This window comes from Asterias amurensis, chromosome 1, assembly GCF_032118995.1.
Source record: "Asterias amurensis chromosome 1, ASM3211899v1".
Taxonomy (NCBI): Eukaryota; Metazoa; Echinodermata; class Asteroidea; order Forcipulatida; family Asteriidae; genus Asterias; species Asterias amurensis.
The window spans coordinates 2768947-2829894 of NC_092648.1; the positions used below are offsets into that span (position 1 = coordinate 2768947).

A 60948-nucleotide genomic window follows, 5' to 3' on the forward strand; every position below is an offset into this window, starting at 1 on the left:
TTTGAATAATTCGCCCAGGCCTACTCAAGTCTCTAATTTTGTTGACTTGACTTGCCTTGGACAAAAATGACTGTTGACTTGACTTGACTTGCGCAAAATTACTTGAGAGTTTAGAATTGACTTGAATATAAAGTTTGCAAATTATCTCCAAATGTTTTCATGAAAAACCAAGTTGCTTCTGCACACGATGTTGTTTGTTATCACGAGTTTGATTCCACCGACTGTGGCCACACTTTGGTCCATGTCTGGTTTTTACATCCATATGCAGGTGTATCTCCAGTATGTACTGGACGGTCTGCAATCGGACTACTGTCACCTGACTACTGTCTTTGTGATAGCAACCGGGGACCACAATCATTTCCTTTGTGATAGCAACCGTGGACCTATTGTCCCTTTTGTTATAGGTCCCTGGTTTGAATGTCCATACCTACCCACACACACACAGGTTGTTGTGTGCTGACTTGTTGCCGATGTTTTTAGTTTTTCACAACTTTACTGATGGCAATTTAAAAACAAAGATGCAAAAATTGCAAAAGCTTTAGTCTTATAATCAGTGAAGATCGATACATCACTACATAAAACAAAAACTACTTGTGTCTCTGCATGGTCATTATAAGTCGAGTATATTTTAAAGTTATTTTTCCCCCTTGTTCTATTAAACTCATGCATTTATTTTTCATTGTTGAATAAAACATCGGAAGTGGTGTCCATGGTGCGAAACAAATGTAGTTGATGAAAAGATTTGATTTTACTTGAGTTTGTCACAACTTAATGAGAGTGGACTTAATCTTGGGACATTATTTGGCGTGTGACTTATCTTGACTTGCAAAACTTTGACTTGTGACTTGACTTAACTTGACTTGGAGAAAAATTACTTGCCACTTGAATTGAATTCAGGAAAAAGTGTTGGTTTCAACACTATTTTAAACCATTGTTGCTAACAATTAATTTGAGGTGGTTTTTACATGGTTTTTTTCACTCACTTCACTTTGTTACACGTTTTGTTTTTTCAAATCCAGAGTTGAAAGCAATTTGTCTGCACTTGATTGTTTTGATGATGGGTAGTCTTAAACATCAACTGTTACAAACTGCGTCTTTTGTTTGTTTGTGTTGCAGTCAGGCTTAACATCTGCAAAGACTTCTCTCTGACTTCAAGTAGATCTCCAACCAAGACCAGCCGATGATGAAGGAGCTACACTCTCCAGTCAAAGGCGAGTTCATAACAAGATTACTTCTAATATTAACCCCAGTTACAAATGGAGCTCTGTAATAATTATGCAGAATGCATGTTATATGTTTAAAGGCATTTTACATGTCTGGGCCTAGCGTCCTGCGTCGGTGGACTCAATTTTTGTAATTTACGAAATATGGGTTCCAATCCTAAATCCTGGTTAGTCACAACAATTGTGTCCTTGAACGAGGCACTTTGCCTTAATTGCTTCTCTCCAACCAGGAGTACAAATAGGTATTCCCTGTGTTTGCAAATTTCGAATAACTGTCATTTCTGGGCAACAGGCATTTAGTGGTTTGCCAGTAATTATTCGATGCCGGTTCACTGTCGTTTCTTGAGCAACTGACTTTTGGGGGCATGTCACTGGTTGCCAATATCGGTTCACTTTCGTTTTGTGAGCGACAGGCTTCTGGTGCTAAGTGCCAATGTCGGTTCACTGTTGTTTGTTAAGCGACAGGCCTCTGGTGGTATGCCATTGGTTTCCGATGTTGTTCAGTTTAGTTTCTTGGGTGCCATTCCTCTGGTGCTCTAGTCACTGGTTGCCGGTTTCAGTTCATGGTCATTTCTTGAGCGATAAACCTTTGGTGATATGATGTCGGTTCACTTTTGGTCCTTGAGCGACAATTATCCGATGCTAAGTCACTGATTGCCAATGTCGCTTCACTGTCATTTCTTGAGCGATATGCCTTTGGTGCCATGCATTGGTTTTCTGAGCAACAGGCCTTTGGTGCTTTGCCATTGGTTTCCGATGTCTGTTTACTTTCGTTCCTTGAGCGGCAATGCTCTGGTGCAAGTCATTGGTTGCCAATGTTGGTTCACTGTCGTTTTCTGAGCAACAGGCCTTTGGTGCTATGCCATGGGTTTCCGATATCAGTTTTTCGTTCCTTGAGCGACAATTCTCTGGTGCTTGTCATCTGTTGCCATAGTCCGTTCATTACCGTTTGTTCAGCAAAGAGCGACAGACCTCTTGTGCTAGTCACCGGTTGCCGATGTCTGTTCAGTGTGTTTCTTGAGCGACAAACCTTTGGTTCTTTGCCATTGGTTTCTAGTCGGTTCACTTTCGTTCCTTGAGTGATATTTCTCTGGTGCTAGTCACTGGTTGCCGATGTCGGTTGATTGTTGTTTCTTTAGCGACAGGCCTTTTGTGCTATGCCATTGGTTACTGACGTCGGTTTACTTTCGTTCCTTGAGCGACATTTCTCTGGTGCTAGTCACTGGTTGCCGATGTCGGTTCATTGTCGATTCTTAAGCAACAGGCCTTTGGTCTATGCCATTGGTTTCCGATGTCGGTTAACTTTCGTTCCTTGAGCGCCATTTCTCTGGTGCTAGTCACTGGTTGTCGATGTCGGTTCACTGTCGTTTCTTGGCAGGACCTAGGTGCTATGCCATTGGTTTCTGATGTCGGTTTACTTTCGTTCCTCAAGCACCATTTCTCAGGTGCTAGTCACTGGTTGCTGATGTCGGTTCACTGTCGTTTCTAAGGGACAAGCATTTGGTGCCATGCCACTGGTTGTCTATGTCAGTTCACTGTCATTCCTTGAGTGGCATACCTCTTGTCCTATTCCATTGGTTGCTAATGTCGGTTCTTAATTGGTTGAATGCCACTGGCTGCCAATGTTGCTTTACTTTACTTTCATGAGCAACAGACCTTTGGTTGTATGCCACTGGTTGCCAATGTTGCTTTACTTAACTTTCATGAGCAACAGACCTTTGGTTAAATGCCACTGGCTGCCAATGTTGCTTTACTTTACTTTCTTGAGGGACAGACCTTTGGTTGTATGCCACTGGTTGCCAATGTTGCTTTACTTTACTTTCTTGAGTGACAGACCTTTGGTTAAATGCCGCTGGCTGCCAATGTTGCTTTACTTTACTTTCTTGAGCGACAGACCTTTGGTTAAATGCCACTGGTTGCCAATGTTGCTTTACTTTACTTTCATGAGCAACAGACCTTTGGTTAAATGCCACTGCCTGCCAATGTTGCTTTACTTTACTTTCATGAGCAACAGACCTTTGGTGGTATGTCACTGGTTGCCAATGTTGCTTTACTTTATTTTCTTTAGCAACAGACCTTTGGTTAAATGCCACTGGTTGCCAATGGTGCTTTACTTTACTGTTATGAGCAACAGACCTTTGGTTAAATGCCACTTGTTGCCAATGTTGCTTTACTTTACTTTCTTAAGCAACAGACCTTTGGTGGTATGTCACTGGTTGCCAATGTTGCTTTACTTTATTTTTTTTAGCAACAGACCTTTGGTTAAATGCCACTGGTTGCCAATGTTGCTTTACTTTACTTTCTTTAGTAACAGACCTTTGGTTAAATGCCACTGGTTGTCAATGTTGCTTTACTTTACTTTCTTTAGCAACAGACCTTTGGTTAAATGCCACTGGTTGCCAATGTTGCTTTACTTTATTTTCTTTAGTAACAGACCTTTGGTTGTATGCCACTGGTTGCCAATGTTGCTTTACTTTACTTTCTTTAGTAACAGACCTTTGGTTGTATGCCACTGGTTGCCAATGTTGCTTTACTTTACTTTCTTGAGCAACAGACCTTTGGTTAAATGCCACTGGTTGCCAATGTTGCTTTACTTTATTTTCTTGAGCAACAGACCTTTGGTTAAATGCCACTGGTTGCCAATGTTGCTTTACTTTACTTTCTTGAGCAACAGACCTTTGGTTGTATGCAACTGGTTGCCAATGTTGCACAACTTTTCTTTCTTGAGTGACAGACCTTTGGTTAAATGCCACTGGTTGCCAATGTTGCTTTACTTTAATTTCTTTAGCAACAGACCTTTGGTTGAATGCCACTGGTTGCCAATGTTGCTTTACTTTACTTTCTTGAGCAACAGACCTTTGGTTAAATGGCACTGGTTACCAATGTTGCTTTACGTTACTTTCTTGAGCGACGGAACGTGGGTGGTATGTAAGCTTAGTGGTATGCCACTGGTTGCCAATGTTGCTTTACATTAATTTCTTGAGCAACAGACCTTTGGTTGTATGCCACTGGTTGCCATAGTTGCTTAACATTACTTTCTTGAGCGACGGACCTTGGATGGTATGCCACTGGTTGCCAATGTTGCCTTACTTTACTTTCTTAAGCGACAGACCTTTGGTTGAATGCCACTGATTGCCAATGTTGCTTAACTTTACTTTCTTGAGCGACGGACCTTTGGTTAAATGCCACTGGTTGCCAATGTTGCTTTACTTTACTTTCTTGAGTGACAGACCTTTGGTTGTATGCCACTGGTTGCCAATGTTGCTTTACTTTACTTTCTTAAGCAACAGACTTTTGGTTGAATGCCACTGGTTGCCAATGTTGCTTTACTTTACTTTCTTGAGTGACAGACCTTTGGTTGTATGCCACTGGTTGCCAATGTTGCCTTACTTTACTTTCTTTAGCAACAGACCTTTGGTTGTATGCCACTGGTTGCCAATGTTGCTTAACTTTACTTTCTTAAGCAACAGACCTTTGGTTGAATGCCACTGGTTGCCAATGTTGCTTTACTTTACTTTCTTGAGTGACAGACCTTTGGTTGTATGCCACTGGTTGCCAATGTTGCCTTACTTTACTTTCTTAAGCGACAGACCTTTGGTTGTATGCCACTGGTTGCCAATGTTGCTTAACTTTACTTTCTTGAGCAACAGACCTTTGGTTGTATGCCACTGGTTGCCAATGTTGCTTTACTTTACTTTCTTGAGCGACGGACCTTGGGTGGTATGCCACTGGTTGCCAATGGTGCTTTACTTTATTTTCTTGAGCGACGGACCTTTGGTTAAATGCCACTGGTTGCCAATGTTGCTTAACCTTACTTTCTTTAGCAACAGACCTTTGGTTAAATGCCACTGGTTGCCAATGTTGCTTAACTTTACTTTCTTGAGCAACAGACCTTTGGTTGTATGCCACTGGTTGCCAAAGTGCTTTACTTTACTTTCTTGAGCGACGGACCTTGGGTGGTATGCCACTGGTTGCCAATGGTGCTTTACTTTATTTTCTTGAGCGACGGACCTTTGGTTAAATGCCACTGGTTGCCAATGTTGCTTAACCTTACTTTCTTTAGCAACAGACCTTTGGTTAAATGCCACTGGTTGCCAATGTTGCTTAACTTTACTTTCTTTAGCAATAGACCTTTGGTTAAATGCCACTGGTTGACAATGTTGCTTAACTTTATTTTCTTGAGCAACAGACCTTTCGTTAAATGCCACTGGTTGCCAATGTTGCTTTACTTTACTTTCTTGAGCAACAGACCTTTGGTTAAATGCCACTTGTTGCCAATGTTGCTTTACTTTACTTTCTTTAGCAACAGACCTTTGGTTAAATGCCACTGGTTGACAATGTTGCGTAACTTTACTTTCTTTAGCAACAGACCTTTGGTTGTATGCCACTGGTTGCCATAGTTGCTTTACTGTACTGTTGTGAGCAATAGACCTTTGGTTGTATGCCACTGGTTGCCAATGTTGCTTTACTTTATTTTCTTGAGCAACAGACCTTTGGTTAAATGCCACTGGTTGCCAATGTTGCTTAACCTTACTTTCTTTAGCAACAGACCTTTGGTTGTATGCCACTGGTTGCCATAGTTGCTTTACTGTACTGTTGTGAGCAACAGACCTTTGGTTGTATGCCACTGGTTGCCAATGTTGCTTTACTTTATTTTCTTGAGCAACAGACCTTTGGTTAAATGCCACTGGTTGCCAATGTTGCTTAACTTTACTTTCTTTAGTAACAGACCTTTGGTTAAATGCCACTGGTTGCCAATGTTGCTTTACTTTATTTTCTTCAGCGACAGACCTTTGGTTGAATGCCACTGGTTGCCAATGTTGCTTTACTTTATTTTCTTAAGCGACGGACCTTTGGTTAAATGTCACTGGTTGACAATGTTGCTTAACTTTACTTTCTTAAGCGACAGACCTTTGGTTGAATGCCACTGGTTGCCAATGTTGCTTTACTTTATTTTCTTAAGCGACGGACCTTTGGTGGTATGCCACTGGTTTCCATAGTTGCTTTACTTTACTTACTTGAGTGACAGACCTTTGGTTGTATGCCACTGGTTGCCAATGTTGCTTTACTTTACTTACTTGAGTGACAGACCTTTGGTGGTATGTCACTGGTTGCCAATTTTGCTTTACTTTACTTTCTTGACCGTCAGCTCCTATGTCATTTGTTGCTGAAGTTGGTTCACTATAGCTTCTTGTTTGGCAGGCTTGTACTGGTTAGTCACGGATTGACAATGTTGTTTTTGAGCGATAAACTTTTGGTCGGCTAATTCGGCACAGGTGGTAATGAGATATCCTTCGTTCCATCACTACCCTCTACATTTTGGAAAACACCTAGGCAAACTAGATTTCAAACCTTTATGTCAAGACAAATCTGTAGCTGTTGGTACGTGTAGTTTTAAAGTGTGCATTAAAATTTGCTGGCTGATTTTAATTTCTGGTCTTCTAACTTGACCTTTCAGAGACGGAGATAAAGGGAATAGTTTCCTGAAATGAAGTGCAGAATGGATTCACCACTACTGATATCAACAAGGATACTGGGTATAAAGGAGAGCAAGTCATATTAAAACATCGCTATCCTCAAGACATCTAAGCTGCAAGCAATTATCGATGTAACAATTAGTTCGTTGTCTCGAACAGTAAGATATTGTAAATGTGTTTTTATTAACTGAATAAGTTGCAATGTGTTCAGAACACTGCTGTCCGCTTTTGGTACAGTCTCCAAGATATTAGCACATCATCCTTATTCTTCGCTGTCTCCGTCCACTGGCTGCCAATCAAGGACTGCATTGTGTTCAAGCCATGGTTGCTCACTTACAAGTCTCAACATGATCTCGCTCCTGCATGTATCTCTGAACTTAAAAACTCGTATAAACCCCCTCGTCTTCGCTCATCGTCAAAGTGTCTACTGCAAGCTCCCCACAGAGTCTCTAAACTTATAACCTCGTATACACCTCCTCGTTGTCTTCGTTCATCATCACAGTGTCTACTGCAAGCTCCCCAGATCAAGTCTCTACTTCGCAATATGGGGGTCAATGCTTCTCCAAACTTATGGAACAGTTTTCCTCTTATTGTTCACCAAGCTACTTCGGTCACTTCCTTCAACAGTCGTCTGAAAACCCAGCTGTTTTCGAAATAATGATGCACTTGTTTTAAGCTGATGAATTCTACATTGTATTTATGGCCAGATGCTGAGGATCTTGGCTAAGGGTGTAAGTGCTGGTAACCTCTCCCCTTTTAAATATGTTTTCTTAATGGTATGCTTACTTTGGTGTAGAGGTGTGAAGGCACTGGACACTATTGTTAATTACTCAAAATAATTTTCAGCATACAAATTTACTGTTTAACTTACCATTGAGAGCTATTGATAGTATAAAACAATGCTCCTGAAGTAATGTAGTTTTTGTGAATGAAGTAAATTCTCAGTCAGATAATAAAAGACTTCAGCTGAAGCCTTTTATTATGCATCTGAAAGCACACAAAGTAATGCAACAAGGGCCTTTTTTTTTTATTATGCTCTTGCAAATTCAATGACCAATTGTGCCAAAATTTGTTATTTTATGCATATGTTGGGATACACCAAGTGAGTGTATTTGGTCTTTGACAATTACCAAAGGTATCCAGTGCCATTAAGAAGTATCTTCATGTGTTATTATCATTTTAATTGACATCTTGTAAATGAGTACACCATTGCAAGCAAGCACAAATGCGATTTTGTTTGCGCTATGAAATTGCGATAAATTGTGAAATTGCATAATGCGCTTGTAAGCAAATTTAGCAATCTTTGTGGTGCGGCGGTTAGATTAAAGGGACCTGGACGCATGCACGTGGCATGTGGGGTCCTACTTCCGGCTCGGGCCACTGGGTGGTTGATCTTAAAGGTGCATTTGGGCTCCTCATCTGTCAGGATGGTGCCGGTGTTATCACAAATGGTTGACCAACGGAAGTAGTCCCTAGTCCTTTCAACTAGGGACCGCGTTAGTAAGAGTAAGGAGGCTGTCCTGGCGCCGAAGTTGGGACAGTGGACCGGACCCGTCCCCTTAAGGGGCGGTGCAATTGGCTCTTACGATCTCAGAAAGCGCGTGGGGCTGGTATCCTGGAACCTGCACGTTGGTAGCCCTGCTAATTGAACTAAGCTTACCCGGATGACAATCAGCAAAATCTGATGACAAAAAATACTTGTGATGGTGTACTTATGTATAATGTTGTACTTAAATAGTTTTATAATTATAAGCTTTTATGTGAAAGAAGTTTAGTTCTGGAATATATCTGCATTATCTGTTGTGCATCACAAACAAGGATTTGAAACAAAAAATGTGGGAGACTATACAGCGTTTTGAAGGCATGTCACCCCAGTATGATGTCTTGTAGTGTATCCCATTATAGTCTGTCTCTTATCATGGGAGTGTCAGCTCCTATAATGGTGACATTGTGAGATTGCACTTATCATGCGAAGGTGCGTGCCACTTCTGCATTGATGCGGAGGTGTGTGCCGCTTCTGCCTTGTGCGGAGGTGCGTGCTGCTTCTTAACAGTCAAACTCCCTTAGGTTTAGGCAAAGATAACCCATCAATATTTACTATTATGAATTAATCCCCCCCCAAAAAAAAAGTAAAACTTGAATAGAACAACCCTTACCCTAATCTTAGCAACAAAAATTACATAACCTGTGGGAGACGACAGCGTGCTGAAGGCTTGCCACCCCAGTATGATGTCTTGCAGTGTATCCCATTATAGTCTGTCTCTTATCATGGGAGTATCAGCTCCTATAATGGTGACATTGTGAGATTGCACTTATCATGCAAAGGTGCTTGCTGCTTCTGCATTTATGCGGAGGTGTGTGCCGCTTCTGCCTTGTGCGGAGGTGCGTGCTGCTTCTTCACGGTCAAACTCCCTTGGGCTCAGGCAAAGATAATCCATCAATTAAAACTATGTTGAAGGAATCCCTCAAAATAGAATTGTTAAATATATAATAGAATAGAACAACCCTTACCCTAGACTTAGCAACCAAAAATACAGCAACTAAGGGAGAATCCATCGTGTTGAAGGCGTGTCACCCAAGTATGATGTCTTGCAGTGTATCCCATTATAGTCTGTCTCTTATCATGGGAGTATCAGCTCCTATAATGGTGACATTGTGAGGTTGCACTTATCGTGCGAAGGTACATGCCACTTCTGCATTTGATGCGGAGGTGTGTGCCACTTCTGCCTTGTGCGGAGGTGCGTGCTGCTTCTTCACGGTCAAACTCCCTTAGGCTCAGGTAAAAATAACCCATGAATTGATTATGGTGAAGAACCCCTCCCCCCCCCCAAAAAAAAAAAAAAGTAAGGCCAAACTGAAACAAAATGCTTGTTGTGGTGTACTTTATGTAACTATGCATTACCAGTACTATTTTTTTAATTGTGATGTTAAACTTTATCATGGGTGTTTACAGTACCTTTAGCTGGTTGTTTTAAGACCCCAAATAAGTATTCACTGGTAAAATTTGTTTGTATAGAAACGAGGTTGCTGCTGATAGGTTTGAGCGTGAGTCGTGCGAATATAACGTCGGCGTTGAAAATATTGCTGAAATATTGGATATGTTTCGTCATATAGGTCTTGTTTATATAAATGACTTACACGGCTATCGTATATTATTCATAATTCACAGACAAATTATAATGAAAAATTTAACAAATAAAAGTATAAATCATGAAACTAACTACTAATGATTTGGGCTTCGTAAATAACAAAGTCTGTTTAAGTATTAAAACAACTTACTTTGATTGTTTTTTTTTAACACTGAATTAAATCTGTATACCACTAACATCTCATCATAAATTAAATGGTTTTCATAGTTTAAATATAATTCCTAATATGTATTGAAGGCTTGTTGTCTTCGACTCCTATTCTATTCCACAACTAAATTAGAATTAACCTTTACCAACATCATTTGAATTTAAAAATTACATTAACGAAAATAACATTAAATTATAACAGGTATGAACTTTATATATAATCAGTTGGGGGATGCCAGGCCTACATGTGAATTAGTTTTATGGTTAAGTTTAAATGAAACTGTTTAATTTTGAAATTACATATATAAAATTATCTGCGTTAACTTTAAGCTTCACAAATAGGAATATACATGTATGTCATTACTATATCAATATGTTATGAAGGCTAGTTATCTTATACTAACATTCCACAACTAAATTAGAACTAACCTTTATCAATGTCATTTGAATTTAAAAATTACATTAACCAAAATAACATTAAATTATAACAGGTATGAACTTTATATATAATCAGTGGGGGGATGCCGGGCCTACTTGTGAATTAGTTTTATGGTTTAGTTTAAATGAAACTGTTTAATTTGGAAATTTAATATATAAAATTATCTGTGTTAACTTTTAGCATCACAAATAGGAATATACATGTATGTCATTACAACAACAATATGTTATGAAGGCTAGTTGTCTTATACTAACATTCCACAACTAAATTAGAACTAACCTTTATCAATGTCATTTAAATTTAAAAATTGCATTAACCAAAATAACATTAAATTTTAACAGGTATGAACTTTATATATAATCAGTGGGGGATGCCAGGCCTAAATGTGAATTAGTTTTATGATTTAGTTATATTGAAACAGTTAATATATATAAAATTATCTGCATTATTTTTTTAGCATCACAAATAGGAAAATACATGTATGTCGTTACTAAAAACAATCTAACCAAGCTGAATGTAGACATTTCTCTTGCTAATTTATGCACAATATTCAATCAAATTCAAACATTAATGCTTTAATATGAAATCATTATTAAGAACTTAATAATTTCAATAAATATAAACGGACACTGAATGAGTTACACTAAAGTGTAAGGTTGGCTATGACGAGTTTGCAACGTTTGTTTTTAGGAGTGCGCGCTGATATCGGACGTTAATGTGCATTTTATACGCAGTCGGTGCATTTATTATGTTGGGCAAAAAAAAGCAGCCTCGCTTCTGTAAGGGTATCATGTAATAAGGGTATCATGTAAATCATGTAATACATGTGGTAAGGAAAAGCAATCAATTATGTAATTAAATGCTTGAATGATAAATTGGTGTGTTTATAAAGTTAAAGTAAGCTTCATAAATGTAAAACCACTTTTATATTGTTGTTTAGGCTGCATGAAATATTACCTTTAAGAAATGTTCTATTAATAAGAATGTGTAGGAGGGTGCTGTTGGCAAATAAGTATTTACGGGTTAAATTTGTTGGTATAAGAAAGAGGTTGCTGCTGATAGGTTTGAGCGTGAGTCGTGCGGACGTATCGTTGTCGCGGGTTGAATATTGCAGAAATATCACATTTGTAGGTCTTGTTTGTATAAATGACTTTAATGCACTGGAATGTGTTATCGTTTTTTCTTCATAATTCACAGACAAATGTATATATTACAAAATTTAACAAATACAAGCATTTAAACTTATTTTTCACAAAACAACTTATTTTGATTGTTTTTAACATTTAATTAGATCTTACCTCTAACACATGAAAATCAATTAAATATTGTGTTTAGTTTAATTATAATTACTTTAACAATATGTAATGAAGGCTAGTTTCTTCTACTAACATTCCACAACTAAATTAGAACCAACATTTATCAATGTCATTTGTTTTAACATTAAATAATAATAGGATGAACTTTATATAATAGTCAGTGGGGATGCCAGGCCTACATGTAAATGAATATTATGATATTGTTTTAATGAAACAGTTTAGTCTGGAAATTAAATATTAAAATTATCTAATTAAATATTAAAATTAAATATCTTATGTAGTTTAATAATAATTACTATAACAATACATGTATGTAATAAGGAGAGTTTCTTTTACTTACTTTCCACAACTAAATTAGAACTAATATTTATCAACGTCATTTGAATAAAATAAATATAAATATATATCCTATGATAACAATTTTATGACAACTTAAAAATTACATTAACAAAATGGGGAAGGACACAATTATTTCACTAAAAACAATAAATACAAGTTAATTTAAATTATCACACGTATGAACTTTATAATCAGTGGGGGATGCCAGGCCTACATGTACATTAATATTTTAATTCAGTTTTTATGAAACAGTTTAATTTGAAAATTAAATATATAGAATTATCTGCAACAATTTTGTGCATCACAAACAGGAAAATACATGTATGATATCTAGTTACTAAAAACAATCTAACTGAGCTGTCTGTGTACATTATGCTTTCCAATTTATGCACCACATTTAATTGTATTTTAAAATTAATGCTATAATTATATGAAATACTTAAGAAGAGCTAATTTACTTCACTAAATAGACAGTGAAACTGATAGAGTTGCACCTTAGTGTAAGATAGGCTTTGAGGAGCTTAAAAATCTTGTGTCGCGTCGGTAAAAAAAAAAAAATTGTGTTTTTTGTTAAAGTGCGCTGCGGATAGCGGATATCGGACATTAATGTGCATTTTAAACGCAGTCGGTGCATCTATTAACCTGGGCAAAAAAAAGCAACCTCTCTTTCTGTAAGGGTATCGTGTAACACATAAACTGTGATAAGGAAAAGAAGAAATGTTGTAATTAAATGCTTTGAACATTAAATCTATGTGTTTATTAAGTTTAAGTAAGCTTCCATTTTATAAAACCACTTTTAAGAAATATTTTGTTAATGAGGCATGTGTAGGAGGGTCCTGTAGTAAGAACGAATAAAATGGCAGCAAGATAGCGGAGCTCCCTCTATGCAGTAACCAATTTAAATCTAAAACTATACCATATTGAAGTATGTATAAAATGCTTGCAGTGCGAGCTCTGTGTAGTTCTTATTATAAATTTGATTAACTAGTAGATTTTTAAACTCTGATGGAGTAAATTGAGGGGAGGGGGGGCAACTTGATGGGGAATGTAGTTTTAAACTGTTATTAGGGGAAATTAAATTTACTTAAAATTATTAAGGAAGGCTATGCCATGAACTTTGAAGTATGTATAAAACGCTTGCAGTGCAAGCTCTGTGTAGTTCTTATTATGACTTATGTTAACTAGTATATTTTTTTTTATCTGATGGAGTAAATTGGGGGGGGGGGCAACTTGATAAGAGAATACAGTTTTTGAACTGTTAATAGGGGAAATTAATTTTACTGTAAAATTATTAAGGAAGACTATGCCATGAACTTTTGAAGTATGTATAAAACGCTTGCAGTGCAAGCTTTGTGTAGTTCTTATTATGAATTAAATTAACTAGTATTATTTTCAACTCTGATGTAGTAAATTGAGGGGGGGGGCAACTTGAGAAAGAGAACACAGTTTTTGAACTGTCAACAGGATAAATTACATTTTACTCTTAGATTTTTCAGGAAGACAAGTAATTTGTATTATGCAAATTTAGTTTATATAATGTAAATAATGCACTGATAGATTTTAGAGGTAAAATGGTGGCAATACGCACTGTGTAGTGATTGGACCTGTAGTTGATTGCGCTTTACGCAAATGAAGTCAGGTGCATGAGGTTCGTTACTCTGTAAAGTATTTTCTAGTATTTATTTGTTAGCTGAAATTGTAAAACTACTTGTTTTTAGTCTGTGTTTACTTGAGAAACAATTTTGTTGTAATTGTTAGTAATTTTTGTATCTTTTTAAATGTTAAACTACTTAATATGTAATGTATTCTTAATGGTCTTTATTTGTATCGTTTATTTTTGTTCTACAAATAAACCTTTATTTAATGTACACCAACTGACATGTCTTTATTCTATTTTTCTTCTTTTGACTCTTGCTAAGGTCAAAGGTCATAGGGTTCATCTCATTTATTTTTTTATTTGACCTTTCCATTCTAAGGTTTAAATATTAGTTCCGAGCAAATTTTTTCAAGAGCCGCCGTAGCGCAGCGGGCTAGCTCACAGCCCCAGGAATCCTGGAGCTGTGAGCAGGGTGGGTTCAAATCCCTCCGGGGACCCTTTTACCATTAAAAAAAGACTTTTTTTATAATTCTGATAAAAATGTGCAGGGCTTGAACCGGGGACCTTCCACTCTGTAAGCACTTTCTCTCACTGCTGTGCTACTGAGCTGTTATAAAAATCTAACGGTTTTTGGAGTGATGAAGTTAAAAATGGCTGACTTAGAAAATATTTCAGAATTTATTTTTCCCTGGCTCAACCCTTGGATTTCTAGCTGATCTGAGAGTTGACCAGGGCCTACCAAGGGCCTTGGAGCTTGGCTGGAGGAGTAAAATTTCTAAGTGCTGAGGGGCCAAGCAGGTTGCTCAGTGGGCTAGGGTAAGGGTTGCCTCTGCTCTGAGACTCCTGGGCAAGGGGCTGGGAGTTTGCTGGTTAGCCAGTGGGCTCGGTTGGTTGGGATGAGGTCTTGGGTGATGGTAGGAATGATGATGGGCTTGACTGGGATGAGGACTTGGGGTGATGGTAGGAGTGATGGACTTTGACTGTTTAGGATGAGGACTTGGGGTGATGGTAGGAGAGTGGGATGGGCTTGAACGTTTGGGATGAGGACTTGGGGTGATGGTAGGAGTATTGGGCTTGACTGTTTGGGATGAGGGCTTGGGTGATGGTGTAGGAGTAATTGGCTGGACTGTTTGGGATGAGGACTTGGGGTGATGGTAGGAGTAATTGGCTGGACTGTTTGGGATGAGGGCTTGGGTGATGGTGTAGGAGTAATTGGCTGGACTGTTTAGGGTGAGGACTTGGGGTGATGGTAGGAGTGATGATGGACTTGAACGTTTGGGATGAGGACTTGGGTGATGGTGTAGGAGTAATTGGCTGGACTGTTTGGGATGAGGATTTGGGGTGATGGTAGGAGAGTGGGATGGGCTGGTTGGGATGGGGGTTTGGGTGATGGTAGGAGTAATGGGGTGGGCTGTTTGAGATGAGAACTTGGGTTGAGGGTGAGTGTTGTGTTGGGCTGAGACGGGCATAATAAAGCTTGCAAGGACTAGGGGGTACGTTAGGATGAGATGGTTGGTATCCGGGGGAGGTGGGTGGTATCCATTGAAGTGGTGTATTAAAGGTGTTTTTCGATACTTTTTAGTTAATGTATTTAATGGGGTGGAACTATTTCTGTTAAAGTGGTTATTCGTCCATGTAATTTGACGGTAGGGGTTTTTCGTATTAAAGGTGTGGTATGATACTTTTCAGTTAATGTATTTAATGGGGTGGAACTATTTCTATTAAAGTGGTTATTCTTAGATGTAATTTGAAGGTGGGGGTTTTTCGTATTAAAGATGTGGTATGATAATTTTTAGTTAATGTATTTAATGGGGTGGAACTATTTATATTAAAGTGGTTATTCTTACGTGAATTTAACAGTAAGGGGTTAAAGATGTGGTATGGTACCTTTTATCTAAAGTATGTAAAGGGGTGGAACTTGTATTATTAAAGTGGTTATTCTTAGATGTAATTTAATGAAAAGGGTTTTTGTATTAAAGGTGTGGTATGGCACTTTTTAGTCATTGGGGTGTACTTTTTCTATTAAAGTGGTTATTCTTAGATGTAATTTGGCAGTAGGGGTTTTTCATATTAAAGGTGTGGTATGATACTTTTTAGTCAAAGTGTTTAATGGGGTGGAGCTATTTCTATTAAAGTGGTAAATCTTAGGTGTAATTTAACGGTAGGGTTTTTTTGATTTTTGCATTAAAGGTGTGGTGTAGTACGTTTTACTCAAAGTATTTAATGGGGTGGAACTATTTCTATTAAAGTGGTTGTTCTCAGATGTAATTTGACGGTAGGGGTTTTTCATATTAAAGGTGTGGTATGATACTTTTAGTTTAATACTTTTAAGTTACTTTTAATACTTATAATCCACAACACATTTTATGTAAAACAATAGCACATTAAGTAAGGGAAATAGAGAGATTTCTTTTTTCATTTATAGAATCATTTTATTTGACAACTCAAACTTCAAAGAGTATATTATAATGTAAACAAAGTAATCTTTATCAGCGTAAGACAATACTAATAGTTTTGATTTAGTTTTATTTTGCACAAACTTTGAACCTTTTGCAGAGTGATGTTTTATGCACTCTCGTGACCCTTCTTGTAGCTAAGCACAACAAAGTAATCTTCACAGAGCTGCTTTAGCTGAAAATATTGCTTAGCAGTTTTCAGCTCAGCAGAAATGAGCAGGATACCATACCAGTCACAAATTGTTCACATAGCATGGTAGCTAGGCTGGTAACCATATTTTGGTAAGCATACTTATGTTTGTGCTTAGCCACTTTGGGGGCTTTAAGCACCTCCATGAAATTGTGCAAGTTTTAAAATCCAAATACCAGAAATCATAGATAAATCGTTTGCAACAGATTGTATGCTAGTAACACTTTTTACTATGAGGAATGTTTTCTTGCCCAATTGATTATAGTGCAACAGTTCTGTCATCGTATCAGGTATTCCTGTCAAGAAACTACAATGTCTGGTATTGTATGTAACTTATGTTTTACACTTGGTCAACTAATTAATTTATCAAGAAAGTATCAAAAATACTTAATGACTCGTCAGCCTATCACATATTATTAGGCAAAACTTGTGAAGGACATTTTTAATTAAATGTCTATTTTTTCATTAATACCAAATAATAATTTGCTTTTAAGATCTTTGTCCACTATGCAAATAATACCTCTTGAAGGCACTGTACACCTTGCGTAAGATTTGAGTGAGATATTACCTCTTCTAAAAAACTATGTCACTTCAGAGGGAGCCGTGTCTCAAAACGTTGTATACTATCAACAGCACTCCCATGCTCGTAACCAAGTAAGTTTTTATGCTAACAATTAAGTAATTACCATGAGTGTCCAGTGTCTTTAAGTCAACAACATAAAATGCAAAGATTATGGCTACTTATACTTATTGAGTTATGAGCTACCTTCAAATTGCTTTAAGTTGTGGAGTAAAATAAGTGTACCTTGCAAGAAGTCTGGTTTGAAGGATAAGGTTTTTTTCCTCCTGGTAACAAAAGTCTATACCAGACCCACTATCTTTCTGAAATCTTGAGGCCACTCTTTTGAGAAGTATTCCACCCCGAGAAACAGTAAATTTTTCTCCAACTTTGTGAGTTCAAAATACACACATTGTGTGCTTGCTTGCAAATGGTACACTTACTTTTTACAAGAACATTTACTTGAATGTTAGATTACATCTACCTCTGACATTAAATAATTCTTACAAATGAAATCAACAAGCTTCTTGCTCATTTAGGATTCCTTCATTAATGCCTTGAAGACTGTGAGGTTTCAATAATAAAAATTACTTTTTCTCTCAAACTCTGAAGCTTTGAAGATTGTAATGAGAGTTGTTGGCTACACTCTCTAAGTTTTAGGATATCAGCTTTTTTATGCTGTGAGATGAAAACATTGAGGTGTTCTAAGATGTAACAGGACACAAAACAAGGAAGTCAAAAACTTCTATTTATGCTTAACAATGTAACTCATTGCAATCTTACTTCTGCATCTCTCCTGCGCCAGGAGTGTATTTAAGACAGATATGTCACATTATTATATTTGTTATTATAACTTATTATTACTAAATGAACTAGCCATAACTAGGGGCAGTTAATTTGCCCTTGTCATAAAAATATGGTGATCCATTAATGATGACTCCATTTATACATCATTTAAATTTTCAGATCAATTTTGCCAAAGTGTACCTTAAATAAATTGGATCCGATTTGCCTGAACTAAATTTGTGTAAATTTGTTTTAGATCAGGCATGGTGTACAGCACATTCCAGATCTTTTACTTATCATCATACGATGCGAAATAATTTCATTCCTAGTTTATGGTTTAACTTAAGAAATATCAATGGTTTGTACTAAAAACCTTTTTAATTATTTAAAATTGTAATTTTGTACAGTTAAAGGGGTTTTGTTAATCAAAAACATGTTTCCTATCTTTTAAATCTGTAATCAATCTGTAGGGACAGACCTCTCATTTCGGGTTAGGCTGGTGCCGGCATTTCATCCCCAAAAATGTTGTGGTATGTGACGAGATATTCTGTTGGTATGAGTGCTGCAAAAACAGACCACCCTTTGATGTTAGTGTAAAACAACCACAGGTATTTTACCTTCCTCTTGCGTAACCCTCACACACATTAACAGGTGATATGTAGACAGTGGGCTGACAACACGCAGTTGCAGGTCTCGGAAATGTGTGACAGGTAGACACCATCTACATATTAAGACAGACAAATGTTTATTATTAAGGTATATTTACACTGTGACATTAAACAATGTAATTTTAGTTTTTCATGTACTAAACAAAAAAAAGATAAAGATGATCAAGATCGAACGATGAGATGTAAACATTTGAAACAACAGTAAAATTGAGCAATGTTCAAGACTAGAATAGATTTGTTTGGCTTGAATGATACAGTGGAATTTCACCCAACTCTTTACACCGTACTTTATAAGTCTAGCTACTCTACTGCCAATAGACTGATCCATTAAGCTTCACCCCATAGCGTATTGACCAATCACAACCCAAAGCGCAACCAAAAGTCCGACAATACAAAGTCCGACATGCGTGCGTGTATGCTTGGCGCGCACAGCAGGGTTGTGCAGAATGATATTGGAGAGGCATTGGAGAGGCTCTTGTGTTCTTGCTCACATGAACACTGAGGGCGCAGCCTAATGGATCGGTCTATTGCATGAACTATCAAGACAAAGTAGTGAAAAAAACTAATGAAAACAAAACTGGGATAGATTCATGATTGATCCATCAGCTTTCGTAATGTGCAAAAAAAATTCTGCAACCTTTTATAAAGGAAGGGGAGAGCAGTTTATTTACCTGAGTCAATGTAATTGGTTAGGAAGCTCATCCACTGCAGGTCTCTGACATCTACTTGGTTGATAAGTAGATCTCTGTTGAGATGACTGCCCTCGCTGTCTGATGACTGCCCTCGCTGTCTGATGACTGCCCTCGCTGTCTGATGACTGCTCCAGCTATCAATCCAAAACAAAATACAATAACACTTATTAAGCTTTGAAGTAAGAGCAAGTAATAAAGTAAAAGGGTAGTTTGAACATTTACCATTGAAGATCAACTTCAACATTTTTAAACGAAAGAATAATAATAACAGTGGCTTCTTATAAAGCGCTCAGGTTTGTCACGTAGTGATGCTCATGGCGCTTCAACATTATTACCCCTGGTCACTGGGCCTTAAATCAATAAGGTAATCAATCACAAGAACCAACTCTGCCCTCACATGTACCCATTTACCCCTGGGTGGAGAGAAGCTTATGGTTAAGTGTCTTGCTCAAGGACACAAGTGTCATGTGTAATAATTACATACAATTGAGTAAACTCAATCAAATTGGTTTCAAATTGTCCAAAATCTCAAGATAATGTTGGTTCATGTTATTTAATTTAACTGTTGACGATGAAAGTCTGATTCTTTAGCATGTTTGTTTATAAAACCTTTTTGTTCATGGTTTTTGTTCAGCAAAAATTATAAAAAGTCTAAAAAAGCAACACTTTGAGGTATTAGTTATTGAACCCACATGTTGGAACTGGTTCTTACCTATTGACGGGGAAGACCTTGCTGTACTTTGACACTGGGTAGCATGTGCATCATGTATCTACTACTGAAGAGGTAGACTTCATCAATGGCATCCGTCTGTAGCTAAACAAAAATAAACAATATCTTGTAAAAGAGGCGTGTTGGTGTGTGTCTACATCTGCAGCAACAATTTAATAAGGCTTTTACCATTTGAGGGCGGCATTCAAGTCATCTCAAAAGACTTGATTTCAACAATTTAAAGCCATTGGACACTTTCGGTAAACAGTATTGTCCAAGGCCCACACTTTGTGTACCACAACTTCTATATCAAATAACAAACCTGTGAAAATTTAGGCTCAATCGGTCATCGGAGTAGGGAGAAAACAACGGAAAACCCCACCCTTGTTTCCGCGCGTTTCGCCGTGTCATGACATGTGTTAAAAATATATCCGTAATTCTCGTTAACGAGAATTTATACTGTTTTGCTGTTTTCTCAAAAAGTAAAGCATTTCATGGAATAATATTTCAAGAGAAGTCTTTCACCATTACCTTCTGTAAACCCTGTAAGTTATTTGTAAATCTGTGAACTTTTATTTTTTTTCCTGAACCGAAAGGGTGCAATGGCTTTAAGCAAAATGAAAAAGATGTTCTAGAATTATGGCACAGGTTTTAAAGTGTTAGAATACTTTAGAGACCACCGTGGCCTGAATCAGCTGTGACCTTAAGCCAGACTCTTAACCAATGCTTCGGCCTTCGGATGGGACGTAAAGCCATTGGTCCCATGTGTTGTGTAACGCATATAAAAGAACCCAGTGCACTTATCAAAGAGAGAAGGGGTTCGCCCCGGTGTTCCTGGCCGTAGCATCTTGTGAGCCAAGATTATAAAAAGTTTAAACGAGCAACACCTTGGGCTATTAGTTATTGAATTGTTGAAACTTGTTCTTATAATAAGGTGCTACATAATTGGGTCTCAAAATTGGTACCTTTGAATAACCTCTCTTTCTGTATACATGTATAGACTAAGCGGGAAATTAGATATGCTCTCCTAATAACAGTGTCACTTCCCCCACCCCCCCCTTCAATTTTACAGTTTGGTGGCCAGTAGGAGGTACAATAGAAGACAGATGGCAAGTTTATCAATGAATAAAGGAAACTATGGTAGATTTATGAACTAAACAGCTGTTCTAATGTTCACGGCTTAGGAGTTTCCCTTACCTTTTATCAAGGAGAGAGCAGTTCATTTATCAGACTCTTTGTACATAGGAAGCTCATCAACTCCAGGTCTCAGACATCTTCATGGTTGATGAGTAGATCTCTGTGGAGCTGACAACCCATGCTGTATCATGCAGAAAAATAAAACAATAAAGCCTTATCTAGCAAGTAACAATAACAAGTAATAAGCACAAGGGTAGTTTAAGAATTTATCAATAAAGATCACCTCAAACAATATTTAAATGTTTCTTCTTTTGTTTTAAAGCCATTGAACCCTTTCGGTTCAGAAAAAAACCCAAAAAGTTCACAGATTTACAAATAACTTACAGGGTTTACAGAAGGTAGTGGTGAAAGACTTCTCTTGAAAGATTATTCCATGAAATGCTTTACTTTTTGAGAAAACAGCAAAACGATATCAATTCTCGTTAACGAGAATTACGGATTTACTTTAAACACATGTCATAACACGGCGAAACGCGCGGAATCCAAGGGTGGGTTTTCCCGTTATTTTCTCCCGACTCCGATGAGCGATTGAGCCTAAATTTTCACAGGTTTGTTATTTGATATAACAAACGAAGTGTGGGCCTTGGACAATACTGTTTACCGAAAGCGTCCAATGGCTTTAAAACAAAATTGAGTGTCTAATGATTTCCAACTATATATTTTTTCCTTTCTATATATCTAAAAGTGGGTTCACAATTAAACAAATTATTTGGATCTGTGCCAAGCTCAGCAAAAATGCAGAGTTTTCGTGAAAACAGCGTTGTGAGGTCTGGAGACACGCATTGGAAGTTTCACATTAGCAGAGATAAACACTCTTTGAGTTCACGATTTCACAAATTTTACATCACAACACACACTGATTTTACACTGGTTTTCTGAGGAAGTGGTAATTCAGTGTTAATTCCACTTTTTGATTATGGGTCTTTCGTGCTGGGACCCTTGAAAAGTGCCACCAATGGCAGGAAAAACACTAGTAAAAAAATTAAGGGGGTGGGTAGGTTTTGATTTAATCAAATTTCAAGAAAAGCTACAGAGAATTAATACAACAATTACAGAGAGGAGAACTTTACACTGCTTTTGTTGATGCATCTCAAATTATGTGGTTGTTGATAATTATTGTTCAATTTAACTGTTGATGAAGACATCCTTGATTCTTTAACATGTATGTTTATAAAACCAGTTTTTTCAGTGGCCTATGTTGGGCCAGGATTTTGAATAGTCCAAATAAGCAACACTATTGAACCTCCATGTTGAAACTGGTTCTTACCTTTTGTTTGGGAAGACATCATTGTACTTTGACACTGGGCAGCATGGACATCATGCATCTACTTTTGGAGGGGTAGACTTCATCCGATATTGGCATCTGTCTGTAGCTAACATGAATAAACAACATTATGTAAAAGAGGTGTGTTGTGGTTTGTCTTCATCTGCAGCAACCGTTTAATAATGCTTTGACCATAGTGGCCCATTCAAATCATCTCAACATCTTTCAACATTTTAAAGCATAATAAAAAAGACGGCCCATGTTTCTGTTGTTTGTGTTTCCCTCTTGCATGTCCACTGGGGGTTATTTTTTTGAAGAGGAATCGAGTAGGTGACAGTTCCACTCTTTTTCGGATGAATCTCCGTGTACAAGAATAATGGCACAGGTTTAAGTGTCTGAATACTTTAGAGACCATAGCAACCGAATACAGCTTGTACCAAAAATAACGCTCAAAGCGGCTGCAAACACCTGCAACAAGTTGACCAGCTGCCACACAACCAAAAAGTGAAAATAATAGGAAATTTTGTTTCATTTTTTTTATGACAAACTTTGCAAAGCAAGACAACCCCCACACTACCATTTGTGTTTACTAGTTATCACTCTTGGTGTTAAAGTTTGATCCAAGGAAAGTTTGATATTTGATTTCCCCGAAACAGTGTTCATTCCCCCCCCCCCACCACACCAACAAAAGTTCATTCAACTTTACAGTTCGGTTGCCAGTAGAAAGTACAATAGAAGAAAGGTGGCAAGTTTGCCAAGGTATGAAGGACACTATGATAGATTTATGAACTAAACTGCTGTTCTAATGTTCATGACTCGCAAGTTTCCCTTACCTTTTATCAAGGAGAGAGCAGTTCATTTATCAGACTCTTTGTACATTGTTAGGAAGCTCATCAACTGCAGGTCTCAGACATCTACTTGGTTCCTGTAACATGCAAAATAATATCAATATAAACCACAAGGGAAACTGACTGGGTAAATTTTAAAATGATTTTGGGGTTGAACAAAGAATTGACTAGAGTGGGATTCGAACCAACGACCTCCGGATTAACGTGCCAACGCTCTACCAACTGAGCTATCTAGCCCTATATTGGCTATGTCCCTATTTTGTCAATATCTTTATTCGGGGTGCCAGTCAGAAACCATGCAACCGTTATTTGCCGTGTAGCCAGGGATCATCGAGCCATGTAACATGCGCTTTTGTTGCGCGTCACATAGTTGGTTCTCGACCAATCAAACTTCACAATTTGCACAGAGGACTATAACACAATGATGGTTAATATTTTATTATTTTTTCATTTATTTTTGGGAGGGTGGTAATTTTTTGTGATTCTGACATCTTTTGTTTGTCGTTACGTGTCTGTTTTTGGCTTTAAAGATTCATTTGATATCTCTAGAAAAAAAAAGCAAAAATACTTTGAAAGTATGGGTCGGAATTTGAAACAGCATGGCTGCAGTGTAACGTGTGTAACGTAAGCTATATGGCGCGGGTAAAATCGCCATTTTAAAAAGTGAATCCGCGCTTATACCTATAAAATAAACTCATAATTTGTTGAAGTATTACAACCTATGCAAAGATCAATTGAATTTTTCAAATGAGAAATACCTGAAGATATGTTCGACTCATTTAGAATAAGGAAGAGTGATGGTTAATGAAGAAATAATTGACATTTACCTCGGCCTCAAATTGCTCACTTCGCATCGAGACTCGCCTCGTCGTTGGAAATAGTCTGGCGCGCGAAGAACAGACCCAATGATACCGATTTCCGAATAATAGAAGTATCCGAAACACAAGCCGGTTACCAGAGTCGATATTTTCAAGAACACTAAATTTTGAAAACATAACGCTAATCGATAGGCAAAAGTAGCATAAAGATAACAAAACATGAAATCGATTCTAGGCAAAAATCGACCCTTTTTTGTTTTGGCAAGGAATATGAATGAGAAAGCCCATGTCTTCTACTAGGCAGCAGTGAGCAGGGTACCAGTCACAACAAATTGTACATCTCACGTAATAGTTTGACTGGTAACCTTATTCTGGTAAGCATTTGGTTGTGGTTTTAGGTACAAAAGTGCACATACTTTGGTATTGCGCCCTCATGGGATCAACACTGTTTAAAAAAAGAAGTTTGTTTGAATGTATTTTCTGATAGAACAACTTCGAGGAGTATTGGAACTCTCGAGTATTCATTATTCCGGCATTCAATAATAATGTTTTTACATAAATAAATAAAAGTAATAAATAAATAATCAATTATAATCGTCGCTAATCTTGCTAATCACAGACAAGGTTACTGTTTTGACTGGTGCCCCACTAAATTTTTGCTTAGCAAATAAATTTGTTTCATTTGTATTTAATTTTACTTAGTATCAGAAATCAGTCCCATGTTTCGATCGTATGTCAAACACGTGTAAAACAAAAACATTGGTTGATCACTTCACTGACTCCTCAGATGCTAATACAACTTACCAAAAGGCTGTACAGAAAGTGTACAGACTCCTTGGTAGGGACAGAGAAGCGTTGGGTCACCAACGTGGGGAAGGGTATTCTATAATAATAATGGGGATCCATGGCAGTGAAAAGTCGGGTTCAACGGGTGAAAAGAAACTGACGAAATTACCCGACAACAAATTGGGAATTTGGCAGATTTGGATATTTTCTTCTAGGGTCATTGTTCACTTAATTATCAGTCAATAATAATCTCACCATGTAAACACTGGTTTAATAATTTCACGAGTTTACCCCATGCAAGAAGACGTACCCGATCACCCCTTTTAAAATAAATAGTTTCAACTCTTGCAGGGCCCGCCCATTTAGAACCTAATATGGTCACAAAAGTTGGCCAAGAAAATTGTAGAAGGTCCGGCTTTGTTATGCAAATTTCAAAGCTGGTTGCTGATTGGCTGGGGGCTGGACGGAGGACGCCGGCCGGGGTCGTAGGTGAAAATCTGCATGATTTGCACATTTCAAAGAAAAAATGGAGGACTTTGAAAAGTTTCCGTGTCTTTTATCTCCAAGAAATTCAGCTTTTCACCGGATTTCCGGGTTCAAACTACTACAAAAGTGTAATGGTGAGTTGAGATTTTTTTTTTCTTGAAAATAAAAGTGCTGCAAAGAATTTTCATTCGCAGAATTTGAAGAAATGTTGGATTTTACAACACAACCCGCAGGCCGAAAAGTAAAATAAAAAAACACATGTGTTGACTCAATTATTCGGTGCGCAGACGACATTGTTGAAATGTGCAGGTTAGAATTACCGAATATGTCGTCCGAAACTTCTCCAAATTGAAACGTATTATGCACGACTAAAATTCTTTTAAAAGCATGCCCAAGTGCTACGGGCCCTTATAGAAAAGAAGGACTGTGTTCCGCTTGTGTGAATTTGCTATAGGCCTATAGTCTTTGTTTTTAAAACTTTTGGAGGCTGAGTTTTGAAAACTTACTTTTTGCACAATCGTCCTTGACAACCCGTCCAAAGCGAGTTTGTTCTGAAACTGAGCCTAAAATTCATAAAGCCGGTTAGCAGAAATTTTTTGCTAAACAAATAGTTGGTGTAGCACCAGTCGCAACAAAATAAACTTTTTGGAAAAGTAGCTGGTATTCCTGTTCCTGCTAAGCAATTGCGCAACATCGGAAAACAGTATTGTCCAAAGTCGAGAGTCGAGAGAAAATAATGGGAAAACCAACCCTTGTTTCCACACGTTTCACTGTGTCGTGACATGTTTTTAAAATGAATCTGCTATATTCTCGATATATCAAGAATTTGATAATCGGGCAATTGTTTTAATATTTTCTCAAAAAGTAATGCATTTCATGGAACAATATTTCAAGAGGAGTCGTTCACTATTGCCTTCTGTAAACCCTGTAAGTTGTTTGTAAATCTGTGAACTTTTAATTCTTGTTCTGATCAGAAAGTGTCAAACGGCTGTAACCAGGTAGGCCTACAGCACCAAGAACCATAAATGAGTTGCATTGTTCGTTTTAATTTACCCTTAAAACAATAACATCAATCTGTTCACCAAAGGGTCAAATAAACATACTGTGATAAAATTTAAACATTATTTGCATGTTTAAGGATCTCCAATTTCAAACTTGAACAAAATTTATTAAAATAAAGCTTCTAACCAAAGATTATTTACCAAACATATACCTTCCCTTTTAATCACCTCAGCTGTAGTCAAAATTAAAAGGCAGTATATACTTTTTTTTTAATTTGTCAAGGAAAGTATCCTCAATTACTGTATCCCAACATATTGCTCAAAATAGAATGCTCCAGGGATCACCTTGATCACCATTCCTCGATTGCTTGCTAAGCGCCAAGTTTCTGCACTAGCTGTGTAAGCAAAGATTCCTAGTAACGTGGAGTACCTACGTGCACAAGCCAAAAGTCCCTGCTAAGCAAGCTGTTAGATTCACTTGATGAATTTCCTGCTTCCATAAGATATTCTTTGCTTGCGGTAAGCAGAGCCATGAAACTGGGCCCTGATGTTTTATGAATTGTACAAAATTACTTTTGTGGTGCTACAATAAGTATGAGAAGTATTACTTTTTAACAATAATATGTGTTTGTTTCCTTTGCCTTGATACAGCTCCAGTCTCCAAAACATCTATAGATGTCAACAAGGCTGAGACCCAATCATCGAACAGTCTGACCCTACCTTCTCTGTAAACAGGTATTGAAACCTTCACTGTCTCAATTCCTTCTTCAGTATCCAAAGTGAATGATTCAGAAGGACTTGGGCCAGTAGGCGCAAATGAAAGTTGCTCATACAAGGTCTCTTTCAAAAGCACATACTACTTTTTAATAAGGTGTACATCTACATGTCAACAAGGCTGAGACCCGATCATCGAACAGTCTGACCATAGGATCTACCTTCTCTGTAAACAGGTAAATTGAAACCCTTACAGTCTCAATTCCTTCTTCAGTATCCAAAGTGAATGATTCAGAAGGACTTGGGCCTGTAGGCTCAAATGACAGTGGCTCAATTAGGCCTACAAGGTCTCTTTCAAAAGCACATACTACTTTTTATTAATAATGTGTGTTTGTTTACTTTGTCTATAGCTACAGTCTCCAAAACATCTACATGTCAACAAGGCTGAGACTCAATCATCGAACAGTCTGACCATATATAGGACCAACTTTCTCTGTAAACAGGTAAATTGAAACCCTTACTATCTCAATTCCTTCTTGAGTATCCAAAGTGAAGGATTCAGAAGGACTTGGGCCAGTTGCTCATTTAGGCCTACAAGGTCTCTTTCAAAAGCACATACTACTTTTTTATTAATAATGTGTGTTTCCTTTCCTATTGCTCCAGTCTCCGAAACAGCTACATGTCAACAGGCTGAGACCCAATCATCAAACAGTCTGACCATAGGAACTACCTTCTCTGTAAACAGGTAAATTGAAACCCGTACAGTCTCAATTCCTTCTTCAGTATCCAAAGTAAATGATTCGGAAGGACTTGGGCCTGTAGGCTCAAATGACAGTTGCTCATTTAGGCCTACAAGGTCTCTTTCAACATACTACTTTTTATTAATAAGGTGCGTTTGTTTCATTTGCCTATAGCTCCAGTCTCCGAAACATCTACATGTCAACAAGGCTGAGACCCAATCATCGAACAGTCTGACCATAAAAACTACTGTCTCTGTAAACAGGTAAATTGAAACCCTAACAGTCTCAATTCCTTCTTCAGTATCCAAAGTGAATAATTCAGAAGGACTTGGGTCAGTTGCTCATTTAGGCCTACAAGGTCTCTTTCAAAAGCACATACTACTTTTTATTAATAAGGTGTGTTTGTTTCCTTTGCCTATAGCTACAGTCTCCAAAACATCAACATGTCAACAAGTAATGTTTGATGAGACCAAGTTATCATCATACAGCTTGACAAAAAGAACTACCTTCTCTGTAAACAGGTAAGTTGAAAGCCTTAAGCCCGGCTCATACTTCTTGCGAAGCCGCTTTGCCATACGAATGTTGACATCACAAATTGGCACAAATACTTCAGAATTTGAAGCAGTTGAGTTGTTCTCAACTCTCTTTCTAATATTGCAGCAAAAACAGAGTTGTGATGTCAAATTCACATTAACATTGACATTCGCAGAGGGTTTCAAAACCTTCAGTATCCAAAGTGAAGGAATCAGAAGGACTTGGGCCAGTAGGCTAAAAATGAAAAGTACCCTATATCACTATATCAATGTCATCATGCAGAGTTTGGTGAAAAATGTACAATTTTGGCAAATTTCATACAAATAAGTCTAGAACTTTGGAAAATCAAAGGGGGCCACTATGTATCCCCTTCCCCCTCTGTCATGTAAGTCAGAAAGGGCTCAGTCAAGGTTCTGTGTAACTTGATGGAGGGAAAAATTAATTCAAATGTTCACACAAAAACCTCCAGCAAACTGTTGTAGTAAGGCGCCTTGTCAAAACCTCCCGGGCGTTCCTCCGCTGACAGTCTGCGGACTGGACAGCAAATATGGCCGTTGCTAAGGACGTCGGACAGTCCGCGGAAGAACAGTCATGTGCGTTGAAGCCCGGCGAAGTGAGCTTAATGAGCTGTCCTTGCTGGGCGCTTTTGTTAGTATAACAATAAGTCTCATGAATGAACAAGTTGTATTTTCAGGTCATGAATATCAGCGGCTATGATGCGGACCAGAACAATACATTTTCTACTCACAAATACCATCCTCCTGGAAGCGGACAGGCCGCACCGACAAGACAATTACACCATCCAGCGCATGTAATAATCAGGGTACGATTTCGCATGTATCACATCACAATTTGTGATGCAATTTTGATGATTTGCTATGCAATTGTAAAAAGTGCATTGCCAATTTGCGAAGCTTAATTTGCAACATTTATGCTTGACACAAAAATATAGATTTTTAACTTGAAACCATTCACATTTAATCAATTTTTCTGCAAGAAAAACGATGTTAAATTAATAAGGAATCACCACCGCCGGGACTTCTAAACGTTTTCTTCCATGATGTTGAATACAATATGCAGTAGGGCAAAATCGACCAATGAAAACATTCGTTACGCGCTATATGGAAATTCAACAGCCAATAGAAACATCGGTCTCTGAAACTGTGGCTTCCTCCCCCTCAGACATTGGACAAACCAGACTATCTGATTGTTTTGACATGGAGACACACTCGCACAGGTGTGTAGATTTGTTTGTTGGTGACGATGACTTGGGATTTTATAAATAAGAAACTAATGTTTTCCGCTTGGAGAGTAAGAACGAACAGTTAAAATTGTCCCCTGAATACTGTGACCCACTTAGAACGGAGTTTGCACGCAGCCTGGCACTTTTGTCATTCGAAGCCGGGAATAAAGACAACCATTTTTAAAATTCATGTTTTGGTTATGTAGGCCCAACCAAGTTTTACAAATCGCACATCGGAGGAAATGGTTTTTAGTTACACATCCACCCTTCCTTTGCTTTTTAATCTGCAAAGGTAAAACCATTGTTAACCACCTACGTTCCTCCGCGGTTCCGCCGGTCAGCTCATTAGCTGGACCTTTCAATGGCCGGCCGACCGGTCGCTCCGTGGAGCCCCTAGAATATTCATGTTTATTGACATGTAAATGAGCTGTCGTGGCCGTGGACATGCCCGGTTGCTACGGGTTCTTATGTTTCAAAAATCAGCGGACTCCTGCAGAATGCACGCAGAATGGAACAGCTTGGAGGTTTTGACAAGGCGCCTAACTTGAATCAATTTAACCAAAATCAAGCCTTCAAAATTCAACACTGAATTTAAAATGTTGGTTTGTTCTAATAACTGAAAATAAAGTTCACACCTACACAAAAACCTCAAGCAAACTGTTTTAGGATTTTTACTTCCCATCCAATCACTGTTGCTAGTCAAAATGACTTTGGTTGGGCTGTTGTTTTAACAAAAAGGTGTATTTATTTTGTTCACCTACCTGCAGCTCCAGTCTCCAAAACATCTACATGTCAACAAGTAACTCTCTGAGATCCACTTATCATAATACATCTTGGCATGAAGAACTACTACCTTCTCTGTAAACAGGTAAATTGGATACTTACAATCCCAATTCCTTCTTCAGTATCCGAAGTAAAGGATTCAGAAGGACTTGGGCCAAAAGGCTCAAATGGATGTTTAATATCACGGGGTCTCATTCCGATCTTATAAACTACAACCAAGTTGGAGTCGAGTGATTTAGCATAAGAGGTTATGAAAATGTTGAGGCGACATGCTGGCAAGAATTCTTATAAACAATTGCTCATTTTGCATCATTGGAATAGTTTTTCAACTGTTCATGGTGTTCTGAAAGTATTTTTGATAACAACTCTAAAGTGAAAGCAATTCAGTTGAAAATAATTACTTGAAGTCCACTGTTTGTTTTTGTTACAGGGAGGCTTTCCATCTTCAAAGATGTATACACTTCAACAAGTAGATGTCTAATAAACAGGCATGTGATTAAGTTAAAGGTAAGTTTGCTAAAAAAGCAATTTAGCAATATTCAAACCCAAATTGAGATCCTAGTTAGGCCTCATTGTTTTTGTTTTCGTTTTTTTAAAAGCTTTGGGTTGAACAAAACAAAATTGACAGAGCTGAAATTTGTAGCCTGATGCTGGGGGTCTTCCTATTTTGTCAATATCTTTGTTTGGGGTGAAAGTAAAAAGCCATACAACCGTTAAAGGAACACGTTGCCTTGGATCGGACGAGTTGGTCAAAACAAAAGCGTTTGTAACCGTTTTTTATAAAATGCATATGGTTGGAAAGATGTTTTAAAAGTAGAATACAATGATCCACACAAGTTTGCCTCGAAATTGCGTGGTTTTCCTTCTACTGTGCGAACTAACATGGTCGGCCATTTATGGGAGTCAAAATTTTGACCCCCATAAATGGCCGACGTGTTAGTCGACGAGGTAAAAGGAAAACCACGCAGTTTCGAGGCATGTTTGTGTGGATCATTGTATTCTACTTTTACAACATCTTTCTACCCATATGCATTTGATAAAAAACGGTTACAAACGCTTTTCAAAGACCAACTCGACCGATCCAAGGCAACGTGTTCCTTTAACTGCCATGAAGCCAGTGATCACACCCAAGCTTCTGATACAACCTGGGAAGTGGCAGCCAGGGAATCACCTTGACATGATTTGAATTTTCATTTCAAATATCAAGTTGTAACAACAAGGCAAGCTGACTGAGTACATGTGCAATCTCCTCAGATTTCATGACGGCTCTAGATTTTCAGAAAAAGTAGAAAGTGCACTCTAAAAAAGAAGTGTAAAAACTTGCTGAGTAAATGTGCTGGGTACGAAAGTTGAGTACCTTCTTACGCAATGTTGGGCAACGAGGCGATTTGGCTTGTGCCCTCGAGAAGGTAACTTGTACCTTTTTAAGTTGCATAAAAAAATTAGCCAGTGAAATCAACTTATGTGTACAAAAACACATTTTCCTCGCCACAGGGTCAAGTTTACCTTGCGACGTACTAAAAAATGCTCTTTTTGTGGTAAAATGTTGCACGTTATTGGGTAAACTGCTCCTCGTGGAAACCATTTTACCCATAATGCAAAGTGCACATTACACACACGGACGTATCGTACAAGTCGCATGGCACAAGTCATAATCAAAGATGGATGGGGTGGATGTAATTCTGATGTTGCAGGTCGTTGATGTCTGATGTTCATTTAACCACGGTTGTAAAGAGATAATTTTGGCTTTATGGTAGATAGTTTGTTTGAGGAACAACAGTCTGTTGAAGGGAGAAATGCATCACCAGGAAAGACGCGGATAGTAGTTTCAACAATTTCATCAATAACAGGTCTGGCAAAACCAACCGGCTCTTCTCAGAGCCAAAACCGCTTCTAAAAAGAGATTGTTACATGTAGTCTGCTCGCAAGACTTTTGTGTTCGTGTTTCACCCCCTGAATGTACACAAACTCTCCGGTCGTTTTATGCAAGGTTATTATTAGGTTGTGATCACCATAGATTAATCGGAAATTATACTGTCCAGTCCAATTCAATGTATATGGCTTTTTTTTAATGTTTTTTTTAGTGTCCGTGTTTGCTGCAAAAATGCATTACTTCGTTTTTTACTTAACACTAGGGGTTATGGTGCTCAACTACTGAGTAAATGGGTAGTCGATTGTTGGGTACATTTTGACACAACAAAGTTGGGTAAGAAATTTGACGCATAGTTGGGTAGCCGTTTTACACAGAAATTGAGTAAATTACGACGCAACCCCTGTTGCGTAGCGTTTTACCCTCCAAACGACCATGTTCCCTCTTGAACACCACAAAGAGTAAAATTTTACGCAACATTGGGTATTTTTTTCTTAGAGTGTGAGAAAAGTTTTACTTTTTTTGTTTATAGTTATAAGTCCTGTTTTCATGTTTATACAGAATAACTTTGATTGGGCTTGAAATATATATTTTTTAACAGAAGGTGTGTTTGTTTTGTTTACCTGTCTGCAGCTCTAGTCTCCAAAACATCAAGTAAATGTCTGATGAGACCAAGTTATCATCATACAGCCTGACAAAGAGAGCTACCTTCTCTGTAAACAGGTAAGTTGAAAGCCTCAAGCCCGGTTCATACTTCCTGTAAATGCAAATACGATACGAATGTTGACGTCACAAGTTTGCAAGGAATACTTCGAAGCAGTGGAGTTTTGCTCAACTCTCTTGCAAATATTGCAGCAAAAACAGAGTTGTGACTTCAAATTGTCATCAACTTTGCATCGCTTTCGCATTCGCAGGAAGTTTGAGCAGGGCTTAACAGTCCCAATTCCTTCTTCAGTATCCAATGTGAAGGATTTAGAAGGACTTGGGCCAGTAGGCTCAAATGAAAAGTACCCTTTTAGTGATTAAAGTTTGAAACTAAATCCATGTCATCATGCAGAGCTTGGTAAAATGTGCAATTGTGGCAAATTTCATAGAAATAACTCTTGAGTTTTGGAAAAATCCAAAGGGGGTCACTATGTTTCCCTTTTCCTGTAAGTCTGAAAGGGCCCAGTGCAGTACTGATGGGGTTCCTTGAAACTTTCTTGAGGGAAAGAACCATTGACCCAATTCGAGCCAACAACGTGGCAAGCTGACTGTGTAAAATTTCAATCTCCTCAGATTGGAATGCAGCTCTAGTGTTTTAGGAAAAGTGAGAAAAATATTACTCTATATTTTCTTGTTTACACAGAATGGCATTGTTTTGAACAGAAGGTGTGTCTGTTTTGTTTGCCTGTCTACAGCTCTAGTCTCCAAAACATCTACATGTACCCGTCAACAAGTAAATATCTGATGTGACCAAGTTCATTATACAGCTTTGCAAAAAGCACCACCTTCTCTGTAAACAGGTAAGTTGAAACCTTCCAGCCTAGTTCATCTTTTATGCGAATGCGATATAAATATTGACATCACAAATTTGCAAAGAATAATTCGCAAATCGCAGCAAAAACGAGTTGTGACGTCTAATTCATGTCAACTTCGCATTCGCAGGAAGTTTGAACCAGGCTTAACAGTCCCAAGTGAAGGATTCAGAAAGTAACTATATCCATGTCATCATGCACAGCTTAATAAAAATGTACAAATGTTGCAAACTTCATAAAAGTAACTCTAAAACTTTTAAAAACCAAAGGGGGCCACTATGAGGGCCCAGTCTAGGTTCTGTGTAACTTGATTGAGGGAAGAATTAATTCAAAAGTTCACACAAAAACCTCCAGCAAACTGTTGTAGGAATTTGATTCAATCACTGTTGCTATTCAAAATGACTTTCGTTATAGGCTAGAAATATTTGTTTTAGCAAAAAGGTGTGTTTGTTTTTTGCCTGCGTCCAAAACTTCAACATGTCAACAAGTAAATGTCTGAGACCCACTTATCATCATACAGCCTGGCATAAAGAACCACCTTTTCTGTAAACAGACGAGTTGAAACCCTTACAGTCCCAATTCCTTCATCAGTATCCAAAGTGAAGGATTTAGAAGGACTTGGGCCAGTATAGGGTAAATTAACAGTTGCATATCACAGGGCCTCTTTCGAATCTTACAAAGTACAACCAATTTGGATTAGAGTGATATAAGAAGAGGTTATGGAAAGACTGAGGCCACATGCTGGCAGGAACTTCTAATATTTGCTCTTTGTATGACAACTCTAAATTAAATTAAAACACTATCGAAATGGGGGGAGGGGCATGGTGCCCTCTACCATACTATTTAATGCATCTTACTACTATCACATATTATGACTTTAAAAGCAATAATTATTTAGGGTCATCTTGTAAACAAAACATCGAGTCGACTGGTATCATGGCAACCATTAGTTTGACCTAGGGTGAAATTATTTACAAAACAATTGTAGTTACTTTTGGGGTCTTTAACTACAATTAACAAACTGTCCACATGCTTTTTAGTTTTCTCAAGAAAATGGAAGTGATTTGTCACATGACAGTGTTATCATGCATTGTGGGAATTAAAAATGACCACTATATGCAGTGACCATCTTTATTTGTTTAAATTTCAGCATGTACTTTGGGTTTCTAACTCAAAAGAAATACTAATCAAAATATCATCAGTTTGGTTGCAAATTGTGTAATTTGTTTGTATTGCAGTAAGTCTTCGATCCTAAAGAGATACCTACCCATCAACAATATAGATGTCCAAGACTGTACTATGGTTAAGGAGCTGCTCTTCAGTGAAAGGTTTGTTCCTAATGAGTGAAATTGGCACCAAGTCCCATGTGTATGTTGTGAAGCAGTCTTTTCAGTACAAAAAGGCTAGGTGGGGAACTTTTCAGTGTGGCTTATAAGAGAAGGTATATGTTTGGTAATCAATCTTGAAATATAGTTGCAATAAACCCTTGGTACTGTATAGAAGCCAACGGCAACATTTGATAGATATCGGTTCAAAAAAAAACAAAGGTACACATGTACTATGCCTTTAAAGCATTTGGGAAAGTCCCTTGGTATACTTTATGTTCGTCAGCACAACTTTAGATAAGCTTTTGATCATTTTAAATTTGCATGCAAATTCATTTGATAAGTTTCATCTGAGAGCTCATAGAAAACAACGGCATCCCAGCACCAATTATCAAGAGAACTTCTCATTGGTTTTGACAAATAACCCTGTTGTGCATAAGTTTCTCAGAAACCTTTGTCTGTTTTCACTTTTGGTTATTCAAAGTTTGTATGTTACTTGCCAAAAAATTCATTCTGAGAGTTCACTGACAATAAAGATCATACCACACTGCACCATGAAGAGACTGTTTTAAGGCATCTCTGACATCTCCAATAATAATAAGGGTTGTATTTTGATTCCACTTCAAATTAATCCTAAGCACAACCTCCTCCCAGACCTTTTTTTAGTTGTTGTTTGCTTAATTTAGTTACATTTGAAAGTACAAAACAAATCTATGGGTAAAAGCGATTTATCTGAATCTAATGTGTTTTATTTAATGATGATTTTAAACATTGGTGTTGCAATTGCATTTTGTTTTTATTGCAGTAAGGCTTACCATCTCAAAAGAGATCTACCCTCAACAAGTCGATGCCAATGTCTGGTCTATAAAGGAACGGAAAACTTTTCCAAGAGGTAAATTTCTAGGAAGTGAACATTTAAAAGTTATACCCAAATTAAAATAGCTTTCTAGTTAAAGGGAGTGGACACTATTGGTAATTACTCAAAATAATTATCATCATAATACCTTACTTGATTACGAGTAATGGGGAGAGGTTGATGGTATAAAACATTGTGAGAAACAGCTCCCTCTGAAGTGACATAATTTTTGAGAAAGAAGTAATTTTTCATGAATTTGATTTCGAGACCTCAAGTTTAGAATTTGAGGTCGCGAAATCAAGCATCAGAAAGCACACAACTTCGTGTGACAAGGGTGTTTTTTTCTTTCATTATTATCTCGCAAATTCGACGACCGATTGAGCTCAAATTTTCACAGGTTTGTATAAATGCAGAAAATAGTTAATGGCCTGACGTTTCGACCCTAGCAGAGTCTTAGGGTCTTAGGACTCTGCTAAGGTCGAAACGTCGAAATGTCAGGCCTTTAACTATTTTTGGCATAATAGCAGGGGATCACAACCCCACTGTTCAATACAACTTGGAATTAAACGGTTTATTTGTTTCAAATATCAAGTAAATGACCACAAGGGATCAACCGACTGACGACTTCTCAGGTTACAGTTTTTAGGCATTAATTTACATCTGTTACTCTTGCTTGCTATTTAACTGCAATCAAAATAATCCTTTTGTCTTTAGTTTTTGTTTACTTGAAAAATGAATCATGAATTTCTTTTTTATTGAACCAGCAGAAAAAAAAACCTAAGGTAAAAGCAAATTATCTGACACACTTCATGTTAATGATGGATAATGCTCTTTAACACCAAGTTCTTTTTATTTTTGATTGCAGTTAAGCTTACCATCTCCAGGTATACATATCAACAAGCCTGGCCCACAATAAACGAGCATCAGTACTCTTCAGTGAGGTAATTTCCTAACAAGTAAACCTTTAACATTACTTGTAGAAATACTGTAAGCAATTGCTGGGCACGGACAATGCTTTCTAAGCTGAAACAAGTTATCAGCCAAAATGTCAGAAAGATTACATTGTTGCCACTGGCTCCCACCTTCATTTTAATGTGTAAAAACTATTTTTCTAAGTAGGACTTTCTGCTTAACAGCTTTGTGAAATTGGACCCTGCTGAGAAATGACGTGGGCCCAATTTCATGAAGCTGTTAGGCAAAAAACACTACTCAGTTGATTTCTTTGCTAAGCAAAACAATTGTGTGGGGAACCAGTTGCAACAATGTAAACCTTTTGCAATTGTGGCTGGTAAACCAGTTTCTGCAAAGGATTATTTGGAAGTGCTTAGCAAGTTTTGGTACTTATACAGGCTTTATGAAGCAGGGCCATTGGTTGTTTTGGTGCTTATACAGGCTTTATGAAGCAGGGCCCTTGGTTGTAACAAATTGTACTTCTGACCAGGCAAAAACACTGTAGCCTTGACCGGGGGTTGCGATGCACACAGCTTTATAATGACACAAGAATACAAATAACTAGCTTCTCTGTCCCTTGTTCTGGAGCTTTAATTTGGTTACACTCAACAAGTACTGACTTTTACACGAGGGAGAAGGCCTAAAGCCAGAGGACGCCCTCTGTGGCGAGTTGGTTCCCCAATCAGCCTGCAAGGGCTGCGAGCAGTGCTCTGGCAGGGTGTCGTGCTGGCACCGATTAATTAGCCCAGTCGATACAATGCCATAATTTACATTGTGAAAGATACAGGAGAAGAACAAAATTATTCCTTCAATAGAGAATTTATTCCAAAGAAAAAGTAATATTTTATATCCTTTGTTGCTGGAATACAACAGCTGGTGTACAATTGTTACAAAAGAGAAACAAGCAGAGATTTGCTTAGATATATTATAAATCATAACTTTTGCAACCTCATCAGAATTGATGACAGCTGTTTTGCTTCAGGAAAAATAGAAAGTGATGGAAAATGCATCTTTAGTCTTTAAATATACATACCTGTTGTCTTGACTATATAAAGAATTACTTTCGTGGGCCTATGATAAATTAAGTAAGTAAGGTGTAGAAATATTTGTTTTTAACTAAAAATGTTTTTTGTTTGTTTGCCAGCAGCTCCAGTCTCCTAAAGATCAACATGTCTGAGACCCACTTATCATCATACCTAACCTGGCATAAAGAACAACCTTCTCTGTAAACAGGTAAATTGAGACCCTTACAATCTCAACCCCTTCTTCAGTATCCAAAGTGAAGGATTCAGAAGGACTTGGGACAGTTCAGGCTCAAATGACAGTTGCATTGCACAACAGGTCACATTCCAATCTAATAAAGTACAACCAATTTGTGGAGTGACAAAGAAGAAGAGGTAATGGAAAGATTGTGGCCACATGCTGGCCAAGATTCTTAATAATAAACTCTCTTTTCTCATCATTTCCACCTTGAAGCGCCATCCTCTAAATTACATTAAAACCCTATTGGGGGGGGGGGGGGGGGGACATGATCCCAGACCACCACATCTTATGACTTTTACCATTAGTTACTTATAGTCAGAAAATAGTAAGGTCAGCTGGTACCATGGCAACCATTAATTGTTTGCCTGTGTGAAATGATAACAACAACTGTAGTTATTTTGGGCTTGTTTACCACAATTTACAAACTTTCCATGCATTGCAAGAATTCAAAATGGCAAACATATGCAGCGTCCATCTTAGATTTTTTTTTATTTCAGCATGTACTGAGGGGTTCAAACTGTCAAAAAAATACTAGCAAAATTATCAATTAGGCATTACAGTCCACCCATGTTGGCTCTCAAAGTTAACGGGAATGTCAATATTTTAAGATGGGATAAAAAGTGATTGTTTTTTTCAAAAAAAAAAAGTAATAGACGCTTAATAATTACAGTGCCAACAACAGTGGTCATTTAATGGTCTCCTTAAATGATCCATTTTTTAAACTATAACTGTTTGAGGGAAGAATCAATTTGACTAACAAAATTCTGATTAAAAAATTTGGTATGTTTAAACACCAACACAAAAACCTCAAGCAAACTGTTTTAGGATTTGACTTCACCTCCAATCACTGTTGCTTACAATAATCCTGATGTGCACAAGTTCGTCAGAATAATCTTTCCTTGTCTCAATATTGGTGTTCTGAAGGTATTTTTTAAAACAATTCTTAAGTGAAACCATTTCATTTGAAATTAATTCTTGTCTACTATTTGTTTTGTTACAGGAAGGCTTCCGACATTCCACATGGAAAAATACACTGCACTGTTATTTGAGCAGTGCTAGTGTCACCTTTTTTCTTGAGCTTTAGAAAATTAGTTTTGTTAATTTTTTAATCTCTGCTTCATTTTGCTGTTATTTAAAGTTTTGCTTGCAGTTTGTTTGTGTTTGTTGATGTTTTCCTGTCTGTATGCATGCTCACATTTATTGCCTCGCCCTAAGCGCACTTCCAACCGACTAAAAGTCGATTGCGGTGGTTGGTAGACCTGAGCGGCAGATACGCGGCCGATTCGGGCATTATGTTAAAGTCCACACAATCTTTAGGTTTTCAATCTCTACTCATGTTGTCAACATGGACCTGTTTTGGGACAACAACTGTCTGTCACTTCTGGAATTGGTGAGTTTCTACTTTCAATTTTGATTTAGTAATTGCACTCTCTAGTAATAGGTACATTCCTAAAAGGCAATTAGTCATATTTACACCTAAATAGCCGCTTTAGTTTGGCTTTACACAAAACCAAGAAATGGAAAGCAAATTAACATGATGCAAATAATCAGAATGGTTTGTTTTTTTAACTGTTAGTCTTTTAACTTAATCTTTCAGAGCCAGAGATGCAGCTGTTCCCCAAATCAAGTGCAGAGGGAATCAGCTCTACTGGCATCGCTGAAGACTACACATAAGGGAAAGCAACTTTATGAAAACATCAGCGTCTAGTCATCAGGACACACTATAGCTGTTCATTGTCAAGTTATGAATGAACCACCCTGTAATTTGTCTTAAGTTATTTAATTTATTCTAGATGTGTTATTAGGCCTGACATGTTTTAATGGTGTTTTTCAATTAAGTTTTTAAACTACCTAAAACATTTCTGTAAATAAGTACACCATTGCAAGCAAGCACATATTATGCGTTTTTATGCGCTACTTGGCGATCTTAGGTCCTTGGTGGTGCGGCACTAACCCTAACCCTATTAACCCTAACCCTATTAACCCTATTAACCCTATTAACCCTATTAACCCTATCAACCCTATTAACCCTATTGACCCTATTAACCCTATTAACCCTTACTAATTGTTTGGAATACGGAAGTACAAAGCATGGGACATTCCAGACTTATTGCGAAAAGGGACTTGGACACATGCACGTGGCATGTGGGGTCTCAGCCCGGCCGGTTGTTTCACATCTGGTGGTTGATCTTAAAGGTGCACTCCGGTGTTATCACAAACTATGGTTGACCAAACGGGTTAGTTCCTAGTCTAGGCCATGTGTCTAGGGACCACGTTCGGGAGTAGGGGGTGCCCCCCTCAGACGGGGGCATGGACCTGGGCGCTCTTTAACTAGAGTATGAGGGACCTGATGATCTCCTGGGCGTGTTTTAGGGATGTCTTGGTACTAACCCTAACCCTAACCCTAACCCTAACCCTAACCCTAACCCTAACATTGTTTGGAATACGGAAGTACAAAGCATGGGACATTCCATACTTATTGCGAAAAGGGACTTGGACACATGCACGTGGCATGTGGGGTCTCAGCCCGGCCGGTTGTTTCACATCTGGTGGTTGATCTTAAAGGTGCACTCCGGTGTTATCACAAACTATGGTTGACCAAACGGGTTAGTTCCTAGTCTAGGCCATGTGTCTAGGGACCGCGTTCGGGAGTAGGGGGTGCCCCCCTCAGACGGGGGCATGGACCTGGGCGCTGATTTAATATAGTATGAGGGCCCTTATGATCTTCCGGGCGTGTCGGGGCTGGTATCCTGGGACCTGCACGTGGTGGCCCTGCTTTTAACTAGCCTTACCAGGATGATATAGGCAAAATTATGAACCAAATAAATTAAATGCTTGCGATGGTGCATTTATACAATACCTTACCCTTTACTCTCATGAGTGTAATATCCAATGTAATAATGGCAATTTTTAGGTCATCAATTTTCTAATGTGGTTTTTCAGCTGTACTGTTTGAAAATAGGTTAAAGTACATTGCTGTGCCAGACATTCACTCTTTTGCTCATTAAATTTTGGTTGCATGCCTGTTACAACTAGTCAACAGAAAAAACATGTTTGATGAGTTTACTCTTTGGCTCTCACAATCAACAAAACTAGAGAGAGGAAAAGGGTGTTTGAGAGAACTTGAGAAAAATAATTAAATAAGTGCATTGTCATGAATACATCTGAAGTCTTGTTTTGTGTACAAAATTGCTCAATAAGTTTATATATTCATGTTGAGTCTGCTTGTACTTTTGGCTGGTTTGGTACCATTTTATTTTTCGGTCAATTTTTGTAAATGGGCCGTTTTGAGCCAGGATCTTTGGTTTAAAAAAACTGCAAGGGGTTAAACTTGTTCTTTTGAATGATTTGGGACCATTTTATTTTTTGGCAAATTTTTGAAAATGGGCCTTTTTGAGCCAGGTTTTTTTATTTAAAAAACTGCAAGGGGGTTAAACTTATTTCTTCAAATGATTTGGGACCATTTTATTTGTTGGCCAATTTAAAAAAATGGGCCTTTTTGAGCCAGGAGTTTTTGTTTAAAAAACTGCAAGGGGTTAAACTTGTTCCTTTGAATGATTTTGAATACGGCCTTGGCCGATGGTGCCATGAATTTCAAGCCGGGGAGGGCGCTCTTCAAGGTATTATGGATGCTAAGTACTTCCGCACCCGAGAGGGCGCTACAGCAAAAACTTGTAGGAACTTTTTGATGCCGAGTACTCACGGCCACTAGAGGGCGCTATAACAAAAAACTTTTAGGCAACCAAAATGATGGGAAAATATGCATTTTTGTTAGTTCTGGCGCCCTCTTTTGACTAACCTTTAAATTTTTTGATGTAAAAACTGCCCTAATGAACCTCCTCCGATAACCATCCACTCAAAAAGGCTCATTAAATTGGCTGATAATAATAGTCCAGAATCAGTCAAAAGAACAAGTTTAACCCCTTGCAGTTTTTTTAACAAAAAATCCTGGCTGAAACGGCCCATTTTTAAAAATTGGCAAAAAAATAAAATGGCCCCAAATCAACCAAAAGAACAAGTTTAACCCCTTGCATTTTTTTTACCAAAAATCCTGGCTCGAAAAGGCCCATTTTTAAAAATTGGCCGAAAAATTAAATGGTCCCAAATCATTCAAAAGAACAAGTTTAACCCCTTGCAGTTATTCAAACCAAAAATCCTGGCTCAAAAAGGCCCATTTTTAAAAATTGGCCAAAAAATAAAAATGGTCCCAAATCATTCAAAAGAACAAGTTTAACCCCTTGCAGTTTTTTAAATTAAAAATCCTTGCTCAAAAAGGCCCATCTTTAAAAATTGGCCGGAAAATAAAATGGTCCAATATCATTCAAAAGAACAAGTTTAACCCCTTGCAATTTTTTAAACCAAAAATCCTGGCTCAAAAAGGCCCATTTTTTAAAATTGGCCGAAAAATTTAATGGTCCCAAATCAATTAAAAGAACAAGTTTAACCCCTTGCAGTTTTTTAAACCAAAAATCCTGGCTCAAAAAGGCCCATTTTTAAAAATTGGCCAAAAAATAAAAATGGTCCCAAATCATTAAAAAGAACAAGTTTAACCCCTTGCAGTTTTTTTAAACCAAAAATCCTGGCACATAAAGGCCCATTTCTAAAAACTGACCAAAAAATAAAATGGTCCCAAATCATTCAAAAGAACAAGTTCAACCCCTTGCAGTTTTTTAAACCAGAAATCCTGGCTCAAAAAGGCCCGTTTTTTAAAATTGACCCAAAAATTTAATGGTCCCAAATCATTCAAAAGAACAAGTTTAACCCCTTGCAGTTTTTGAAATTAAAAATCCTTGCTAAAAAAGGCCCATTTTTAAAAATGGCCAGAAAATAAAATGGTCCAAAATTATTCAAAAGAACAAGTTTAACCCCTTGCAATTTTTTAAACCAAAAATCCTGGCTCAAAAAGGCAAATTTTTTTAAATTGGCCAAAAAATAAAATGGTCCCAAATCATTCAAAAGAACAAGTTTAACCCCTTGCAGTTTTTTAAACCAAACATCCTGGCACATAAAGGCCCATTTCTAAAAACTGACCAAAAAATAAAATGGTCCCAAATCATTCAAAAGAACACGTTTAACCCCTTGCAGTTTTTTAAACCAAAAATCCTTGCTCAAAAAGGCCCATTTTTTAAAATTGGGCAAAACATTTAATGGTCCCAAATCATTCAAAAGAACAAGTTTAACCCCTTGCAGTTTTTTAAACCAAAAATCCTGGCTCAAAAAGGCCCATTTTTTAAAATTCGCCAAAAAATAAAATGGTCCCAAATCATTAAAAAGAACAAGTTTAACCCCTTGCAGTTTTTTCAAACCAAAAATCCTGGCTCAAAAAGGCCCATTTTTAAAAATTGGCCACAAAATAAAATGGTCCCAAATCATTCAAAAGAACAAGTTTAACCCCTTGCAGTTTTTTAAACCAAAAATCCTGGCTCAAAAAGGCCCTTTTTAAAAAATTGGCCAAAAAATAAAATGGTCCCAAATCATTCAAAAGAACAAGTTTAACCCCTTGCAGTTTTTTTTTAACCAAAAATCCTGGCTCAAAAAGGCCCATTTTTTAAAATTGACCCAAAAATAAAATGGTCCCAACTCATTCAAAAGAACAAGTTTAACCCCTTGCAGTTTTTTAAACCAAAAATCCTGGCTCAAAAAGGCCCATTTTAAAAAAATTGCCAAAAAATAAAATGGTCCCAAATCATTCAAAAGAACAAGTTTAACCCCTTGCAGTTTTTTAAACCAAAAATCCTGGCTCAAAAAGGCCCATTTTTAAAAATTGGCCAAAAAATAAAACCATTTCTAAAAACTGACCAAAAAATAAAATGGTCCCAAATCATTCAAAAGAACAAGTTTAACCCCTTGCATTTTTTTAAACCAAAAATCCTGGCTCAAAAAGGCCCATTTTTTTAAATTGGCCAAAAAATAAAATGGTCCCAAATCATTCAAAAGAACAAGTTTAACCCCTTGCAGGATTTTAAACCAACAATCCTGGCACATAAAGGCCCATTTCTAAAAACTGAGCAAAAAACAAAATGGTCCGAAATCATTCAAAAGAACAATCAAAAGGGCCCAAAAGGGCCCATTCTTTTAAATTGGCCGAAAGATAAAATGGCCCGAATTCAGTCAAAAGAACAAGTTATAAGACAGTGGACACTAATGGTATATTTTTAAAGACCAGTCTTCAGTCACTTAGTATATCTCAACCTATTCTGCAAAAAATAACAGACCTGTGAAAATTTGAACTTGATTTGGCGTCGAAGTTGCAAGATAATAATAAAAGAAAAAAAAACACCCTGTGACCCTGGTCCCACAAAGTTGTGTGCTTTCAGATGGTTGATTTTGTGACCTCAAATTCTAAATCTGAGGCATTGAAATCAAATTTGTGGAAAACTACTTCTTTCTCGAAGGCTACCTCACTTCAGAGGGAGCCATTTTTTCACAATTTTTATACTTTCAACCTGTCCCCGTAGTTACCAAATGAGATTTTATGCTAATAATTATTTGAGTAATTACCAATAGCGTCCACTGCCTTTAACCCCTTATGTCAATAAACAACATTTACCAGGAGCTACAAAAATCACAGACTCAACATGAATATAAACTTATTGAGCAATTTGTTTACACCAAACAAGACTACAGGTGTATATGCTAATCTCATTCATAGCAATCGCACTGCAACAGGGATGCAACCAAAATTTACTAAGCACAAGAGTAAATGCCTGGCACAACAATGTACTTTAATTTATTTTTAGTCAGTACAGCTGAGAAAACACAATGAGGAAATAAGCTGATGACCTGAAAAGTTGTGCCTGTATTACATTGGATATTAAATTCATGAAAGTAAAGTGTAAGGTGTTGTATAAGTGCACCATTGCAAGCAGTTTAATTAATTAATTTCTTAATTTTGCTCATATCATCCTGGTAAGGCTAGTTAAAAGCAGGGCCACCACGTGCAGGTCCCAGGATACCAGCCCCGACACTACAAGACGTCCCTAAAACAGGCCAAGGAGATCATCAGGTCCCTCGTACTCTTTTTACAGAGCGCCCAGGTCCATGCCCCCGTCTGAGGGGGGCACCCCTTACTCCCGAGACGTGGTCCCTAGTCCCATGGCCTAGACTAGGAACTAACCCGTTTGGTCAACCATACATGTAATTGTGATAACACCAGAGCATCCTACCCGCTGAGGAAGCACCTTTAAGATCAACCACCAGCTGTGAAACAACCGGCCGGGCTGAGACCCCACAAACCACGTGCATGTGTTCAAGTCCCTTTTCGCAATTAAGTTTGGAATTTCCCATGCTTTGTACTTCCGGATTCCAAACAATTCGAGTGACGCACCACAAAGGCCCTAAGATCGCCAAGTAGCGCATAAAAACGCATAATTGTGCCTGCTTACAATAGTGCACTTATTTAAAAAAATGTTAACTGTTTGTGTAAAAGAGGGAAAAAGACCAAAACATGTTACTAACACCATGAACACATCTAGAACAGTTTTCAAAATTTAAGAAAATTTATTGGATTGTCCTACAATAAACATCTAGGGTGTCCTGATGACTAGATGCTGATGTTTTCAAAAGATAGCATAAAGAGACTTTTAAAAGCTTGACAGGACTGTCAACTCACTAATGCTAGAAGGATTTTTCAAACACAACATGAACCTCTGCCCTCGGATTTAAACCCTACGATCAACCAAAAAAAGCAGTTATATAAACTTGGGAACATTACAATATTGGGAATAAGGTGGCCACAGACGCAAGTCTTTGCCAAATGATGATACATACTACAGCTCATGTCTATTCTGACATAGATTTGTGTACCAGCATAATGTCTGACACTCTCTAAAATTACCAGAAATGTCAATTTGGAACTGGGTGAAAAATCTGTCACCATGGTCCTGCGGTTACTGCAGGACTTGCAATCAAAAGGATGTGGGTTCAAATCCTACCAAACTCAAAAGCTGATTTCACATTGTCTAGTATAAGTACTGTCGTCTGGTGGAAATAAATGTTGTCTGGTTGTATTGATTGGTTACTGAATCACAATATCTTGATTTATGCAACGCATAAACATAGACAATAAATCAATGTTTGTTTGAGATTTTAACTTTGCTAGCTTGGTGTTTATATTCTCTTGTGGGAGTTTGCTGAGTTTCCTTGATGGGAAGCTCACAAAGACAGACAGACACATAATATTTTATTAAAGGAGCTTAACAGAATTGGTTAGTAACAAATTAAAAAAAGGTCATAGATTTTCATCAAACTTACACGGTCTAATGATGATGACAGTTAAAGAAAATATCCCTTGAAATATTTATGATTGAAATGTCATATTTGGTGAGAAATAAATAATCTAACTTCGCATTTGGAGTTTATTGCTCAGTGAGCGTTTCACTAATTTTTTTTTCTTCCATCGATGTCATACAAAATGTGTTATCAGTTTTTCAATATTCTCACGTGACCCAGATGGTCGATCGATCTCAAACTTCTACACTCTACAGGTTTGTCAGTTTTTGTTTATGGTGGATTACATAGAGTGCTTACACTGCCATCAACTGTTTTGTTAGCAAAACTTATTATGTAGTGTTCCTTTAAATGTTTTTCGGGAATTTACCTTTCATTGGAGAGTGGGTTCAGCAGTCTTGCGTGTAGTTAGATCTCTTCATCTTCTTTGGATATGGTGAGCTTTTACTGCAACACAAAGTGCAAACTTTAAACTTCTGTTTAAAAATAAACATTATTTGGTTGAACAAAAAAATCCAAGCATATTATATTACTTGGTTGGGATTCGAACCCACCCAAGCAATTTGCCACTGAGTTGTTTTCAAAGAACTCGGGAAAGCACTGAGTGTAGAGTGCTTTTCTCACACATCAGTGTTAAGGGTTGAACAAAAAAACAACTATCCTTTATCCCCGATGTTTATTTAATTAAATTCTGGTCGAGTAAACCATTTTGAGCGAGACGATTTGGTTAGGCCTACGTTGAAATAAATTAACTGTGAAGACTAGTCTTTGACAATTAACAATAGTGTCCAGTGTTTTGAGGTAACTTGCATATAGCATTGCAGGAAGAGCAACTAGGCCACACAGGGGCGGAGGGACCACTCTGTCTGGAATATCCAGCCCCAGGAAAGAGCGTCGGCCATGACATTCTCCTTCCCAGGGATGTACACCGCCGACAAGGCAATCCCCGGCTGCATGCACCAGTGGATTAGGTCCCAGGCCAGTGCACACAGCCAGGCCGACTGGGTTCCCCCTTGGTGATGATATACATGTGCGCTACCACTGTAGCGTTGTCGGAGTGCACCAGGACGGCCTGCCCCACTAACTGCGCCAAGGAGTGCTGGAGGGCATTGCGGACCGCCAGCATTTCCAGGAAATTGATGTAGGTTGAGTGGTTTCTACTATCGGGCGGGGGTCGAGGGTCGCCCCCCCCCCCAACCGTACGGAGACGCATTGATGACGACGGTCGCTGCAACCATGGCAGGCAAAACACTCGACCAAGCGTGAGGTTGGTGTCCTCCACCCACCATTGGAGGTGGGGGGTCAGCCAAGGCGTGGTAGGCACCAGGAGGTAGACTAAATGACGGCTGGTCGGGGACAACGCGCACTGCCTGCTTGAGGAGAAAGGAACTGATCCCCCCTTCGAGAGTGGCGCTTGAGAGGGTCTGACGGGATGGGCGTTGGCCACGTCAGCATGTCCGACAGGGGGGTCCTCGTAATTGTAGCCGCACGAGATCGTCTGAAGAACCCACCTGTTGGACGTAATCTGAGCCCAGGACCCTACAAGTCCGTTGGCGGGAGGTAGCCTGGAGACAGGGAAGTCACTTCCGCCACACCCCGGGGGCGGACGCACGGAAGCCGCGATCCAACTGGGCCCCCTGCTGGCCTTGGGTGGGCGTGCGTGTATTTGCTTGGTTCCCACGAAACCCACCTGGGGCAGGTCTCTGTGGACGTCGACGGGGAATAATGAGGCTTGTTTGTGTTTCCTCGCCGCCACTAGTGCGGAGGACTCCCCCGCGCTTTGTCGTAGAAAGGAAGTTTGGATGAGGTTGACCCCCTGTCCGCGGCCAGCTTGTCTGACGAGGAGTCCGCCAGGATCGGCGAGGTTGAAAAATATTTATCAAAATCCATTTGTTATAAAATGCATTGGTTAGAAAGATGTTTAAAAAGTGGTTTTCCTTTTACTTTGCGAACTAACACGGTCGGCCATTTATGGAAGTCAAAAATTTTACTCCCATAAATTGCCGACCGTTTCTGTCGACGAGGTAATAGGAAAACCACGCAATTTCGAGTGATACTTGTGTGGATCATTATATTCTAGTTTTTAAATATATTATTCTAATCATAACAGTTACATCGCTTTTCAAAGACCAACTCGACCAATCCAAGGCAACGTGTTCCTTTAAAAAGTCTGAAAATTCTAATCCCTGGAAGATGCAGGGAAAAAGGATAAAATGTTTGTAGGTAAGAGTGAAATCATTCATGTGGCGGAGTGCAGGAAAAACATGCGGTAAGATCAAGTGGGAGCATTGTGATGTATTACTACAGAGGCACAGTAAAATGAAAACCAAAGCTTTGTTAAAGCCTAGTATCATCGAACTATCCAAATTCTGTTGGAATGCATCTCAAATTAATGGTTGTTGATAAACTTACCAGTTGATGGAGAAGACATCGTTGATTCTGGACACCTGTCAGCTTCAAATCAGGCATCTTGGAGGGGTAGACTTCATTTGTCCGTAGCTAACACACTGTAAATGAACAATATAATACAAAAACTAAATCAACAAATCGCTAAATTTGTAAGGGTATTCATTTCTTTTCCTTCAATGGTAGCAACAATGTGTTTTGCACACAAGAGGGCGCCGTTTCAAATAAAAACCAATTTGAGTTGACGGCGAGTTGATGGCACCAACAGTGAGTTGACGGCACCCACCCATACTGGCATGCCATCGAATCCCAAATAGCAACCACATCACGTGATCCCTCTAGTGAGTGACTAGGAAGGAGAATGAAACTCATTCAACGTTGATTGTTGGCATAAATAATGCACAAGTGATTTATCGTAGGACGTCCTGTTTACAAGGTGTCCCTAAAATCGTGGCAAATCTGTTAAAAACTATCTGTGCCCGATGCAAACAGTCCCAAGATAAAATGTTTGTGGTTTGTGGCCAAGCAAAGAGTCTCCTCTCCCTTGACCGAAACTAAGACACAGTAAGGCTCCACTGGTTAGCTGCACTTTTGTTTTTTAGGCATTATTACTACAAGGTACAAAAATGTGTCATAATGTTGGGGCCATATAAAACAAAATTGCCAACCAGATAAGATTTGATCAAACACTTTTTCAATTCACAATGCACGATGATCAAATCATGTAACTGAACATTCTGCTGAGCATTCTGGAAAAAAATACAGAGGTTTACCCTTAAAGAAGCCATGTGCCTTATATCATTTTCTAATATATTTCGAGAATTTTGTCTAACCCTCATAAAATCATAGTCGTATCAATATTTATTATTAGTAAAATTTTAACACTGTTAAATTATTAATACTTTAATTTTAAGAAGAAAAAAAGAACTAACAAAAATCACATATGAAAGGCAATAATTATTCACACTTTTTTATTTTTTTATAACCCATGGTAATTTTTAAAATGTCATAAAAAAACATTTTGAATTAAATGAAGATAACTGCTGGCTATAGAGTCATACACAAAGTCCCACAGAACACTTGTATAGTAGTCATTGCAGATCTTTCTTTCACGTATGGCTTCACCGGGAAACCATACGGTAAAACTCAGAACAAATGGGACCAGTTGAATTGAAGTCATCGAAGATCGGTGTATCACTGTATGGTGTGAAAATTTCAATGTCCATCAAGTCTAAAAAAAAGTTTGCATACAACCCCAGCATGTACTTTTGTTGCTTCTCACACATTATAAACAAAATGAAGGTATCTAGGGCTAAGCTTGGGCGATATCACGATATTATCGAATATCGCGATATTAATTTGGAAACGATTTCGGTATCGGATGGATTTGGTTTTAATCGAAATATCGATACATCGCGATAATCGCGATATATCCATATATCGATTCAATGTCGCGATGTATTTCGTTGCTGAGACATCTTGCACCCCATTAGGTTTGGAGCAAAACAAGTAGAAAATGTCATTAGACATGTTAGAACACCTCTCTTATGAGCACTATGACTGTCTCTCTACAACTTGCACTTGGAGTTTTAAGACTGATGATGTCAAATTTCATTAATCGCGATTATATCGAATATCGTGATATATTGTCGGCGATATATCGTGAATAAAATAAATCGATATCGCCCAAGCTTATCTAGGGCATCAGTTGATATACTGCATCATTATTATTGTTCCAACTAAAAGAAAAATCCGTAATACGTTGAAGATTGAAAACAGGAGTCTGACACAGTACAGTGACAGTAGTGGAGGATAGATCTAACTAATATTAGCTCCACTTGTGTGGCAAAGGCTAGCTGAATCCTTAGCCACACGTCCATACCATTTCCTCATGCAGCTAAGAAATAACCAAAATTTAAAACATTCTGGCGCATCCCCTGCGAGCCACCCGGCAGTATAAACCGGCTGAATGTGTTCACCTAACTCTTAGCTTGCTTTGTGTGTATTGAAAAGTTAAACAAATAAAACATTTATGTTTTTGTACGCAAAGCACGGATCAAGTGTTTTTTTTATTGTAGGACAAACGTATGTTGATAATTCTCCACGTTTGTCCTGGGAAAAAAATAATATGCACACGCTCGTCACGTGTCGTGACTTGGCGATGCGTTCGGCAGAGTTCGGGGACAATCAGCATTTGTAGTGTAGTGGTAACACGGAGTATTTGGGGACTGAATTACGGTAAGAATTTATAACTTTTAACATTTTTTGAGATTGCGGAGTGGGTTCTCTGGTCGCCTCCTCGGACGTTGAGATATCGATTCAAAGGACACATAGATGAAAGAGCCTAATTTTGGCGAGATTAAAATTAAAATAAAGAGAGATTTCTGATGCCAAAATTCGTTGAACAATGATTGAACCATGGGTTGTTAAACGCATGAGAGATATAAACCTATGAGGTTATGGGAGACGATAGCCGGACGAAACCGAAATAGTTCTAGGAGTAGAGCTTGCACAGTCTCGCGGTATAAAACGGGAATCAAAGTTGGGGTCGAAAACATGCAAGTGTAGTGCCCAAAATGTCCCTAAATTCCCAGGTTCAAATTCCTTTACAACGAAAACATCGTTGTGAACGTTGTGAGAAACAAACTAGTAACTCACCATGAACTTGCTGTGGTGTAGATGTGTCCTTGAAACTCAGTAAATGGTAAAACCTTGAATTTGCTGGAGAGGAATGTGAGAGACTGTACACAACTGGTCCATTCATTTTGTTCTTTAAAAATGGCGGCGGTGCAATGTGCCTGTGTGTCACGTGATCATAAGCACTGCGACATTGAAAACAACTGAGGGCGTCCTCTACTCATTATTTTTTGACACAGAGCCGATGGGTGTCACGAGGGTGAACCCCAGTACATTTAAATAACAGTCCTATTCAACCAACGCTATAATTGTACATAGTATATTAATATATTTATTCAAAAATTAACAACAAATATTTAAAAGTCCCCCGCTCATTAAAAACAAAAACATAAAATAATGCATTGACATCTTGACTTCAGTTTTCGTTTCTGAATTATATTTTATTGGGGGTATTCCGGGGTCCCCCCGAGCCATACGGCCGGTGTCGCATGCAATTATGTCCTCTATGCAATACTATCCACTATCAATTGAACCACTTTTCAGAGAAGGAATCGACCTGGTAGATATTAATATTTTCAATTTTAGATTAATATTTCATTTTATTTTATGAATTTAAAAAAATTGTACTTTCGATAATTGTTTTATTTATATTATACAAGTGTGTAGTTTACTAGCCCTCGGAGATGAATATAAACTTAAGACTCGTCCTAACTCGAGAGATAGGAATAGTTTTAACTCTTTGTGGAATCCTTCCCATGTATTCATTGGGTTAATTTTAGCTTATTGTGTCTGCTTAGCTTAGTTTCATCTACCATGGTTGACTTATGGAGATAGCGATTTTGTACAGGAGTGTTCTGCCCCTCTCATCAAATACCCTTTTAGACGTACACAAAAATGTAACTGGTATCAGGCTTTGGTCAGCAGAAATGTTAAGCAACATTTTCTGTTTAAAAAAAAACGCAGCTATTATGGCCAGTGTGCACGAATACAAATAAAAGATTATTGGCGCTTAGTGTCAACTTTGTGTTTTCAATTTCCAATTCAAAAACACAGCTTTGGACAAAACACTATCAAGCACACAACTTCCACAAACTAAGTGAATAAACTGAAATGTATGTTTGAGAAAAAAAAACAATAACATTACAATAATTGAACATTTATTTTTGGTTTAAAATGTCCCAATAACTAGAAGGAAAATTATTGATACAAAATCTAAAGATAAACGCTTCTGAAAAACTTATCTGACCCATTTCTAGATGATAACACTGTTGAAATGAATGCAACAATAAAATGCTACTGCCCATAGATGACTACAGTAAAATTATTATGGGAAAATTACGTAAATTACTTAACAATTTGATGTCAAAAACTAGGGCGGGGCTGAGAAACCTTGCCCCGCCATCTTTTCCCAATCGAAATTATTAATTTGTATGCACACAATGAACGCGTCAATAGGAGAATGAGAGTCATGGTCTTACAACGACGTTTTTCTTCAGTTAGAAATTTTCTTTTTGATCACCAGGTAGACTTTCAAGGCAGTGGACACTATTGGTAATTACTCAACAGAATTATTAGCAAAGAACCTTACTTGGTAACGAGTAATGAGGAGGGTTGATAGAATAAAACATTGTGAAAAACAGCTCCCTCTAAAGTAATGTAGTTTTCGAGGAAGAAGTAATTTTCCACAAATTTGATTTTGAGACCTCAGATTTAGAATTTGAGGTCTCAAAATCAAGCATCTGAAAGCGCACAACTTCGTGTGACAAGGGTGTTTTTTGCATATTATGTCGAGATACCAAGTGAGAAGACTGGTCTTTGACAATTACCAATACTAGTGACCAATGTCTTTAAAAAGTCTGAAATATCTCATCCATCTTATTTAATACAACAACAAGTATGCAACAACAACTTGCTAAGCACAACAATCGTTGCTTATCAAAAATAGAATATCGGTACACATTTAACCTTGCTGCGAATGGTACCCCAGTCGTGTCTTGCTTAGTCAAGTTTAGTTTGCTAAGCAGAATCTTCTGCTTAACAGGTTCATGAAGTTGGGCCCTGATCTGTTTGCTATTTAGATCGTAGTAGCCGCGATTTCAATTCCAGAGTCATGCCCGCCCTCTATATCTTCACCGTGTCCAGCTTTTTCCTTGAAGAGAGCACCAAACAATGCCTTGCGATATTTCCTATAACCCAAAAGTAAAATGACGGGCGTGAGAGCGTACGTTGCGTACGTTAGAAACACTGAGATGGTTAGGAGCTCGCTTGGTGGCGCAAGATTTGTAGCTGGTTCGAGCGTCTGCAGGCACTTGGCGACCATGTATGGAATCCAGGCTAGCATGAGGAGAAGCAGTACCACTGACAGGGTTCGAACCAGCGCCACCTCATTCACGCGGTAGCGCTGTTTCTTCTGCATCTTTTTAGTTTCTTTATACTTTTGATAAGAAGGTCGCTGGTCATCATCTGAAGATGACGACGATGACGAAGATGATGACGATGACGACGACGATGACGACGACGAGCTGTCATGTTTGTCTATTTTTTTCTTCTCCTTCTTTTTCTTCTTCTTCTTTGTCTTCTTGACCTTCTTCGTCAGTTTCTTCTCACGGACCTTTCTGCGCAGCTCTCTTTCTTGCCTCTTGATTTTCCTTCCATACGTTTCCGGAACAGTCGTTTTATCATTGTCTCCGAGAACGTCCAGTAATCCCACTTTACGTTTGCGGCTTGCCTGCACGACGACGACTAGAATGAAGACTACAGATGTGGTGAATGGAAGGACTAGCGTCATGATGAGAGTAAAGACCATGTGAGTGAGATGGCCTTGCCATCCAGCCGCACTTATCCAACATTGGCGTCCCTCTGCGAGGTAGGCATACCCACCCCAACCGACCAGGGGGAAGAGCGCCAAGACGGCGGCGAAGAACCACAGTCCGCCCAGCAGGATGATCGTCACGAACGGCGTGAAGATCTCCTTGTGCTTCAACGGTCTGCAGACCTTGAGGTACCTCTCGAAGAAAGCCACCCCCATGGTATGGGCGATGAGGTGGAATGCAAAGCAGCTTATGTAGGCCACGACTTGGCACATGACATCGCCAAGGAGCCATCCATCGAGGAAATAAGCTACGGTGCTTGGGATCAAACCAAACACCGCTACAATCAAGTTTGCTACGGTGATGTTTAGCAAAATATACCCAGGTCCGGGTTTCTTTAGACTTGGAAACTTAACAAAGATGCCCACCACAAAGCAGTTGGCTATAAGAGCCACTAGTGTAATGGCGGACAGCGCCCCACCGAGAGCAAACCTGAGAATGTCTGTCGACACCGTAGGTGACTCTGTTGTCGACACAATGTCATAGTCCATCAATGTCGTCAGATTGTCATCATAGTAGTAATCCGTTGTTGAGTTGTCAGTGTCATTCATCTTCACAGGTTGTTGGTGAAAACTGGTGACAGATCGACATAAATGTGGCTACATCAGGAAAGTTTACAAATGATCAAAAAGTAAATTATTTTTGTCCATTGCTCGTCATAATGCTCGCAGGAGGCATTACGTTAGTATGAATTGATGTGTTCAGATCTTCAGATGCAAGTTAGATGTATGTCCTTCATGAACAGTTCTCACTCTATCAGCTCGACAGAAGTTTTTTCAATCAAAGTGTTAAGTACAATCCTGCAATGATTCGTATTTTACAAAGTTACAGAGTCCGTGAATGAGTTGGGCGCACTCGTATTAAGGCTCCTCCTACGCCGTAGATTTAGTATCCGTTTACGGGTCGCTCCTCAGAAAGAACGGGTTCCTCAACAAAGTTCGGCAATGAGGAACTATGGTGCAAAGTTATGTCACTTTTAGTATAGCTGCCAGTTTCAACTCTACGGTGTCAGCAAGATGCTTGGTGAATCTCTCCAATTTGATTAACTACAAGACAATTCATCGGATTTGAAGTTGCTACTATATGAAAGATGATAGGATTGCCTTGTGTACAATAACTGACACTGCTTTTTCACAATGCTATTTTACGATACATGCTAACTGCACAAAGTACAGTACATACTGTACATGGGGTCCATAAAATGTACATAGCATGTGTATTCATGCTATAAGCACCAAACACATAGCAGCCATGGTACACAAGGGGTACCTTAATCCGCTGATAATAAAGCTATTCAAATTTGGTTTATTGAGCGCCTTGCCAACCGCTGTACCCCCTATAAACAAACTTACTCAACTGTGTATTTCGTTTCCGGGTTGTATTACCATAAAACCAAAACATGTTAAAAGATTGTGTCAAATGGATTGTTTGAAACGGTTATGATAATAATTACCTGTACCCATTTCCATAGAGCTGCTTAAACAGAAAATATTGCCTAACAATGTTTTGTTTAGCAGAAATGATAGAGATGAGCATAATAAATTGTATGAAGCCTTAAGAACATAAACTGATCCGCTTAACACAGACACATAGTGCTTAGCAGAAACTGGTTACAGCCAAAAGCCCGTGTGGTTTACATTGTTGTGACTGGTGCAGCACCCACTTTACTAAGCAAAGCAACTATTTGCTAAGTAGTCTTTAGTTAACTCTAAGACATACTATTTACTTTTTTGTTTGCTCTCAACCATGTCTCAACTTAAGTTTAAGATTGCCGAACAGTACAACCAAGAGAGGGCGCGCTGTCTGGACACCATTTCTGTCACAGAGGCTCCGCTGTCGCATGCAATTATGTCCTCTATGCAATACTATCCGGAGAACATTATTGCATATTCAATCGTGTCCGCCCGGACGCTGCTGCATAGTGCAATTGTGTCCGCGCTCGGACACATTTGCATATGCGGTTTTGTCCGCCCCCGTGCAAAACCGTCCTCGCAGTAAATTAAACGCCCTTGGTTATTAACGGAGCACGTTCGCCATTGTTTTACAAGCTAAGTGCATGTCATGCATGACATGGGAATAGTTCGGCCGTTGGGTATTTGCTCTGAAGAAGACAAAGTTGAGACTTTTGATGGTCCTTACATTTTTAAACCTATCTGACCAGATTCGATATTGTTTTGTTAACCTATTTCTTTTTACTGTATTAACGCTTAAACCTAAGTATTCTCATAACAAAACAGTTAATATGCTGCAAGTTTAATTTGACTACAATTGGTTCAGCTTGTGAACGTCAAACCTCAAAAACCATAACATTGAACAGAACAATCTAGACATAAAAAGCGCGGATGCGTTTTATCAGAGGAAGCTTTCTCCATTGATATTTGATTCATCAACTAACAATACAATAAGGTTCGGTTTCAGTTTGAGTCAATAATATTATGAAGATATCTGTTGCAGTCGGAACTGTTAGCTACGTGCATAAAGCCATGTTTGAAGCTGTGCATTGTGTGGGAATAAAAAATAAAAAAAGTAACTAGAACTGTGTCAAAATAAACTTGCGGTTACAACTCTTTGGCCCTTTTCCAAACCACGGCTTCGGCTTTGGATTTGGCTTAAGGCTCCGTTTTCTCGTCTGAAGCCCTGTGCGCGTATACGCAAAGCACGCGCAATATTGTCAAATCAAACGGCGGGGCAAAGCTAGCCTGAGCCGAAGTCGTTTCGAAAAGGGCTATCGTAAATCTCCTTTGGGAGGCAGTGTGTAGACTGGTCCCCTGTCTTTGTCCGCAACAGTAAAGACAGGTATTGGCTCTATGTATACACAAGTACGTCGGATTTAACTGCAAATCGACAGGACCATGAAATCATGTGAATGAATAGGAGGTCAAAGGTGATTATGTACATGGGCTTAACGGCAGATCTCTGGCGTAGTTCACAGGCCTCGAAGGGTAACGTCCGAAGTTCAAGCTTGAGGAGTGGAGTCTCTGAAAAGACTCCCTCATCGGTTCTGTAGAGCCAACATTCCTCAACCCTTTCGAGACATATTCATTCCTATAAACACCATACGCCCATCAGACAAGGCTAACAATGTATTGTTGATTTGTACACATTTTGTTTTCTTGTAAAAGTGTCTTGAAAAAAACATGAAGGATTTTTTTTTATTTAGGAACAGATAGGCCTACCCTATAATGTAAAACCTTGGAAAATGTCAGTTCAGGGCATGATCTTCACGTTGACCCTTTTGGCTGAGTGAACGTAAGACAGATCTTCAGGTAGCCGTTTTCAGTCGATATGGGCATTTTGGTTTCCAAATATTATTGTGTGATTATTATACCCACACCGGAAGAATAGGTAGTGATTTAGTTTTTCTTTTTGTTGGCATTCCATAAGCTGTTGTTTGTGTTTGTATTTCTACAAATTCCTCTGTTTTCACAACTCTGTGCCTCGATTGTGTTTCCAAATTATTCTGTATTGTATTATAATGCTTTTTAAAAGAATGAATGAATGATAAATAAATACATAAAACTGGTATCGATTGTCTCGCCTACCAGGCCCCATTCTTCCATCAGCCCCACCCTCTACGCCACACAATGGGGGAACTACGGCAACCAGTTTCGAGTGGTTATAAACTCATAATATTATTTCAAGTGTACATTAATAATTTCGAAACGGAAACTTGTAGTTCGGAGCGAATACGTCAGTCATTTAAAATGTACAACACGGAAGTTAATGTAAAAATAACTGAATTGCATTTAGAAACAAATTCAAGCCGTCTCTTGTTATCAGACAACAACTGTTAAGAGGACGGAAGAGAGGAATTATAACTAAAAGATAAAACTATTCAGTTTTTTGTTTGTTTGTCGATGTCAACAACGCTGAAGTAGACCTAAAAATATGACAAAAGGGCGACTCTGTGTGTACTGTTGCTATAAATAGTTTATGTTGTCTTTCGCTTGGTATACGTAGTTCTTGAGGACGTCTCGATTGTTAATGTAGGTACAAGTTCAAGGACACTGTGTGATCGGCGGTACCCGCCCTCCACGGCCATTACAAGCCATTTGAAGGGAACACACTTTTCTTGAAAGTGACATCATCGCACCCCCCCCCCCCCCCCTTGCGCCGAGTGGTTCTTTCTCCATGGGCAGATTTCAGAAAGATGTAAAATTTATCTGAACAAGAGGGAGAGTTAAAGACAGGGTTCACTTCGAGGAATTTTTTTGGGGGAACCCCCCCTCTGCCAGAAATTGGGCATGGTTGCCAAGAGGTTTCATCCAACCTGGCTGGGTTCCAAAACGTCGCCAGAACTTATGGCAGTAAAGTTAGTTTGATAACTGAATATTGGACATTCACATTATGTTTGTGAAACCTATACAGATAATAATATGAATGTCAAACATCCAATATCGATGTAGGTCTAGGTAGACATTCACTGTACAAACCTATGTGAGTGTCCAACGTCCAATATCAATAATATTATATACAATACAATACAATACAATGGGTTTTTATATAGCGCCATTTCATTTAGACCACAGCGCTTTAGACAAACAATAGCAATGCAGATAATACAACAAATGAACAATAAAGCAATAAACAGACACTAAGGAAAAAGATGAAAATAGACAGTGAAATTGAGGTGCGTATTGTGATGGGAAGATGGTTCCACAGTCCTGGAGCGGCTAAGGATATCGATCTAACTTTACTGTTATGGCCAGAATGTGTTACTTGCTACTTGCTTTTGATGTGTTAGTAGGTGAAGGTTTATCAATAGCATCCTTTCGCACACGCACACGGAAATATACTTCAGCAACACTTTCCGATGATTGATATCCGGTATTTCTCTGTGCAGGCAAGGAACCTGGAACGCTCTACACGCAACAATAAACAGGTCGGGTTGGGATCATGATCTATCAATGACGTCACGCCATGACCGGTCGGATCTTGTTGTAGCCAGTCTGTATCGGAAACCATAGGTTACTGACTGGGGCATTTTGGCGGCAAACAAGTTTGTTCCAGTTTTCTTACAAATCGAAAACAGTTTGTGTGATGTGGAAGTCTCGAGAGATACGTACGTTATGACCCCTTGAAGTACGCGATGTTGTTTCTTTGTCACTTATGAACAATAATGTTTCGTGAAAGAAAATCTTAAGTTAACTGCGTGCGATATTTGCAATGTCCAATGGAGGGGAAGTGTGTACCTGCACTATATCGTATCAGTTACCACTCGGTTGTACCGTGAGCTATATGAAGACGATCAAAGCATACTGATCGAAACGTCGAGTTGAAACCAACGGTTCTTTCCAGAACCACCCCAACTCATTTAGAGATAGTCAGTAGTACCGCAAACCTTTCCATATCGTATTTCCACCATTTCAAATCCCACGTATGGTTATGCAGTATACTGCAAGCGGCTTGCACTCAGCGCCGAAGGTATACTAACATATTATTATGAACAGTTTAAGGTGGGGTCACACCATTGTTCTGGGGCGGGGAACGTCTGGCCAATAATTAAAACCGTAAAGTTGCCGTGTGCATTTTTTCGATTCAATTAAAAAAATAATAACAGTATGAGAATTAAACAGTTCACAGAAATGAAACAAAATCAAAAGCACATACAAATATACAAAATTAATGCTCACCCTAAACCGCGCCCTGGGTTCAGCGCTCTCGCTAATACAAGTAAGGGGTGGTCGAGGTGCGGACATCAATTGTGGGGGAGGGGGCAGTTACGCTCATTGTTTCAACATCAAGTCTTTCTTATTTTTAATGCTAAAATATTCAAAGTTCATATTGTTACCAAAGACATAATATTTATTGTTTATATTCACTTCAATTTCGTTTTTCCCGCTTTTTTGTGCAAAACGAGTTTCATTTCATTTTATGAATCACGTCACCCTGTGACTGTTCCATTAATTGTGATGACAAATCATTTGGAAAGATACATACATTAAATAATTCACGTTTTACAATGGTTCGATATTCTGTTCTCGAATTATGTCTGTACGTGGAAGAGGTTGGGGTGGAGGGTGTTTAGGACATCCGGGATATCCGTGACCTTGCCCACAGAATCGGACTTCCGGTGACCTTCAGGTGGATACGTTCAGTCGGTGAAAGGGCAAGCTGTAGGTGGATAATTCTCAGAATGTGTGATGAAATACATCGGAGTTCTTTGTAAACCATTTTGTTGTTGTAAGGTAGTATCCGAATAAGTGGCTTATGGCTACGACTACTGCTTATGGTCACGCAAGGACGTCCTATAATTCAACGCATGATGGCGCGGCAAACCAATCTAGCCGTAGCCGGGCAAGGCCTACGTACGATGGGCCCGGGCACACCGCCCCTGCCCCTCCGAAATCTGCCGTTGAAGCCAATTCTACATCGTATGTCCCACATCCCACAAGACTACATCAATAGTTTACCTAACAGTCCATCTATAAAATTCTTCTGCACAATTTGGTTAAATATTAAAAAAATGACGTTTTTGAAGACCCTTATTTCTGCACAAAGAGGGTAACGTTTTTTGTCTCATATTTCTTATTTTTGGATACATAAAATTATGAAATAATTTTTGTAGGTACAATAAAACATTATTGCTCCGTTTTATGAAAGTTTTTGTCTGTTACAGTATTTAATACTCCCGAATTGGATTTTTTAAAATGTGTCCTCCGAGCTCATTATATATTCATAGCCGCGACGGTCATGAATACCTAACAAATGAAATGAAGGTTTTTTCTGACCCGTGCGCACTGACTGCGGTCCCTTTTCGAAACAACAGATTCGGCTCAGGCTAGCCTGGCCCCGGTGTTTTTTGACAATATTGCGCGTGCTTTGCGTACGTGCTCAGGGCTTCAGACGAGAGAACGGAGCCG

At 38.4% G+C, this 60948-nt stretch overlaps 1 protein-coding gene, 1 long non-coding RNA gene and 1 pseudogene across 3 annotated transcripts; 1 reads left to right on the forward strand and 2 right to left on the reverse strand.

Annotated features, from left to right (window-relative positions):
* Positions 1–7358, forward strand: part of LOC139941138 (uncharacterized) — a 9581-nt pseudogene extending 2223 nt beyond the window's left edge.
* Positions 7359–16165: 8807 nt separating this feature from the next.
* On the reverse strand, positions 16166–51423 carry LOC139939390 (uncharacterized). 2 transcript variants are annotated; one of them, XR_011786296.1, is made up of 10 exons: positions 51237–51423; positions 48585–48679; positions 46543–46619; positions 32655–32788; positions 23042–23133; positions 22212–22317; positions 20945–21065; positions 19751–19852; positions 19018–19172; positions 16166–18399 (listed from the first exon to the last, which is right to left on the reverse strand). It is a non-coding gene; the product is annotated as an uncharacterized lncRNA (long non-coding RNA). The 2 variants fall into 2 exon arrangements; XR_011786299.1 differs by lacking the exons at positions 32655–32788; positions 46543–46619; positions 48585–48679; positions 51237–51423 and adding an exon at positions 23884–24066.
* A 264-nt stretch (positions 51424–51687) lies between these two features.
* LOC139944754 (uncharacterized) lies at positions 51688–55918 on the reverse strand. Its single transcript, XM_071941845.1, has one exon. The coding sequence runs from the start codon at positions 54634–54636 to the stop codon at positions 53290–53292; it is 1347 nt and encodes a 448-aa protein (XP_071797946.1). The 5' UTR covers positions 54637–55918; the 3' UTR covers positions 51688–53289.
* Between the last annotated feature and the right edge of the window lie 5030 nt (positions 55919–60948).

What these genes read in the sequence shown, in the direction of transcription:
- LOC139944754 (XM_071941845.1), bottom strand. Translation starts at nt 54,636, where the DNA reads ATGAATGACACTGACAACTCAACAACGGATTACTACTATGATGACAAT.